This window comes from Theropithecus gelada, chromosome 19 (assembly GCF_003255815.1).
Source record: "Theropithecus gelada isolate Dixy chromosome 19, Tgel_1.0, whole genome shotgun sequence".
Classification (NCBI taxonomy): Eukaryota; Metazoa; Chordata; class Mammalia; order Primates; family Cercopithecidae; genus Theropithecus; species Theropithecus gelada.
The window spans coordinates 27,865,316-27,930,202 of NC_037687.1; the positions used below are offsets into that span (position 1 = coordinate 27,865,316).

The 64,887-nt window shown below is 50.2% G+C and overlaps 4 protein-coding genes across 8 annotated transcripts in view; 2 read left to right on the forward strand and 2 right to left on the reverse strand.

The window, feature by feature from the left end:
- Positions 1–63, reverse strand: part of KLK15 (kallikrein related peptidase 15) — a 6,216-nt gene extending 6,153 nt beyond the window's left edge. For all 3 annotated transcript variants that reach the window (XM_025368363.1, XM_025368362.1, XM_025368361.1), the window contains exon 1: positions 1–63. This exon is cut by the window's left edge and continues 5 nt beyond it. In XM_025368363.1, coding sequence (XP_025224148.1) covers positions 1–38 — 38 coding nt within the window. In that variant the 5' untranslated portion in view covers positions 39–63.
- A 19,605-nt stretch (positions 64–19,668) lies between these two features.
- On the forward strand, positions 19,669–54,294 carry LOC112613502 (prostate-specific antigen). 2 transcript variants are annotated; one of them, XM_025369085.1, is made up of 8 exons: positions 19,669–19,751; positions 21,012–21,171; positions 22,743–23,029; positions 23,174–23,310; positions 24,686–24,863; positions 48,792–48,807; positions 50,155–50,162; positions 54,284–54,294. In XM_025369085.1, the coding sequence occupies exons 1-5, from the start codon at positions 19,706–19,708 to the stop codon at positions 24,839–24,841; spliced, it is 786 nt and encodes a 261-aa protein (XP_025224870.1). In that variant the 5' UTR covers positions 19,669–19,705; the 3' UTR covers positions 24,842–24,863; positions 48,792–48,807; positions 50,155–50,162; positions 54,284–54,294. The 2 variants fall into 2 exon arrangements, with proteins under 2 accessions (XP_025224870.1, XP_025224871.1); XM_025369086.1 differs by lacking the exons at positions 48,792–48,807; positions 50,155–50,162; positions 54,284–54,294 and having other exon boundaries at positions 24,245–24,860.
- KLK2 (kallikrein related peptidase 2) lies at positions 28,538–34,640 on the forward strand. Its single transcript, XM_025369089.1, is given in 7 exon segments — positions 28,538–28,613; positions 29,829–29,988; positions 31,898–32,033; positions 32,036–32,186; positions 32,300–32,436; positions 33,361–33,390; positions 33,392–34,640. Coding segments are annotated over 7 exon segments (717 nt in total). The 5' UTR covers positions 28,538–28,567; the 3' UTR covers positions 33,449–34,640.
- Positions 37,542–58,189, reverse strand: KLK4 (kallikrein related peptidase 4). Of its 2 annotated transcripts, XM_025369087.1 has the most exons (7): positions 58,129–58,189; positions 56,738–56,900; positions 56,036–56,286; positions 55,817–55,953; positions 54,150–54,240; positions 42,718–42,873; positions 37,542–38,126 (listed from the first exon to the last, which is right to left on the reverse strand). In XM_025369087.1, the coding sequence occupies exons 1-7, from the start codon at positions 58,187–58,189 to the stop codon at positions 38,116–38,118; spliced, it is 870 nt and encodes a 289-aa protein (XP_025224872.1). In that variant the 3' UTR covers positions 37,542–38,115. The 2 variants fall into 2 exon arrangements, with proteins under 2 accessions (XP_025224872.1, XP_025224873.1); XM_025369088.1 differs by lacking the exons at positions 37,542–38,126; positions 42,718–42,873 and having other exon boundaries at positions 53,831–54,240.
- Positions 58,190–64,887: the final 6,698 nt, after the last annotated feature.

Here is a 64,887-nt window from a genome sequence, read left to right on the forward strand (position 1 = left end):
GATGCCAGCAGGAAGGAGAGAGTGAGGAGAAGCCACATTGTGGAGGAGGGACCAGGGTTCCGCTGCAGTCTGGGGAGGGAGGGAGAGAATCCAGGTGAGGCAGGACCCTTCTGCCTCCACCAGGATTCCTCCAGACACAGACTTATCCCACCCACTGTTAATAAATTTCTTCGGACCACCGGTAACCCCTTCCTCCAACCCCACTCTGTGCTTCCTTCTTGGTCCCCCATCTCTGGAAGGTTTATTCTTCCTTAGCCACTGGGACAGACCCCATCCCCACTCCTCCACCTGTCAGCCCCCAGCACCATGCTACCAGCCCCTGGATCTCTCCCCATCACCAAGGACCCCTATTCCAACCTCTTTTTTTTTTTTTTGAGACGGAGTCTCACTCTGTCGCCCAGGCTGGAGTGCAGTGGCATGATGTCGGCTCACTGCAAGCTCCGCCTCCCAGGTTCATGCCATTCTCTTGCCTCGGCCTCCCGAGTAGCTGGGACTACAGGTGCCCAACACCGCGTCCGGCTAATTTTATTTATTTATTTATTTATTTATTTATTTATTTATTTATTTATTTAGTAGAGACGGGGTTTCACCATGTTAGCCAGGATGGTCTCAATCTCCCGACCTCGTGATCCACCCACCTTGGCCTCCCAAAGTGCTGGGATTACAGGCGTGAGCCACCATGCCTGGCCTATCCCAACCTTTTATCTGGCCTTTTGGGTCCCCCTCCAGTCCAGTCCCCTCCACCAGCCTGCCCTCCACCCATTACCCCAAAGGATCTTTCCACATCTGGAGCTGACTGTGCCCCTCCCCTCCCCTGCTCACCACCCTCCGTGGACCCTTAGCACCACCAGGATAAAGTCCAGCCCTTCAGCCTCTATTTCTTTTTTTTTTTTTCTCTCACTCTCTTTTTCTTCTTCTTCTTCTTTTTTTCTTTTCTTTTCTTTTCTTTTTTTTTTTTTCTGAGATGGAGTCAGGCTCTGTCGCCCAGGTTGGAGTGGAGTGGCATGATCTCTGCTCACTACAACCTCTGTTTCCTGGGTTCAAGCAATTCTCCTGCCTCAGCCTCCCAAGTAGCTGGGATTACAGGCATGTGCCATCACACCCGGCTAATTTTTGCAATTTTAGTGGAGATGAAGTTTCATCATGTTGGCCAGGCTGGTCTTGAACTCCTGACCTCAAGTGATCCACCCGCCTCAGCCTCCCAAAGTGCTGGGATTACAGGCGTGGGTTGCCTGGCCCCAGCCTCACTTTCAAGGACAAAAGTGGCTTCTTCCCTTCCAGCCCCTCTGCCCGGATCTCCCATGACCTTGTCCTAGACGCAGCCAGTGCTGCCATTTTTCCTCCTGCCATTTCATGCTCAGGCTGTTCCTCCCACCACGTATCCAATGCCATTCCCTTCCAGCCCTGCTTCCCCCTTGAGGCCTTTTCTGACCTCCCCTGAACCTCAGTGGTGTCTGCCTCCCCCTCTAGACTGGCAGCTCCTGAGGAGCAGCTGGTCTGACTCCACTCTGGGTCTCCAGTACTGCAGGGCCCTGCCCAGGAGAGGCCTCAGGAAGCTTTGGGAGTGAATTAAAGTCCTTCTTCCCCATCTCTTCCAAATTCATCTTTGTCCTCTGAGACTCTGCCCCCACCTCTTCTGGGAGGCCCCAACACCTAACAGATGTCTCCCCTGAATCCCACAGCACCCATTCTGCCTCCATTATAGCACAGATGGCCCATACTTGCTGAGGTCTGGCCCGTTCGTTTCCCCATCTGGGGGCCTTGAAGATGGGGCTCAGGTCAGGTTCTTTCTGTGTCCTCAGCACTGCCCCGCCTGGGCCTGGTACGCAGGAGGCCTCCGGGAGGTTGTGCTGAACTGACTTGAACCCGTGATCACTCCTGACCACGTTCTTGGCTCCGGTACAAGCGCTTCAGGGACGTCCTCCTGATCCACTCCATCCCCCTCCCTCCCCACCACTGCAGCTCCTTTTGGCCACTCCAGGACATTTTCTTGGTTCAGGTTCAATTTGGGGCATTGGTAAAGGACACATGGATCTACCCATGCCCTTGACACTCAGTTCTCCCAGGGTGGTTGACGTTTCCCCTTGAGACCGGGGCACAGTGAATCTCCCCTTTGCCCCTCCCTCCAGTCTTGTCTCAAAGCTCTCACCTCCTCCAGGTCCTCCAGCAGCATCTAGGGTAGCTTGGGTGCCAGAAGAAAGGGAGCAGGCACCAGGATGCCTGAATTTATAAGCTCCCAGTCCCAGCTGGGTCTGGGGGTGTGGTGGCGTAGGGTGGGGTGGGAGGTGGCTGAGAGTCAGGTTTACAGGCAGAGACGCCTTGGTGGCTGGTGGGGTGGGAGACTTGGCCTAATGAGCATTTATTAGGTTGAAGCTGTTGTCTGAGTCCACAAGGAGGAATTCTCCACCAGGGGCAGTTCCTCAAGGGGGAGGGGACGGGAGGACAAAAACAGAAATTAGGAGGAGATCAAAAGACAGAGTCTGGAATTTGGGGTCTGGAGTGTGGAAACTGGATCCTAGAGTCACTGTTCTGGGGCTTGGGGCAGAGTTCCGGATCCCGGATTCTGGATCCAGATCTTCGGTTCTGGATCTGGGTCTTGGATTCCAGATTTGGGGATCTTGAGTTGGAGATTAATGACCTGCAGTCTGGAGTGTGGATTTCAAAGTCTGAGTTCTTGGCCTTGGGGTCTGGAATCTGGATTCTGGAGTCGGGCCTTTGAGTGACAGATCTTGAACCTAGATTCTGGATCCTGGGGCATTCGAATCTAGAGCCCAGAGTAGGAGCCCGGAATCTGGTGTTTGGAATCTGGCACTCGAGGCCAGAAACCTTTGCACCTGCTATGAGAAGCCTGGGGCCTAGACTACAAATGGTAGATTTGGGATTTTGAATTGTGGGGTCTGGATTCTTTTTTTTTTTGAGATGGAGTTTCGTTCTTGTCACCCAGGCTGGAGTGCAGTAGCGTGATCTCAGATCACTGCAACGTCCGCTTCCTGGGTTCAATCGATTCTTCTGCCTCAGCCTCCTGAGTAGCTGGGATTACAGGCACCCGCCATCACACCCAGCTAACTTTTATATTTTTAGTAGAGAGAGGGTTTCACCATGTTGGCCAGGCTGGTGTTGAACTCCTCATCTCAAGTGATATGCCATCCTTGGCCTCCCAAAGTGCTGGGATTACAGGCATGAGCCACTGTGCCTGCTTTGGGGTCTGGATTCTACAGGATGGATCTAGGCTCTGAGCTTTCAGGGGTAGACTTTGGAGCATAAAGTCTGGAGTTTCAAATCTGTGTTTTGCATTTAAAAGCTCGACTGCGGCTGCCCAGTGACTCATGCCTTTGAGAGGCCAAGGTAGGAGGATTACTGGAACTGAAGGGTTTGAGACCAGCCTGAGCAACCATAGCAAGACCTCATCTCTACTAAAAATCAAAATACATACATACATACATACATACATAAAATTTTAAAAGGCTGGATTGAGAGACAGGGACCTGGTTTTCACAATTCTGAGACTGTTAGAATCTTGACTCTAGAGTCTGAATTTAGAGTCTGGGAAACTAGGGTCTCTATTCTGGCCCTGTAGTCTTATTTCTGGGTTCTAGAGCTTGAACTCTGGATTCTGCATTCCAGAGGTTGGAGATTGTCACTGAGATGACCCAAGGCTTTGGGTATTTGAGGCTGGCTTCCAACGTCTCAGAACCCCAGAGGGCCCCAAGCAATTGTCTAGAGTCTATTTTGGCTTAATTAATGAGGAGGTCCCGAGACAGGAGGGACTGACCTCAGGTCACCAGTGAAGGATGGGACCTGTTGTAAGCGTGGTCTCTCCCCATGTGTGGAAAGCCGTCATCTTTATGGGAAGGAGTCATCACATGGGATTCAGCCATTCTAGAATTATAGGCCCCTGGAATTTCTAGAATATCAGACTTTCAGATTCTAAAATCACAGGCCCTAAGACATTCTGGCAGTCTAGGACACTCTGGAACCTAAGATTTTAGAATAGCCTAAAACCACAGAGCTCTAAACACTCTTGAACCTTAGAACACTGGGCGCTCTGGAGTCCCCAGAAACCTCATGCATTCTAGAACGTCGGGTCTCCAGACATTCTACAAGCCCAGACCGGCAGACATAATCGATTCCCAGGTTGGAAGCTCTTCTAGAACTCCTATGTCCCTTTGCCTCCCTCCCCACAAATTCATGCTCAAAGTCTGCGGCCTCACCCTGGGCCACCGCTTCAGCTGAGCAGCCCTGTTTATGGAATGCGGCTGCAGGCCACTCCCCCGTGCCAAGTGCTCGCTTTGTAGGATCTCACTCAGGCTCCGGGCACCCCTGTGAGGTGGTTGTATTAGTAACCTTATGGCTTCCTGCTGAATATGGAGGAAACTGAGGCCCAGACAGGGGGCAGCACAAGCAAGGCTCCTGCAGAAGCGAGAGGCCACGCGGGAGAGGAATCAGTGTTCCGACTGCGGAACGCCGGGTGGTCCAGTTCGCCGCCCCCCCTGCAGCCGCCTCCCTCTGGTGGGGCGCAGTGGTGACAAGGGGAAGGAGCCGAGCCCCTGGAGCTTCCTCGGTGCCAGGTCTGTTGTAAGCGCTTTCCGTCACGATCTCACGTGCTTCTCCTCCTAACCAGCCTAGGCAGGTACTGATGAAGTACCCCTGATACAGACGGGGACACTGAGGTCACTCCCGCTGCGCGGAACCCAGGCGCGAACCCAGTGTGCGCACAGCTCCCTGAAGGGCGTGCAGCCAGCGGCTCCCGCAGCCCCGCCCCCACGCAGTGACGTCAGCGCCCCGCCCCCACGCACTGTGGCCGGCTCAGGCCCGCGCGATCGATGTCCTCCTGGACGTGTCCCCGGACGTCCTTCACCTCCACCGCGGCCTGGGTCCCGCCCACCACGGCCTGAGTCCCGCCTTTGCCCCACTCCTCCTCCTGCTGAGAACATTCTCTAGGAGTCTTTCATCAACTCCCGTGGTTCATCCACCAACCACGCAGGTCTCCTCCATCTGACCCTGAACTCCGGCTTGGGCAGCCACCTGCTCCTGTGCGCCCCCCTGCACCAATGTCGCTAGGCCCCTCTCACTCACCGAGTCCCAACTCATTGCTCTATTTCCCCAAACCCTCCTTCCCTGTTCTTCCATGTTCTCCATCTCACGGGCAGCGTCACCGACCACGATTCGGCCAGACGCCCTTGACACGGACCTTGCCCCATCTCTCCCCTTACCCCTACAGCCCATCAGTCCCCAGCCTTGTCCCTTCGGCCCCTGCCTCTCTCTGCCCCGTCCCCTCCTCTCTGTCCCCTTGGCCTGGCTCCAGCCCAGACGTCCTTCTCTGTCTCTGGACCCTCGCCCCTCCTGTCCGGGAGGACAGCCTCCTGTCGGTCACCACGTGGCCCCAGAGGGTCTCTCTGCACTTGGAGCTCGCCCCGCCCCTCCTCTGCTCACAGCCTTCCCTTGCAGCTCCCCATCACCCCTGTGCAAGGTCCCGGCTTCTCAGCCTGCAGTTTGAAGCCCTTTGAGAGTCCCCCGCTGGAACAAGCCTCCCCTCAGATCTCCTTCTCAGGGGTACTGCAGACTGCCCACCTCGGGAGCCGGACTGGACTCGTGGTGCCTGAAGGGGCTCCCCATGAGGTGCTAGCCCTCCTCTAACTTAATCTCACCATGGCCTCCGTTCTTTCTGGGACCGGACAAGCTGCTGTTTCAGGGCGCTGGGTCTGGATCCAGACAGCATGGGCGCAAATCTCTGTTCTACTACTTACTATTTTGGGAGACCCTGGTAAGTGTCTTTTCTTCTCTGTGTCTCAGTTTCTTATCCTTAAAATCAGAGGATCCCCTCGTAGAGTTTTTCGAGGAGTAACGACTTAGTTTGTGTTAGGAGCTCAGAGCATATAGTCAATTACGACGATTCATTCATTCTACACATGAACAGATGGGAGTGCTGGGGCCATTGGTGAAGGTCACCCAGGCTGCAGAAGTGGAATCAAGAGAATGGCTCTCGGGGTCCTGGTGCCCCTTGTGAGAAGCGTCAGCTCTATGGGTGTCAGGTGCTCATCTGTGAAGTCTTCGGTTGGGGTGGGGTGGAAATGGGAGGGACCTCACAGGGGTTGGATGAGGTCATATCCATGGAGCAGGTGTGCGAATCATAAAATCAGGCTGACGCTTGCAAGACCGGTTAACATGGCACGTGATTCGAATGTGGCTGCTGGAGCCAGGTGGCCCGGGTTTGAGTTCTGCCTCTGTCCCATAATACTGTGCACCCTCAGGCAAGTCACTTAGCCTCTCTGTGCCTCAGCTGCCTCACTATAAAGTAGGGGTAATAATTGCTCCTCCCTCTTCTGTAGGAGCGTTTTGTGGTATTCATGCTTGAAATCTGTGCCTGGCACTGAGTGAGTGCTGGGCCATTATCAGTCTGTCCTATGGCCCTTGGGAACTGAACGCTGGGGAAGGGTGGTTATGTGGGGTGTTTCTCAGATGACACAGTTGGGCAGCAGCAGATTCAGGACTGGACGAAACCACTGTGGTTTTTTTTTTTTTTTTTTTTTTAATTTTTATTTTTAGACAGAGTCTCCCTCTTTTTGCCTAGGCTGGAGTGCAGTGGCGCAATCTCGGCTCACTGCAACCTCCGCCTCCCGGGTTCAAGTGATTCTCCTGCCTCAGCCTCCTGAGTGCTGGGATTACAGGCACCCACCACCACACCCAGCTAATTTTTGTATTTTTAGTAGCGATGGGGTTTCACAGTGTTGGCCAGGTTGGTCTTGAACTCCTGACCTCAAGTGATCCACGCGCCTTGGCCTCCCAAAATGTTAGGATTACAGGTATGAGCCACCACGCCTGGCCAGAAGCCACTGTTTTGATCTCCCAGATGTGGTATCTTTTTCTGAATCCCTGTGACCCCTTTATCAAGACTCCTGTTTTACAGATGGGGGAGCGGAGGTCCAGGGAGAGGATATGGATGTGTGAGACCCTGGTGTGAGAGTGTGACGTCAAGCAAAGAGAATGCCACACGCAAACGAGTTCTCCTCTGAGACTTTGTTTCCTGGGCTGTGCTGGGGGAAGCTGGAGGGGAGGAGGCAGAAAAACCTGCATCTTCTTTTCTTTTGTCCTACCAATAGGTGGCACCAACTGTGCATTTGTTCATAGGAGGTCTGCTTCTGGGTCTGAGGGAGGAGGGGCTGGGGGCCTGGACTCCTGGGTCTGTGGGAGGAGGGACTGGGAGATCTTAGGGAGGTGGGGCTGGGGCCCGGACTCCTGGGTCCTGTACTCTGGGGCTGGGAGAGAAAGGCCTGCCCTGCCTGCTTCTTCCTTTGTGTGTTCCACCCCCACCCATAGACCTCTTCTCCAGATTCCTGAGCCCCCAGCCCACTTTCCAGCTCCGTCCTCCTCCCTTTCTGGAAGCTTCCCTTCTGCCTTTGTTCATAGGAGGTTTGCTCCTGGATCTGAGGGAGGAGGGGGTGGGGTCCTGAACCCCTGGGTCTAAAGGAGGAGGGGCTGGGGAGTCTGAGGGAGGAGGGGGCTGGGGGCCCAGACTCCTGGGTCTGAGGGAGGAGAGGCTGGTGCCTGGACTCCTGGGTCTGAGAGAGGAGAGTCTGGGAGCTGGGATTCCTGGTCTGAGGGAGGAGGGGCTGGGGTCCTGGACTTCTGGGTCTGAAGAAGGAGGGGCTGGGGGGTCTGAGGAAGGAGAGAGCTGGGGAGATGTGTCTCTTCTCCCTGCCGTGACTGCTGCTCACTTTCCCCATGTCTGTGTTTCTGCTCCCCTCTCCCCGTGATCCTGTCAGCTTCTTTTAGTTTTTATTTTTTAGAGTTGGGGTCTTGCTGTGTTGCCCAGGCTGGAGTGTCATGGTGCAATCACAGCTCACTGCTACCTCAAACTCCTGGGCTTAAGCAATCCTCTGGTATCAGCCTCCCAAGTAGTTGGGACTACAGGTGTGTGCCACCATGCCTGGCTATTTTTTTTTTTTTTTTTTTAGAGATGGGGTCTTGATATGTTGCCCAGGCTGAGATTGTTTGTAAAATGTCATCATGGAACACCCTACCTCCCAGTGCGGGAATGCTGGCTGTGGTATTGCCAAGAATGATGTTTATTGCAGCACTATTCCCAATAGCTAAGCTCTGGAAACAACCTAAGTGTCCATCAACAGATGAATGGATACAGAAAATGTGGTGCATAGACACAACGGAGCACCATTCAGCCATCAACAAGAATGACAGCCTGTCATCTGCAACATGGACGGAACTGGAGGTTGTGATGTTAAGTGCAGTAAGTCAGGCACAGAAGATAAACTTCACAGGTTCTCATTTATTTGTGGGAGCTAAAAATTAGAACAATTGAGTTACCGGGTGCGGTGGCTCACGCTGGTAATCCCAGCACTTTGGGAGGCTGAGGCGAGTGGATCACCTGAGGTCGGGAGTTCAAGACCAGCCTGGCCAACGTGGCGAAACCCCGTCTCCACTAAAAATACAAAAATTAGCCAGGCGCAGTGGCGCGTGCCTGTAATCCCAGCTACTCGGAAGGCTGAGGCACAGAACTGCTTGAACCTGGGAGGAGGAGGTTGTGGTGAGCCAAGACCTCCAGTGACCTGGGAGACAGAGCGAGACTCCATCTCAAAAACAAAAAACAAAAACAAAACCAACTGAGTTAATGGAGATAGAGCGTAGAAGGATGATTATCAGAGGCTGGGAAGGGTGGGGGTGTGTGGGTAGTGGGGAAGTACGAACAAGGAAATAGAGTAAGATCTAGTATTTGATAGCACAACAGGGTGACTATGGTCAATAATAATTTAGTTGTGCATTTCAAAATAACAAAAAGAATGTAATTAGATTGTTTGTAACACAAAGAGTGAATGCTTGAGGTAATGGATACCCCATTTACCCTCATGTGATTATTCCACATTACATGCCTGTATTAAAATATCTCACGTACCCCATAAATATATCCACCTCTTATGTACCCACAAAAACTACAAATTAACAAAAAAGAATAATGTGACTCTTGCCGGGTTTCAGCTCCACCCTTGCTGTGTGTGTGGTATGTTGTGTCCCCAGCTCCCTCTCAGTGGTCCCTGGAGAGCATTACCACATGTCACTGTCCACTCTCCCAGGGTGGACCCCACTCTTCCTCCATCTCTGCACCCCACAAATAACATGCCCCCTCTTATGTGTGTCTTTGCAGAACCGGAATGAGATGATATTACCGGAAAATGCCAGTGTGCCCCTGGGTGGGTGGAGGAGGGTGGGGCGGGTGCAGGGGACGAGTTTGCCCCATTGGGGAACCACTGGTCTATCCCTGTCACTGAAGCGTCCTTTCTCCCCTGCACCTGACTCCACACCTCAGGACGCAGGTCAGGAGGACTGGGCCAGACGGGTCTCAAGATGATTGTTTACTGCAGGAGCATTCACCTTTTTAGATGGGTGCTTCCTATCTAGAGAAGGAGACATGAAAAGAGGCTGGAAAGAGAAGCCTGGAGGAATAGGACAATAACAAAGGAGGGCGGAGTCAGGGAGTGTAGAAGAGATAAAGTAAGGACTGGAGTGAGGAAGAGGCATCTAAGAGGGAGGGAATGGTGAAGGCAGAAAACGGTGAGAAACAGGGAGTGAGAAGATAGCATGAGACAGACAGGGTCAGGCCAGGCGTGGTGGCTCATGCTGGCAATCCCAGCACTTTGGGAGGCTGAGGCGGGCAGATCACTTGAGCTCAGGAGTTCAAGACCAGCCTGGCCAACATGGTGAAACCCCATCTCTACTAAAAATACAAAAATTAGCCATGCATGGTGGCACGCACCTGTAATCCTAGCTAGTTGGGAGACTGAGGCAGAAGAATCACTTGAACCTGGGAGATGTAAATTGGAGAGAACTGATTCTGGCACCACTGCACTCCAGCCTGGATGACAGAGTGAGACTCAGAAAAGAAAAAAAAAGAAAGAAAGAGAGAGAGAGAAAGAAAGGAAGGAAGAAAGGAAGGAAGGAAGGAAGGAAGGAAGGAAGGAAGGAAGGAAGGAAGGAAGGAAGGAAGGAAGGAAGGAAGGAAGGGAGAAAGAGAGAAAGAGAAAGAGAGAGAGAAAGAGAGAGAGAGAGAGTGAGAAACAGACATCGGAAAGAGGAAGGGAGAGAGAATAGAACCAGGAAGTGAGTGAAAAATAGACAAATGAGGTTGGGTGCGGTGGCACACGCCTGTGGTCCCAGATACTCTAAAGGCTGAGGTGGGAGACTTGCTTGAGCCCAGGAGTTCAAGACCAGCCTGAGCAGCATAGTGAGACTCTGTCTCTACAAACAAACAAACAAAAATGAGCTGGGCATGGTGGCACGTGCCTGTAGCCCCAGCTACTGAGGAAGCTGAGGCAGGAGGATTGCTTGAACCCAAGAGTTCAAGGTTACAGTGAGCTATTGTTGTGCCACTGTATCCAGCCTGGGCAATGGAGTGAGACTGTCTCTAAAATGAATGAAAAAAAAGCAAACGGGTTGGGCGTGGTGGCTCATGCCTGTAATCCCAGCACTTTGGGAGGCTGAGGCAGGTGGATCACTTGAGGTCAGGAGTTTGAGACCAGCCTGGCCAACATGGTCTCTACCAAAAATACAAAACTTAGCCAGGTGTGGTGGTGTGTGCCTGTAATCCCAGCTACTCAAGAGGCTGAGGCAGGAGAATCACTTAACTCACGGTGGGGTCCAGCCTGGGTGACAGAGTGAGACTCTGTCTCAAAAAAAAAAAAAAAAAAAAAAACAAACTGGGGCTGGGTTTTGTATCCCAGACCAAATGCCTGCACTTTGAATGCCTGGTTGGGAAGCCTGAGATTATCCTGTGGGGAAGCATCAAGATTGTGAACTGAATGGTGTTAGGATACAATTATCCATGGTTCTCTTACCTTTCTGCCTGTCTCCTGAAAAAGGTATTAGCCACTTTTTAGTTCCGGATTGTCTTTTTATGGGTGTTTCTCCAGAGCATCGGAACATGTTTGTTTACTGTCTTAGACAATAAAGATAATGTCCTTCCATAATGATTTATTTATTGGCTAGGATAGTAAATACAGTATGTCCTTCCAGGGTAGGTGGATCAGCCGTCCAAGATAACAAAGGTAATATCTCCCTAAGGTCCAAAGTCAGGCAGATTTCTTTGCCTCTCCCTTATAAGCTTGAAGATCTGTAAACACATGTAAACAGAGGTTCCCCAGCATTGACACAAACCATGTGAGCACAGCATATGCCTGAGCCACTCCGATCATCCCTGTAGGACCTAGGGGGCAATGTGAGCCCATTTGAACACGAACCTCAAGCTACCTGCTGTCCCATGAGTAATAAAGTCCTTTGTCTCTGACCCGGAGTCTTTGTGTGCTCTACCAATAGTTTCACTGGATACAAAATTCTTGGCTGATAATTGTTTCATGTAAGGAGGCTAAAGGCAGGTCCCCGGTCCTTTCTAGGTTGTAGGGTTTTTGCTGAGAAATCTACTGTCAATCTAATAGGTTTTCTTTATAGGTTACCTGATGCTCCTTCATCTTGACTTTGGATAACCTGATGACTATGCGCCCAGGTGGTCATCTTTTTGTTTTGTTTTGAGATGGAGTCTCACTCTGATGCCCAGGCTGGAGTGCAGTGGCATGATCTTGGCTCACTGCAACCTTTGCCTTCCCGGTTCAAGCGACTCTTCCGCCTCGGCCTCCTGAATCGCTGGGATTACAGGCACGCGCTGCCACACCCGGCTAATTTTTTGTATTTTTAGTAGAGATGGGGTTTCACTGTGTTAGCCAGGATGGCCTCGATCTCCTGACCTCGTGATCCCCCTGCCTCAGCCTCCCAAAGTGCTGGGATTACAGGCGTGAGCCACCACGCCCGACCAGTGGTCATCTTTTTGTAATGAATTTCACAGGCGTTCTTTGAGCTTCTCGTATTTGGGTATCTAGATCTCTAGCAAGGCCAAAGAAGTTTTTCCTCGATTATTCCCCTCAAATATGTTTTCCGAATTTTTAGATTTCTGTTCTTCTTTGGGAACATGAATTATTCTTAGGTTGGTCATTTAACATAATCCCAAACTTCTTAGAGGTCTTGTTCATTTTTTTAAAATTCTTTTTTCTTTGTCTTTGTTGGATTGGGTTTATCCAAAAGTCTTGTCTTTGGGCTCTGAAGTTCTTTTTTTTTTGGTTTTTTTTTTTTTGTTTTTTTTGAGACGGAGTCTCGCTCTGTCGCCCAGGCTGGAGTGCAGTGGCCAGATCTCAGCTCACTACAAGCTCCGCCTCCCGGATTCACGCCATTCTCCTGCCTCAGCCTCCCGAGTAGCTGGGACTACAGGCGCCCGCCACCTCGCCCGGCTAGGTTTTTTTTGTATTTTATAGTAGAGACGGGGTTTCACCGGGTTAGCCAGGATGGTCTCAATCTCATGACCTTGTGATCCACCCGTCTCGGCCTCCCAAAGTGCTGGGATTACAGGCTTGAGCCACCGCGCCCGGCCTGAAGTTCTTTCTTCTACTTGTTTGATTCTGTTGCTGAGATTTTCCAGTGTATTTTGCATTTCTCTCAGTGTGTCCTTCATTTCCAGAAGTTGTTATTGTTTTTGATTTATGCTATTTCTCTGGAGATTTTTCTGTCTGTATCCTGTAACACTTTTTAAATTTCTTTAAGTTGATATTCACCTTTCTCTGGTGACTCCTTGAGTAGCTTAATAATTGATCTTCTGAATTTTTTTTCTGGCAATTTCAAAGATTTCTTTTTGGTTTGGATCCATTGTTGGTGAGCTAGTGTGATCTTTTTGGGGTGTTAAATAACCTTGTTTTGTCGTACTATCAGAATTGGTTTTTTGGTTCCTTCTCATTTGGGTAGACTATGTCAGAAGGAAGATCTGGGGCTCAAGGGCTGCTATTCAGATTCTGGATTTAGCTACCCAGTGGAGCGTCTGGGCTCTGGGCTGGTACTGAGGAGTGTCTGCAAAGAGTCCTGTGATGTGATTCATCTTCAGGTCTCTTAACTGTGGATATCAGCACCTGCTCTGTTGGAGGTAGGAGGGGAGTAAAGTAGACTCGCTGGGGGTCCTTGGTTGTATTATTTTTTCGTGTGCAGGTTTTGTGTTGGTTGGCCTCCAGCCAGGAGGTGACACTTTCAAGACAGCATCAGCTGCAGTAGTACAGGGAGGAAAACGGCTTGCCCTAGGGTCACCTGGATAAGTATTCGGGTTTCTCAGGTGGTGGATGGGGCCAGAGAACTTCCAAGAGATTATGTCCTTTGTCTTTGGCTACCAGGGCAGGTAAAGAAAGACCATCAGGTGGGGGCAGGGTTAGGCGTGTCTGAGCTCAGACTCTCCTTGGGTGAGGGTCGCTGTGGCTGCTGTGGGGATAGGGGGTGGTTCTCAGGACAACGGAGTTATGTTCCCAGGGGGATTATGGCTGCCTCTACTGCATCATGTGGGTCACCAGGAAAGTGGGAGAAAGCCAGCAGTTTCAGGGCTCACCCAGCTCCCATGCAGCCCAAAAGGCTGGTCTCATTCCCACTGTGTGCACCCCCCACTAATGCACAGTTTGTTTCCAGGCAGCGAGTGAGCAGGGCTGGGAACTTGCCCCAGGCTGCAAGCCTCCCTGCTGAGAAACCAAGCAGGGCCTAAAGGTTTCATGCCTCCCCACCTGCTGCAGCTTCTGTGCTCACGTCTGCACTCACAGTTCACCCCCTCCAATGAGTTCTGTACAGGAAACTTCGTGTTCAGTTGAAATTGTTACACAGTTCAGCCGGAAGTTTCCTTCTCCCTGTAGTCTTTCCCCAATTCCATTGGCAGTGTCAGGTCTCTGAGCCCAAGCTAAGCCATCATCTCCCCTGTGACCTGCACGTATACATCCAGATGGCCTGAAGTATCTGAAGAATCACAAAAGAAGTGAAATTTAAATGGCCTGTTCCTGTCTTAACTGATGGCATTCCACCACAAAAGAAGTGAAAATGGCCGGTCCTTGCCTTAACTGATGATATTACCTTGTGAAATTCCTTCTCCTGGCTCATCCTGTCTCAAAAAGCTCCCCCACTGAGCACCTTGTGACCCCTACCCCTGCCCGCCAGAGAACAACCCCCTTTGACTGTAATTTTCCTCTACCTACCCAAATCCTATAAAACAGCTCCACCCCTATCTCCCTTCGCTGACTCTTTTCGGACTCAGCCCGCCTGCACCCAGGTGATTAAAAAGCTTTATTGCTCACACAAAGCCTGTTTGGTGGTCTCTTCACACGGACGTGCGTGAAAGGCAGCTCTCCCCAAGGACCCCTGTGAGACAAAGTCAGAAATTACTTCCCTGGGGACCAAGAGTACCCTCAGGGCTCTTCCTGCTGCTTCCTCTACCCCTGTATTTCGTTCAGCTCTCTAAATTCATCTCAGCTCCAGGTAAGGTCAAATCCTTCTCCCATGATCTGGACCTTCAGATTCCCCAGTGAGGATATGTGTTCAGGGGCGGATGATCCCCCTTTCACACTTTCACACTTTGGGCAATGACAGTTTTTCAGCTGTCTCCTGGAGGCTGCCTCAGCAATTTGCTTCCTTCAAAGGGTCTGTGGGTTCTCTTGGCTTTCCTGGTATGTTCCTGCAGTAGTTCTTGGAGCAAAAATTCAAGATGTGAATCTCCACATGCCGCTCTGTCCATCTGAGTGGGAGATGCAAGTTAGTCCTGCTTCCTAGCCACCATTTTCTCCCCACATTAGCTTTTTGACTTTTCTTTTTTATTAATTGCCTGTTCATATGCTTTGTCCATTTTTTTAGGGGTTGCTCTTTTGTTCATGTCAGAAGTTTCTCGTGCCTTCTAAATAGTGATCTCTTTGGTTCTGAATGGGGTATATGTCATCTTTTATAAATAGAAATTCTGAATTCTTATACAAGTTTCTGGATGACAGTGCCCTCTAAGCAGAAATTCTAAATTTTCCTTTAATGAAGTACATCCAAATTTTGGTCTATGATTTGTGCTTCTGAAATTGTGTCAGGAAGCCTTTTCTTTGTGTTAGATAACAAAGGTTATCTCCCATATTTTCTAGCCTCTCTAACCCTCTCTTTTTGTCCACTGTTTCTGTATCTCATCCCATCTATACAGCTATTCATTAATTTCTCGTTTGATATTTGCTAGTTGTCACAACTGTGACTTGACGAAGATAACATAAACTCATAATAATATCCCTCAATAAGAAAAGGAACAATAAACTAATGTCATTAGCTTATAAACCATGTTAGATTAGTTGGTGGATCAGAACACTTGAAATGTCCTGAGATCTTTCCACTGACATTTGAAAGAAACTTACTATTATTTCTCCCCAAATTGGGCAAAAATACTAGACAAATCATATGAAATTTAAATAAATAAAATCTTTGAAGCTGAAAGAAATGTTTCCAAAGGATTAATAATGAAAAACAGATTTTGATCAAATGTGATAAAAATTAAACTATTTTTCTTCTCCTAGAAAATGAGATTACAGGCCGGGTGTGGTGGCTTATGCCTGTAATCCTAGCACTTTGAGAGGCCAAGGCGAGTGGATCATGAGGTCAGTAGCTTGAGATCAGCCTGGCCAACATGGTGAAACCCCGGCTCTACTGAAAAAATACAAAAATTAGCCAGTTGTGGTGGCATGTGCCTGTAGTCCCGGCTACTTGGGAGACTGAGGCAGAAGAATTGCTTGAACCTGGGGGAGGTTGCAGTGAGCCGAGATCGCACCACTGCACTCCAGCCTGGGTGACAGAGCAAGACTCTGTCTAAAAAAAAAAGAAAAGAAAAGAAAATGAGATTACAAAATCATTTGATCATAAGCAGAGATAATTGAAGANAAAAAAAAAGGTGTTGCTGTCTTTGCTCAGAAGACACACAGATACGTGACAGAACCATGGAGAATTGCCTCCCAACACTGTTCAGCCAGAGTCTTCCACCCTTGTCTGCAGGGCAATCTCAACGTTCCACCATTAAATACTTTTTCTATCACATCCCGCTTCTTTATGCCTAACCAAGGTTCTGAGTCCCGATCCTGACTGTGTCTGGCAGCACTTCACTGCCAAATCCAGAATAAGGCAGTGCTCAGGATCCTGAAGGGGCATGGCTGGGGATCAGAACTTCTGGGTTTGAGTGAGGAGTGGGTCCAGCCTCTTGAATTTCAAAGGAGGAAGAGGCTGGAGGTGAAGGTCCTGGGGCAGGGATAGTGTCAGTTCTGAACTCACAGGTCAATGAGGGAGGAGACTGCTAAGATCCCAGCTCCCGAGGTACTGATGTGGGAATGGCCTAAGAATCTCATATCCTCAGGAAGAAGGTGCTGGAATCCTGAGGGGTAGAGTTCTGGGGGTATATTTGTGGCTTGAGTCCCTCCTTGGCCCCTGAAGGGCAGAGGCTGGAACCACTGGGTCCAGGGTTTGGGGTGACAGTAATGGGATCTCTTGATTCCCCAAGAGTCGGAGGATTGAGGGTTACCCATTCTTCCATCTTGCCACCTAATCCTTACTCCACTTGAGGGTATCACCAGCCCTTCTAGCTCCATGAAGGTGCCCCGGGGCGAGCACAATCTGCATATGAGCGACGTCCCAGAGTCCTTGGGTGTCATCCACTCATCATCCAGCATCCACACTATGAGAGTGTGGCCAGCACCATGACGTCATGTTACTGCAACTATCCCTGCAGCTCGCCTCTCCAGCCACCTGCCAACCGTACAGCTGCCGACATCCTCCTCTAGTGGGAGTGGCCTGCATGGTGCCAGGCTAGGGCCTGGTGTCAGACAGGGAGCCTGGAATCATAGGGATCTAGGACTTGATCCAGGACTCAAAAGTGCTAGAGAATGGCTGTATGTCACCGTCCATGAAATCCCAAAGGCTTCTGGGTGGAGGGCACAGGGACCTGAACTTATGCGTCTTCCCCAGGTCCACTGCTCTCCCTAGTAAGTCTCCCAAATACGAGGCACTGTGCCAGCATCAGCCTTACATCCACCACATTGTGTAAAAGGGACTACCAAGGACCCTGATGAACACCATGGTGTGTGCAGGAGTAGGGGGTGAAGGCACGGGCTCCTGTGAGGTTACAGCCAAGGGAGCATCATCACGGGTAGAGAGGAGGCTCTGGACAGGCTTGAGAACTGGCGTGTGGTTGTATTTGGTTTTCTTTGGTTAGACGTGCTGGGTATAGGAGTGGAGCATGAAGACCAGTTAGAATGGAGGGTCAGATTGGAGTTGGGTTGGAGATAGGGTAAAATTGTGCTTGGGATGAGTTTGGGATTGGCACTGTCGAGGTGATTTAGGATGGCATGGCTTTGTTTTGACGTTGGCTCAGAAATCTGTGGGGATTGAATTGGGGATGAGGCTGGGTTTGATTTTGGAGGTAGAAGACATGAAAGTAGCTATCAGATTTGACAGTGGCCATGAGTTTTGTTTGATGGGGAATCAAACAACGAGGGAAGACATAAGGGTTGGCTTGTTAGGTTAAGTTGCATTGGGTTGATGGGGTCAGGGCTGTGTATGATGCAGTTGGATTGGTTTGTATTAAATTGGGTTGGGTCAGGTTTTGATTGAGGATGAGTTGAGGATATGCTTAGGGACACTCGATCCATGAGGTTCTCACTGGAGTGGAGACAAACTTCCTTTCCAGGATGAATCCAGGGAAACCTTAATTCACGTGTGAGGAGGTCAGGTCACTGGCTGAGTATATCCTTCCACTCCAGCTGTAAGATGGTCTTAAGTTGTGATTATCTATATCCACTTCTGTCTCCCTCACTGTATGTGAGTTTATCTGATCACTCAGCTAGAAACGGGAAGATTTTGTCAAATTCTTCTTTTTTTTTTTGAGACAGAGTCTTACTCTATTGATTGCCCAGGCTGGAGTGCAATGGTGGCTGATCTCGACTCACTGCAAACTCACTGCAACCTGGGAGAGGCTCACTGCAACCTCTGCCTCCTGGGTTCAAGTGATTCTCCTGCGTCAGCCTCCCGAGTAGCTGAGATTACAGGTGTGCACCACCGCACCTGGCTAATTTTTGTATTTTTAGTAGAGACGGGGTTTCACCAGTGTTTGCCAGGCTGGTCTCAAACTCCTGACCTCGTGATCCACCGCCTCAGCCTCCCAAAGTGTTGGGATTACAGGCGTGAGCCACCGCGCCCAGCCACTTTTGTCAAATTCTTGAGTCACAGTTCGGGCTGGATCAGGTGAGCTACTCTGGTTTTATTGAACAGCTGAAATAACTAACTTTTTGGAAATTAATGAAATCTTATGGAGTTAGCAGCGGAGGTACCAGGGCTCTTAAGAGTTCCTGATTCTCTTCTGAGACTATAAATTGTGATTTTGCATGCCACCTTAATTTTTTTTTTTTAATCAATGTTTCGTTCTCCCTCAATTTCAATGGCATGATCACAGCTCACTGTAGCCTTGAACTCCTGGCCTTAAGAGATTCTCCTACTTCAGTCTCCCAATAGCTAAGACTACAGTGGTCTATCACCATATCTAGGTAATTTTAAAAGTTTTTTTGGGCCAGGTGCGGTGGCTCATGCCTGTAATCTCAACACTATGGGAGGCCGAGGTGGGTGGATCACGAGGTCAGGGGTTCGAGACCAGCCTGACCAACATGGTGAAACTCTGTCTCTACTGAAAAAAAAAATACAAAAGTTAACCAGGCGTATTGGCACACACCTGCAATCCCAGCTACTCAGGAGGCTGAGGCAGGAGAATCACTTGAACCTGGGAGGCACAGGTTGCAGTGAGCCAAGATCGTGCCACTGCACTCCAGCCTGGGCAACAGAGTGACACTCTGTCTCAAAAAGAAAAACAATTTTTTTTTTTTTTTTTTTTTGTAGAAATGGATCTTGCCTTGTTCCTCTGGTTGGCCTTCAACCCCTGGCTTCAAGCGATCCTTCTACATTGGCCTCGGAATGTGTTGGGATTACAGGTGTGAGCCACTATGCCTGACCTGTCACTTAATCTTGAGGTACATAAACTGGCTCCTGAAGGCTAAGTATCTTATTGGAAAAGGGGCATTGGATTTTACATGAGGGTGATTCTGACCTGGGAGGGCCGGTCAGCAGGCATCTCTGTTGCACAGATAGAGTGCACAGGTCTGGAGAACAAGGAGTGGGGGGTTACTGGAATTACACATTGTTTGACGGACATTGGATTTTGAAATGCTAGGGAACTTTGGGAGACTCATATTTCTGGGTTAGAGTGTCTATGGACCACAAGATCTTTTTATGATGACAGTAGCAATGTATGTGTGGAACTGGATTCTGGGTTGGAAGTGCAAGGAAAAGAGAGTGCTGAATGCTAAGACATCTATTTCAGGAGCATGAGAAATAAAAGTTCTAGTTTCTGGGCTCAGAGTGGTACAGGGATCAGAGAGTCTCCCAGTCCCCTGGGTGCTGGTATTTTAGGGCACATTGGGTCTTGGAGTGCAAACGATCTAGGCATGTGAGGCTTTGTATGAAGAATCGGGGATTGTACCCATCCCCTGTTTCTGTTTCATCCCGGGCCTGTCTCCTCTGCCTTTGTCCCCTAGATCAAGTCTCCATGAGCTATGGGGCCTGGTGCATCCAGGGTGATCTAGTAATTGCAGAACAGCAAGTGCTGGTTCTCCCTCCCCTTCCACAGCTCTGGGTGTGGGAGGGGGTTGTCCAGCTTCCAGCAGCATGGGGAGGGCCTTGGTCAGCATCTGGGTGCCGGGAGGGCAGGGGCGGAGTCCTGGGGAATGAAGGTTTTATAAGGCTCCTCGGGGAGGCTCCGCAGCCCCAAGCTCACCGCCTGCACCTGGAGAGCTGTGTCACCATGTGGGTCCTGGTTGTCTTCCTCACCCTGTCTGTGACGTGGATTGGTGAGAGGGGCCAGGGTTGGGGGGATGCAGGAAGGGGAGTCAGCCCTGATTCTCAAGCTGAGGCTCTTTCCCTCCCACCCAGCACCCCAGCCCAGACAGGGTGCTGGGCTCTTTTCTGTCTCTCCCAGTCCCGCTCCAAACCCATACCCCCAGCCCCTCCATATTGAACTGTCCTCACTCCCACACCAGGTCCCCGCTCCCTCCCACTTACCCCAGAACTTTCTCCCCATTGCCCAGCCAACTCCCTGCTCCCAGCTGCTTTACTAAAGGGGAAGTTCCTGGACATCTCCGTGTTTCTCTTTGTGGAGCTCAAAACCTCCAAGGACCTCTCTCGATGCCATTGGTTCCTTGGACCCTATCACTGGTCTGCCTCCTGAGCCCCTCAGTCCCATCACAGTCTACTGACTTTTCCCATTCGGCTGTGAGTGTTCAACCCCATCCCAAAGACTTTGATGCTTGGCCTCCTGATCTTGCCCTAGGACACCCAGATGCCAACCAGCCACGTCCTTCTTCCTAGCCAGGCTACCTGGCCGGAGACAACAAACGGGTCCCTCAGTCTGGCAATGGGACTCTGAGAAGTCCTCATTCCCTGACTTAGCTCCAGATTCTTCATTCAGTGGCCCACCTTTTCCATAGGAAAAACACGAGCATCCCCAGCCACAATGGCCGGCTCTCTGATTCCCTAAATCTGCATCCTTTTCAAAACCTAAAAACAAAAACAGAAACGGGAAAAAAACCCAAAAAAACCCCAAAAAAACCAAAAAAACCACTCAGGCCAGAACTGTTTTCTCAACCTGGGACTTCCTAAACTTTCCAAAACCTTCCTCTTCCAGCAACTGAACTTTGCCATAAGGCACTTATCCCCGGTTCCTAGCACGCCTTATCCCCTCAGAATCCACAACTTGTACCAAGTTTCCCTTCTCCCAGTCCAAGACCCCAAATCACCACCAAGGACCCCATCCCCAGACTCAAGATATTGTCTGGACGCTGTCCTGTGTCTCCTACCCTGATCCCTGGGGTCACCTCTGCTCTCAGAGCATGAAGCCTCCCTACCAGCCCCAGCCACTAACCTGCAAACCCAGGGAAGAGTGACAGAATTCCCAGCCTTTCCCAGCTCCCCCTGCCCATGTCCCAGGACTCCCAGCCCTGGTTCTCTGCCCCCATGTCTTTTCAAACCCACATCCTAGATCCCTCTCCTATCCGAGTCCCCCAGTTCCTCCTGTGAACCCTGATCCCCCTGATCTAGCGCCCCCTCTGCAGGCGCTGCACCCCTCATCCTGTCTCGGATTGTGGGAGGCTGGGAGTGCGAGAAGCACTCCCAACCCTGGCAGGTGCTTGTGGCCTCTCGTGGCAGGGCAATCTGCGGGGGTGTTCTGGTGCACCCCCAGTGGGTCCTCACAGCTGCCCACTGCATCAGGAGGTGAGTAGAGGCCTGGGGTCTGGGGAGGGGGTGTCTGTGTCCCAGAGGAATAACAGCTGCGCATTTCCCCCAGGATAACCTCTAAGGCCAGCCTTGGGATTGGGGGAGAGAGGGAAGGTTCTGGTTCAGGTCACATGGGGAGGCAGGATTGGGGCTGAACCACCCTCCCCATGTCTGTGTCCCTCTATGTCTCTCTGTGTCACTTTCATTATGTCCCTTGGTATCTGGCTTGGGTTGTGTCTCTCTGTGTGACTATTTTGTTCGCTCTCTCCCTCTCTTCTCTGTCTTCAGTCTCCATATCCCCCCCTCTCTCTGTCCATCTCTGGTCCCTCTCCAGCCAGTGTGTCTCACCCTCTATCTCTCTGCCAGGCTCTCTCTGCGTCTCTGTCTCTCCTATGCCTTCTCCCTAGTGAACACACACACAGGGTGGGCGTGGGGGGACCCTGAGAAAAGGAAGGGCTTTGGCTGGGCACGGTGGTTCACACCTGTAATCCCAACAGTTTGGGAGGCCGAGGCGTGTAGATCGCCTGAGGCCAGGAGTTTGAGACCAGCCTGGCCAACATAGTGAAACCCCATCTCTACTAAAAATACAAAAAAGTAGCCAGGCATGGTGGCGCGAGCCTGTAGTCCCAGCTACTCAGGAGGCTGAGGGAGGAGAATTGCTTGAACCTGGGTGGTGGAGGTTGCAGTGAGCTGAGACCACGTCACTGCACTCCAGCCTGGGTGACAGAGTGAGACTCCATCTCAAAAGAAAAGAAAAAAAGAAAGAAAAGAAAAGGAAAGGAAGGGTTTTATCGCTTGTGTGTGTGTGGGTATGAGGAGGCCCCTCTCACTCCATTCCTTCTCCAGGACATCCCTCCACTCTTGGAAGACACGGAGAAGGGCTAGTTCCAGCTGGAGCTTGGATGGGCAATTGAGGGAGGAGGAAGAAGGGGGAAGGAGAACAGGGTTTGGGGGAAAGGACCCTGGGGAGGGAAGCGGCGGGGAATACAGCATCGGGCCTGCAGGCGAGGCTACCTACCCACTTGGAAACTGACGCCAAAGCAGCAGAGCCACTATGAGGCCTCCCCTCCCCGGCGGTGCCCACTCAGCTCCAGTCTCTCTCCTTTTCTCTCCCACACTCTATCACCCCTGGCTTCCTCTCTACTTATTTCTCATTCTTCCTTGACTTCCTGGTTCCCTTTCTCATTTGTCTATTTCTCACTTTCTGCCTCATTTTGTTCTCTTTCTCTGGCCCATGTCTGTTTCTCTATGTTTCTGTCTTTCTCATCCTGTATGTTTTTGGCTCACCTAGTTTCTCACTGTTCTCCCCTCTGCCCTTTCATTCTCTCTGTCCTTGTACATTCTGTCTCTTTCCCTTGGTTTCTCTGTTTCTGTATCTGCCTTTCACCCTGTCATACTGCTGTTTCCCAATTCATTGTCTGTATTTTTGGCCCTCACTGTGTCTTCCCCAACCCCGTGTTTTTCTCGCAGTTTCTTTCTCTCTTTTGGAGCCTCCCCCTTGCTCCTCTGTCCCGTCTCTCTTGCCCCATCATCCTCGCTCCTCATTCCTGCATTTGCTTCCTCCCCAGCAACAGCGTGATCTTGCTGGGTCGGCACAACCCGTTTTATCCTGAAGTAACGGGCCAGGTGTTTCAGGTCAGCCACAGCTTCCCACACCCGCTCTACAACATGAGCCTCCTGAAGAATCGATACCTCGGGCCAGGTGATGACTCCAGCCACGACCTCATGCTGCTCCGCCTGTCAGAGCCTGCCGAGATCACAGATGCTGTGCAGGTCCTGGACCTGCCCACCTGGGAGCCAGCGCTGGGGACCACGTGCTACGCCTCAGGCTGGGGCAGCATTGAACCGGAGGAACGTATGCCAGGGCCAGATGGTGCAGCTGGGAGCCCAGATACCTGGGTCTGAGGGAGGAGGGGACAGGACTTCTGAGTCTGAGGGAGGAGGGGCCAAGGAACCAGGTGGGGTACGGCCCACAACAGTGTTTTTTCCTGGCCCGTAGACTTGACTCCAAAGAAACTTCAGTGTGTGGACCTCCATATTATTTCCAATGATGTGTGTGCGCAAGTTCACTTTCAGAAGGTGACCAAGTTCATGCTGTGTGCTGGAAGCTGGATGGGCGGCAAAAGCACCTGCTCGGTGAGTCATCCCTACTCCCAAGATCTTGAGGGGAAATATGAGTGGGGACCTTAATTCTGGGCTGGGGTCCAGGAGCCAACCGGGCATCAGCTTTCCCTGTTCCCGAGCTGTAGCCACGCCCCCTCCCTGTGCCTCATCTCCTTTCCTCCTTCCTCCTTCCTTGACTCCCTCAAGGCAATAGGTGATTCTTACGGCACAGTCCATGTGTCCCTGCATTCAGCACACGGTTACTAGGCACCTGCTATGCACCCAGCACTGCCCTAGAGCCTGGGAAGCAGCAGTGAGCAGCCCCTCCCTTCTGCAGCCCCTGTGCCAGTCAGGGGCACAGGCAGGAACAGGGACCACAACGCAGAAATGCTGGAGGATGTCAGGAGGTGAAAGGGTTCTGGGGCAGGGAGAAGGGGTAGGGAGTACGACTGGGAGGGGACGTCCTGCAGAAGATGGGAGTGAGCAAACACCTGCCTCAGGGGATGGGGGAGCCATGCAGCACCTGGGGCAGCAGAGGGAACAGCACCTGCTCAGGTCTGGGAGGAGGGCCCTGGTGGGCGTGAGGAGCAGCGAGGGGGCTGTGTGGCTGGAGTGAGGGATCAGGGACGGGGGCGAGATGGCCTCGCACAGGGAAGAAAGGACCCCTCTTGCAGGGCCTCCCCTGGGCCGCAGAAGGACATGCTTTTCCTCTGAGGAGTCAGGAGCTAGGGATGGTGCTGGACAGAAGTGGGAAAGGGCCTGGCTCAGGTGTCCAGAGGCTGCTGCTGGCCTCCCTATGGGATCAGACTGCAAGGAGGAAGGATGGCAGGGCTGTGGGCGGAGTGATGATGGGGCTGACCTGAGGGTGGTTCCAGGCCTTGTCCCCACCTGGGCCCTCACGCAGCCCCCCTCACAGGCTCCTGGCCCTTAGTCTTTCCCCTCCATTCCATTTTCCACCTGGCCCCAGTGGGTCATTCTGATCACTGAACTGACCATGCCAGCCCTGCTCACGGCCCTCCATGGCTCCCCAGTGCCCTGGAGAGGAGGTGTCTAGTCAGAGAGTAGTCCTGGAGAGGTGGCCTCTGTGATGAGCCACGGGGACAGCATCCTGCAGATGGTCCTTGGCCTTCGTCCCACTGACCTGTCTGCAAGGACTATCCTCCTGGACCCTCCCCCCTGCACAGGAGCTGGACCCTGAAGTTCCCCATCAGCCAGGATTGGAGCCCCTGTCCCCCCTATTGGAATCCCTGCCCACCTTCTCCTGGGAGTCGGCTCTGGAGACCTTTCTCTCTTTTCCCAAAGCTGGGAGCTGCTATCTGTTATGTGCCTGTCCGGGTCTGAAAGACAGGATTGCCCAGGCAGAAACTGGGGCTGACCTATCTCACTCTCTCCCCACTTTTACCCTTAGGGTGATTCTGGGGGCCCACTGGTCTGTGATGGTGTGCTTCAAGGTATCACGTCATGGGGCAGTCAACCATGTGCCCTACCCCGAAGGCCTTCCCTGTACACCAAGGTGGTGCGTTACCGGAAGTGGATCCAGGACACCATCATGGCAAACCCCTGAGCACCCCATCAACTCCCTACTTGTAGCGAAAAAAAAAATCCACCTAAAGTTCTGGCATCATTTGGCTATTCTAGACACCAGGCACTTGGAACCTTGGAAATGACCAGGCCAAGGCTCAAGCCTCCCCAGTTCTATTGACCTTTGTCCTCAGGTGTGGGGTCCAGGGTTGCTAGGAAAAGAAATCAGCAGACACAGGTGTAGACCAGAGTGTTTCTTAAATGGGTGTAATTTTGTCCTCTCCGTGTCCTGGGGGACACTGGTCATGCCTGGAGACATCTCACTCAGTTTCTTTGAGGACCCAGATAGGATGGGGGTGTCTGTGTTGTTTGTGGGGTACAGAGATGAAGGAGGGGTGGGGTCCACACTGAGAGAGTAGACAGTGACACGTGCTGGATGCTGTCCATGAAGCACTGAGCAGATGCTGGAGGTGCAACGCACCAGACACTCACAGCAAGGATGGAGCTGAAAACATAATCCACTCTGTCTTGGAGGCACCGGGAAGCCTAGAGAAGGCTGCGAACCGAGGAGGGAGGGTCTTCCTGTGGCATGGGATGGGGATGAAGTAAGGAGAGGGACTGGACTCCCTGGAAGCTGATTCACCATGGGGAGAGGTGTGTCGAGGTCCCCCAGACAACCCTCAGATTTGATGATTTCCTAGTAGAACTCACAGAAATAAAGAGCTGTTATACTGTGGTTTATTCTGGTTTGTTACATTGACAGGAGACACACTGAAATCAGCAAAGGAAACAGGCATCTAGGTGGGGGTGTGGAGAAAACAGGGAAAAAGTTTCAGTTGTTTTCTCCTAGTGGGGTGTTGTGGACAGCACCTAAATCACACAGAAGTGATGTGTGACCGTGTGTATGAAGTATTTCCAACTAAGGAAGCTCACCTGAGCCTTAGTGTCCAGAGTTTTTATTGGGGGTCTGTAGGATAGGCATGGAGTACTGGAATAGCTGACCTTAACTTCTCAGACCTGAGGTTCCCCAGAGTTCAAACAGATACAGCATGGCCCAGAGCCTCAGATGTACAAGAACAGGCATTCATCATGAATCACACGGTTAGCATGAATCATCTGGCACGGCCTGAGGCCCCAGGTATACCAAAGCACTTGGGCCGAATATTCCAAGTGATTAAATGTCATCTCCCAAATGAGTTATCCAAGGGTGAGCCCTGTACTTGGAAGGTTCAGGCTTTGAGCAGTGCAGGGCTTCTGAGTCAACCTTCTACTGTACGGGGAGTGAGGAAAGGGAGAAGATGAGGAAACTGCCTGGGGATCTGGTTCTGTCTTGTTGTCAAGTGGACCATGGGGCTATCCCAAGAAGGAGGAATTCAGAAATAGGGGAAGGTCAAGGAAGCACACGGAACTCAAAGGGGATACAGTGATTGGCTTATTTGTCTTCTCTTCACGTCATTGGTGTGAGGAATTCCCACCCTGAGGTTATGAAGATGTCTGAACACCTAACACATAGCACTGGAGATAGATTGACAAGAGTTTCTTAGCCACAGAGCTTCACAGCCTAGGGCAGGAGGACACTGTACACCAGGCAGGATGACACGGGAATTTCACTCAGGATTGGCTTGAAGAAGCAAGGACTGTGGGAGGTGGGCTTTGTTGTAACAAGAGGGCAGGGTGAACTCTGGTTCCCGTGGGGGAATGTGATGGTCTTGTTACAAATTTTTCAAGCTGGCAGGGAATAAAACCCATCAGGGTGAGGACCTTGTGGAGGGCGGCTGCCCCGACTGATAAAGGAAGTAGCCAGGTGGGGGCCTTTCCCATTGTGGGGGTGGGGGATATACCTTGGAGATCCTTTCAGTTACAAGTACTGAGGCAGCAAATAAAATGGAATCTTATTTTCTGACTTTATACTGCTTGAGTATGAAGCTATATTTGATTCTGCATAGGGGGTGAGGGAAAGGAGGGGAGGAGGAAATTTTCTTCAGGTCTGGTTTGGGCTTGTGATCCAGGGGGCCTTGGAGCTCTTCCTGTGACATGGGACTGTTTTTTATTTTATTTTATTTTATTTTACATTTTATTTTATTTTATTTTATTTTATTTTATTTTATTTTATTTTATTTTTTAAGTTCCGNTTATTTTATTTTATTTTATTTTATTTTATTTTATTTTATTTTATTTTTTAAGTTCCGGGCTACACGTGCAGGATGTGCAGCTTTGTTACGTAGGTAAATGTGTGCCATGGTGATTTGCTGTACCTATCAACCCATCACCTAGGTATTAAGCCCAGCATGCATTAGCTGTTTTTGGTGTGATCATAGCTCACCGAACCACCCTTGACCTCCTGAACTTAAGGGATCCTCCCGCTTCAGCCTCCTGAGTAGATGGGGCTACAGGTGCTTGCCACCAAACCGGGCTAATTAAAAACATTTTTTTGTTAGAGATAGGGTCTCACTTTGTTGCCCTGGCTAATCTTGAACTTCTGACTTCAAGTGATTCTTCAGCCTTGGACTCCCAGAGCACTGGGATTGCTGGCATGAGCCATTCACCGTGCCTGGCTTGCAACTTAATCTTAGAGTGTATAAACCTGGCTCCCGATAGCTAGACATTTCAGTGAGAAGCAGGCATTGGATTTTGCATGAGGACAATTCTGACCTAGGAGGGCAGGTCAACAGGAATCCCCGTTGTACAAATAGAGTGCACAGGTGTGGAGAATGAGGAGTGAGGAGCCACTGGAACCCCATATTGTTTAGTGGACATTAGATTTCGAAATAATAGGGAACTTGGTCTGGGAGACTCGTATTTCTGGATTGGAGAATCCAATCTCCAATGGTATCACAAGGTTTTATGATGAGAGGAGAAATATATGTGGGGAACTATTTTCTGAGTGTAGAAGTGCAAGAATCAGAGAGCACTGAATGCCAAAGCTTCTATTTCAGGAACATGGTGAGTTGGAGGTCCAGCTTCTGGGCCTAGACTGGTATAGGGACCAGAAAGTCTCACAATCCCATAGTTCTGATATTTCAGGGCATATTAGGTCTTGGGGTGCAAAGGAAGTACTTGGGACTTAGGCACATGAGACTTTGTATTGAAAATCAATGATCAGGGCTGGCCGTGGTGGCTCACACCTGTAATCCCATCACTTTGGGAGGCCAAAGTGGGAGGATCGCTTGAGCCCAGGAGTTGGAGACCAACCTAGGCAACATAGCCACACTCTCTCTCTACAAAAGATTAAAGATTAGCTGGATGTGGTGATGCATGCTTGTGGTCTCAGCTGTCCTGGAGGCTGAGACAGGAGAATCGGTTGAGTCTGGGAGTTCAAGGCTACAGTGAACTGTGATCAAGCCACTGCACCCTAGCCTGGGCAACAGAGTGAGACTCTGTCTCAGAATCTCTTTTTTTTTTAAAAAGAGTCAGTGATCATCCCAACCCCTGTTGCTGTTCATCCTGAGCCTGCCTTCTCTGGCTTTGTCCCCTAGGTTATGTCTCCATGATCCATAGGCCCTGCCCAATCTGGCCTCACACCCTGGGAATGCCTCCAGACTTATCTAGTATTGTGTGGAACAGCAAGTGCTGGCTGTCCCTCCCCTTCCACAGCTCTGGGTATGGGAGGGGGTTGTCCAGCCTCCAGCCTCATAGGAAGGGCCTTGATCAGCATCTAGGTGCCTGCAGGGCTGGGGCAGAGTCCTGGAGAATAAAGCCCTTTATAGGGTTTTACAGGGAGGCTCCCCAGCCCCAAGCTCACCGCCTGGCTGTGGACGTCTGTGTCAACATGTGGGTCCTGGTTCTCTTCATCGCCTTGTCTGTGGGATGCACTGGTGAGATGGACGGATAAAGGAAAGGGGGCGGGTTCTGACTCTTATGCTGAAGCCCTTTCCCTCCCACCCAGCGCCCCCGCCTCGTCCCTTCAGCCCACAGTTCCTCCCAGACAATGTGCCCCTGACTCCTCCACACGGCAGCAGTCCTCATGCCCACACGAGGTCCCCGCTCCCTCCCACTTACCTCAGACCTTTCTCCCCATTGCCCAGCCAAATCCCTGCTCCCAGCCGCTTTACTAAAGAGCAAGTTCCTGGGCATCTCTGTGTTTCTCTTTATGGGGCTCAAAACCTTTCAAGGGACCTCTCTCCATGCCATTGGTTCCTTGGACCCTATCATCGGGCCGCCTCCTGAGCCCCTCAGTCCTGCCACAGTCTACTGACTTGTCCCGTTCAGCTGTGAGCATTCAACCCTGTGCCCTGGCCCTTGACACCTGGCTTCCCAGCCTTGTCCCAGGAAACGGAGATTCCACCGGCTTCCACCGGACACTTCCTTCTTCCCCCAAGGCTGTCTGGCCTAAGACAACAAATGCTGCCCCCACCCCCAGTCTGGCACTGGGGCTCTGAAAACTGCTCCTTCCCTGACTCTTTGCCCCAGGCTCTTCATTCAATGGCCAGCCTTTTCCATGGGAAAAATACGAGCACCCCCAACCACATCCCCAACCACAACGGCCAGTTCTCTGATGCCCTAAATCTGCACCCTTTTCAAAACCTCAAAAACAAAACAAAACAAAGCAAGAAACAACCCAGACAGAACGGTTTGCTTAACCTTGGACATGGTAAACCGTCCCAAACCTCCCTCTCCCAGCAACTAAACCTCTCCACTGGGCACTTATCCCTGGTTTCTGGAACCCCTTATTCTCTTAGAACCCACAGCTTCCACCACAGTTTCCCTTCTCCCAGTGTAAGACCCCAAATCACTCCAAATGACCCAACCCCCAACCCGATGCCTGCTCCAGATGCTGTCCCATGCCCCCTACTCTGATCTCGGGTCAGCTCTGCTCTCAGACCGTGAAGTCTCCCCACCTGGTCCAGCCACCAACCTGCCAACGCAGGGAATAGCTACAGAATTCCCAGCCCTCCCAGGACCCCTTGCTTGTGTCCTGGACTCCCAGTCCTGGTCCTCTGCCCCCGTATCTCTTCAAACCCACAGCTCAGCTCCCTCCCCTATCCAATTCTTCTGGGTCTGATCCCCCTGACCCAGCACCCCCTCTGCAGGTGCAGTGCCCCTCATTCAGTCTCGGATTGTGGGAGGCTGGGAGTGCGAGAAGCATTCCCAGCCCTGGCAGGCGGCTGTGTACCGTCATGGATGGGCACACTGTGGGGGTGTCCTGGTGCACCCCCAGTGGGTGCTCACAGCTGCCCATTGTCTAAAGAAGTAAGTAGGGGCCGGGCGCGGTGGCTCACGCCTGTAATCCCAGCACTTTGGGAGGCCGAGGCGGGCGGATCACGAGGTCAGGAGATCAAGACCATCCTGGCTAACACGGTGAAATCCCGTCTCTACTAAAAATGCAAAAAATTAGCCGGGCGAGGCGGCGGGCGCCTGTAGTCCCAGCTACTCGGGAGGCTGAGGCAGGAGAATGGCGTGAACCCGGGAGGCGGAGCTTGCAGTGAGCCGAGATCGCGCCACTGCACTCCAGCCTGGGTGACAGAGCGAGACTCTGTCTCAAAAAAAAAAAAAAAAAAAAAGAAGTAAGTAGGATCCTGGGAACTGGGGAGGGAATGTCTGTGTCCCACAGGAGTAACAGCTGGATACTTCCCCCAGGGTCACTTCTTAGGTGAGACTTCAGACTAAAGGAGAGAGGGAAAGTCCTGGCCCAGGTTGCACTGGGAGGCGGGGGTGGGGCTGGACCACCCTCCCCATGGCTGCCTGTGTCTCTCTCTGTGTCTGATCTCACTGTGTCTCTTGGTTTCTGGCTCTGGTTGTGTCTGTATGGTTGTGTCTGTATGTGTTTTGGTCTCTATCTCCCTCTCTTTTTTCTGTCTCCCTTTCTTGGTGTCTCCCCCATCTCTGTGTGTCTCTGGATCTCTCTGCGGCCATCTCTGTCACCTTGTGTCTCACCCTCCATCTCTTTGCCTGTCTTTCTCCTGGGTCTCTGCCTCAGCCCTTCCTCATCACTACTGAATACACCCAGATGGGCCTGTGACAGTGGGTGGGGAGCACCCCGAAAAAGGAAGGGCTTTAAGCTCAGTGTGTGTGTGTGTGTGTGTGTGTGTGTGTGTGTGTGAGGGGGTGCCTGTCACTGCACAGCACTCTCTCCAGGACATCCTTCCATCCTGGGGAGACATAGGAAAGGCTGGTTTCAGCTGCAGCTGGGTGTGCAATTGAGGAGGGAGGAAGGAGAAGGAGAAACAAGAAAGGAGGGGGAAGGTGGCTGGGCACAGTGGCCCACACCTGTAATCCCAGCACTTTGATAGGCCAAGATGGGTGGATCACCTGAGGTCAGGAGTTCGAGACCAGCCTGGCCAACATGGCGAAACCCCATCTCTACTAAAAATACAAAAAGTAGCCAGGCGTGGTGGTGCATGCCTGCAATCCCAGTTACTAGGGAGGCTGAGGCAAGAGAATCGCTTGAACCTGGGAGGCAGAGGTTGCAGTGAGCCGAGATCGTGCCACTGCACTCCAGCTGGTGACAGAGCAAGATTCCATCTCAGAAAAAAACAAACAACAACAACAAAAACAAACAAAAACAAAAGCGAAAGAAGGGGAAAGGAGCTGGAGAAAGAAGGGAGGATGCGGCCCTGAGCCCCAGCTTCAGGTGAGCCTCCCTCATTCCTCTCCTCCTCCCCCTGCTACCCCACACCCCTCAGGTGCCTCCGTGGCCTCCCTCCTTTTTCTCTCCCACACTGTATCACCCCTGGCTTCCTCTCTGCTGTTTCTCCTGCTCTCTCTGACTTCCTGTGTCCTTTTCTCATTTGTCCATTTCTCACTCCCTTCCTGGTTCTGTTCCTTCTCCCTTCCTCTTGCCCGTGTCTGTTTCTCACTGTCTCTGTCTCTTCTTTGCTCATCCTAATTCTCACTGTTCTCCCCTCTGCTTTTGTCATTCCTCTGCCTTTTTGTGCTCTCTCTTTTCCACTTCGTTTCTCTCAGTTTCTGTGTCTGCCCCTCACACAATCACACCCTGTTCTCTAATTCACTGTCTGTATTTCACCACGACTTGTCTCCCCCACCCCTGCTTTTCTCACTGTTTCTTTTTCTCCCCTTTGGAGTCTCCCTTATCCTCCCCTGCCCCATCTACCTTTCCCCATTTTCTCTCTCCTCATGCATCCACCCCCTTCCTCCCCAGGAATAGCCAGGTCTGGCTGGGTCGGCACAACCTGTTTGAGCCTGAAGACACCGGCCAGAGGGCCCCTGTCAGCCACAGCTTCCCACACCCGCTCTACAATATGAGCCTTCTGAAGCGTCGAAGCCTTAGACCAGATGAGAAGACTCCAGCCACGACCTCATGCTGCTCCGCCTGTCGGAGCCTGCCAAGATCACAGATGCTGTGAAGGTCCTGGGCCTGCCCACCCAGGAGCCAGCACTGGGGACCACCTGCTATGCCTCAGGCTGGGGCAGCATCCAACCAAAGGAGTGTACGCCTGGGCCAGATGGTGTAGCTGGGAGCCCAGATGCCTGGGTCTGGGGAAGTGGGGCCAAAGAACCAGGTGGGGTCCGGCCACAGCCCAGTTTTTGCTCTGACCCGTAGTCCTGCGCCCAAAGAGTCTTCAGTGTGTGAACCTCCATCTCCTGTCCAATGGCATGTGTGCCGGAGCTTACTCTGAGAAGGTGACAGCGTTCATGTTGTGTGCTGGGCTCTGGACAGGTGGTAAAGACACTTGTGGGGTGAGTCATCCTTACTGCCAACATCTGGAGGGGAAAGGTGAGTGGAGACCCTAATTCTGGGCTGGGATCTGAAAGCCAACCAGACATCTGCCTCCCCTGCTCCCCAGCTGTAGCCACGCCCCCTCCCCATGCCTCATCTGCCACCCTCCTCCCCACTTCCCTGACTCCCTCAACGCAACAGGTGATTCTCACAGCATAATTCTCCCATTCCTGTGTTGAGCACATGCTTACTGGGCACCTGCTGCGTGACCAGCATTGCCATAGGCCCTGGGAAGCAGCAGTGAACAGACAGAGAGCAGCCCCCATGCTGGTGAGGGGCACGGGCAGGGACGGGGACCAGGGCGCGGAAATGCTGGAGGGCGTCAGGAAGTGACTGGGCTCTGGGGCAGGGAGGAGGGGTGGGGAATGTGCTAGGGGACATCCTGCAGAAGGTAGGAGTGAGCAAACACCTGCCGCAGGGGAAGGCAGAGCCCTGCGGCACCTGGGGGAGCAGAGGGAGCAGCACCTGCCCAGGCCTGGGAGGAGGGGCCTGGAGGGTGTGAGGAGCAGCGAGGGGTCTGCATGGCTGGAGTGAGAGATAAGGGGCAGGGCGCGAGATGGCCTCACACGGGGAAGAGAGGGCCCCTTCCGGAGGGCCTCACCTGGGCCACAGGAGGACACTGCTTTTCCTCAGAGGAGTCAGGAGCTATGGATGGTGCTGGACAGAAACGGGAAAGGGTGTGGCTCAGGTGTCCAGAGGCTGCTGCTGGCCTCCCTGTGGGATCAGCCTGCAGGGAGGGAGGGCAGCTGGGGTGTTGGGGAAGTGATGATGAGGATGACCTGGGGTGGCTCCAGGCCTTGTCCCCACCTGGGCCCTCACCCAGCCTCCCTCAGTCTCCTGGCCCTCAGTCTCTCCCCTCCACTCCATTCTCCACCTGGCCCCAGTGGGTCATTGTGATCACTGAACTGACCATGGCCAGCCCTGCCTGTGGCCCTCCATGGCTCCCAGATGCCCTGGAGAGGGGACATCTAGTCAGAGAGTAGTCCTGGAGAGGTGGCCCCTGTTATGCACCCGCAGGGGCAGCATCCTGCAGATGCTCCTGCTCCTCCTCCCACTGACCTGTCTGCAGGGACTGTCCTCCTGGACCCTGCCACCTGTGCAGGAGCTGGATCCTGAAGTCCCTTCCCCATAGGCCGGGACTGGAGCCTTGTTCCCTCTGTTGGACTCTCTGCCCATACTCTTGTGGGAGTGGGTTCTCGAGACATTTCTCTCTGTCCCTGAGAGCTGGGAATTGCTCTCAGTCATCTACCTGCACAGTTCTGAGAGATGGAGTTGCCTAGGCATATATTGGGGCCAATCTTGCTCACTGTGTCTCTCCCCCTTTACCTTTACGGTGATTCTGGGGGTCCACTTGTCTGTAATGGTGTGCTTCAGGGTATCACGTCATGGGGCCCTGAGCCTTGTGCCCTGCCTGAAAAGCCTGCTGTGTACACCAAGGTAAGTGCATTACCGGAAGTGGATCAAGGACACCATCGCAGCCAACCCCTGAGTGCCCCCGTCCTACCCCTACCTCTAGTAGATTTAAGTCCACCTCACGTTCTGGCATCACTTGGCCTTTCTGGATGCTGGACACCTGAAGCTTGGAACTCACCTGGCCAAAGCTTGAGCCTCCTGAGTCCTACTGACCTGTGCTCTCTGGTGTGGATTCCAGGGCTGCTAGGAAAAGGAATGGGCAGACACAGGTGTAGGCCAGTGTTTCTGAAATTCGTGTAATTTCATCCTCTCCTTCGGAACACTGGCTGTGTCTGGAGACTTCTCACTCAGTTTCAGTGAGGACACACACAAGGACGCGGGTGACCATGTTGTTTGTGGGGTGCAGAGACGGGGGGATGGGGCCCACCCTGGAAGAGCGGACAGTGACACAAGGTGGACACTCTCTACAGATCACTGAACATAAGCTGGAGGCACAACGTATGAGGCACGCGCACAGCAAGGATGACACTGAAAACGTAACCCACTCTGTCCTGGGAGCACTGGGAAGCCTAGAGAAGACCATGAGCAGAAAGAAGGGGAGGGTCCTCCTGTGTTGTTGAAGGAGGGACTAAGGGGAGAAACTGGAAGCTGATTAATTATAGGAGGCATGTTCAGGTCCCCCAGCCACCGTCAGATTTCATGATTTCCTAGCAGGACTTCCAGAAATAAAGAGGCATCATGCCGTGGTTTATTATGGTTTGTTACATCGATAGGATACCTATTGAAATCAGCAAACAAAACAGACGTATAGATTACAGTGTGGAGAAAACAGAGGAAAACTTGCAGTTACGAAGATGAGCAACTTGGCTTTACTAAGTTTTCAGACTGTCAGGAAGTCAAAGCTATTAGGCTGAGGACCTTGCGGAGTGTAGCTGATCCAGCTGATAAAGGAACTGGCCAGGTGGGGGCCTTTCCCTTTGGATGGAGGGCATATCTGACAGTTATTCTCTCCAAGTAGAGTCTTATGGACAGCACATAATTCTCCCTGCAAGGATACATGATAATATGTATGAAGTAATCCCAACTAAGGAAGCTCACCTGATCCTTAGTGTCCAGGGTTTTTACTGGGGGTCTGTAGGATGAGTATGGAGTACTTGAATAATTGACCTTAAGTCCTCAGACCTGAGGTTCCCTAGAGTTCAAACAGATACAGCACGGCCCAGAGTCCCAGATGTACAAAAACAGGCATGCATCACAAATCCCATTTTTAGCATGAAGCGTCTGGCATGGCCCAAGGCCCCAAGTATACCAAGGCATTTGGGCAGAACAGTCCAAGGAATCAAATATCATCTCCCAGGAGTTATTCAAGGATGAGCCCTTTTCTTGGAATGTACAGGTTTTGAGCAGTGCAGGGCTGCTGCATCAACCTTTTACTGTGGAGGGGGTGAGGGAAAGGGAGAGGATAAGGAAACCCCCCTGGGGATTTGGTTTGGTCTTGTGATCAGGTGATCTGTGGAGCTATCCCTACAAAGAAGAATCTAGAAATAGGGGAAAATAGAGGAATGACACTGAACTCAAAGCGCATTCAATCATTGTTTTATTTACCTTCTTTTCACACCATCGGTGAGGGAGGAATTCCCACCCTGGGGTTATGAAGATGGTTGAACACCCCACACATAGCACTGGAGATATGAGATCAACAGTTTCTTAGCCACAGAGATTCACAGCCTAGAGCAGGAGGACACTGCACACCATGCAGGATGACATGGGGGATGCGCTCAGGATTGGCATGGAGAAGCAAGGACTGTGAGAGGCAGGCTTTAGAGTAACAAGAGGGTGGGGTGAACTCTGATTTCCATGGGGGAATGTCATGGTCTTGCTTTACTAAGTTTTGAGACTGGCAGGTAGTGAGACTCATTAGACTGACAACCTTGTGGAATGCAGCTGACTCAGCTGATGGAGGAAGTAGCCAGGTGGGAGCCTTTTCCAGTGGGTGTGGGACATGTCTGGCAAGAGTAGGAGATTTTGTGGCACTCCTGGTTACAGATATACTGAGGCAGCAAATAAAATTGAATCTTGTTTTCTGACCTTATACTGTGTAATTGTAAATGGATATTTAGTAATGTACAGGGGGTCAGGGAAAGACAGGGGATGATGAGTGCACCTGTGGGACTGGTTTGGTTTTGTGATTGAATAGCCCATGGAATTATCTCTGCAATGATGAACTATTTGAAAGAAACCCGATTGATTTTATATTGAATCAGAAGTTAACTTAATAAGCATGCTGAAAGATAAAAGAAGATACTAGGAATATTGAGCAAGGCTAACATACATAAAATATGAGAAAAAGTAGGTCAGAAATATTAGGTAGGAAAAATATAATAGTTGAAAAAAGTAAAAAAAAAAAATGGATTAATAGAATTTGATAGAGGTGAAGAACGCAATAGTGACATTTTAGACCAGATTGAAGGACAGAGAAAGAAAAATGTCAAAGAAATACTGAACGATGTGAGTGCTGGAAGTGTAGATACTGACACTAAAGACTCAGGAAGAGAAAAAAATAGGAGAGGAGGAAACACATGACTAAACACTGAAGGCAGGTTATTTATTTATTTATTTATTTTATTTTTTATTTATTATTATTTTTTTGAGACAGAGTTTCGCTCTTGTCACCCAGGCTGGAGAGCAATGGCATGATCTCGGCTCACTGCAACCCTTGCCTCCCAGTTCAAGCGATTCTCCTGTCTCAGCCTCCCAAGTAGCTGGGATTACAGGTGTGCACCACCACACCTGGCTAATTTTTGCAGTTTTAGTAGAGACGGGGTTTCTCCATGTTGGTCAGACTGGTCTCGAACTCCCGACCTCAGGTGATCCGCCTGCCTTGGCATCCCAAAGTGCTGGGATTGATTACAGGCATGAGCCACTGCGCCCAGCCTGAAGGTAGGTTTTATGGAATTTAAAATATCCGAACAATCTCAGATCAATAGAATCCATAGAGTGTGACTGAGTCAAAAGAAGGAAAGGCTACGAGACAAAAAAGAAAACTAGAATTGTCATTGACAAAGCCCTAGAGAGAAAGGATATTAGAAATATTGAAGGAAAAGAATGTAGAACTAGAATATAAATTCATTCCAGCAGTTTGGCAGTGTGTATCAATAGCCTTCTTTAGACAATGTAACATTCTCATACATTGCTTAAGGGAGTATAAATTGGTATCCTCATTTTAGAAAATGATTTAGCAGTATATGTTGCAGCTGAATATATGCATGACCTATCAGTATCAATCTTAGAAATATACCCCTTAGAAACACTTCATATTTTCATAAAAATCCTCATACAAGAAAGTTCATAGCATCCTCAAACCAGAAACCACCCAAATGTTTATCTATAGGATAATGGAAAAATAAATGGCATATTCGTACCAATGAATAGTGTGTGTAGTGAACGAGGATTATGTTTCATCCAAGACAGAGGTGGGGCTTTAAAGAAACTACCACAAGAACACAAAGGGAAAACCAGAGATGGAGAGACAGCAGAGGAGATAGAATCTGAGACAGACAGTGACAAAATTGGGAAGAGGAAAAACAAAAAAGGTAGCCGGAGACACACAGAGAGACATAGGCAAACAGGAAGACAGCGTCCCCTCGTGGTCAACATCACAGCTTCTGTTTATTAAGCACCTAATGTGTCACAACTGCAGATTCCATTGACCCATGGGTCCTCTCCCTCTCCTCCCCAAGGAGGCAGCATGCAGGAGCTCAACCAGGCAGAGAACCCAGGAGTCCTGAGGTGGTTGCATGAATGGACGGCATACACTAAATGAAGAAGTGCTAGACCTGCCCTGGTGTACAGGGCACGAGGGATTTAAAGGCTTTGGGTGATGGGAACTTGATCATACATTCATCATTATGACCTGCACACCAACCCTGGGAGGCTCCAGAGGGCGCACTTTTCACTACAACAGGAGAAATGAATTTGTGAGGGGAGTATCAGCGTCCTTGAAAAGCTGTATGATCCCTCATCTGTGTAGGTCAGAAATTATGTGGAAATGGCTGACACTGAAGCAGGAAATCTCAATTCAGTGAGGATACTTGGATACCAAGATGGTTCGGGCCAAGTGATGCTAATTTCACCAAAATGTGGGCATGGTTATTGCAATGGACAGCACAGTCAACACAGTAATCATGATAGTCTGACTTCAGAGACCTGTGGTGCTGGCTAATTGATCACGGTGTTCCTGGAAGAGAAATAGGTAGGAAAAGACTAAATTATTTCTGTGTAATCAGAAGACTTATTGGGTCCAGTGAAGAGAAGTATAATTTGAATCATAAAAGCAAAGAATCCTGGCCCATCGTTCAAGTCATAAACTTGAGTCAGTTTTCAGATGTTTTGGAGATTATTGGACCCTGGTTCTTAACTGACACTAATTCCAAGAGACCCAAAACACGACTGTAGTCCAGCAATCAGTGTAGCGCCTGGTGGTGAGCAGTTGTGGCCGAGGCCCATCTCACAGTGCGTCCCATGGGTCCCTGACCCTACCCTTTGGGTATTTCATCAATTACAGAATAATGCATAACTGGGACAGGCATGCTGAGGAAGTGACAGAATTTCCACAAGGGCTTTCAGACCTGTGGATGAGGGATGTTACACTAGACAAGTCCAGGTGGAAGTCACCAGGACTTACCCCCACCTAGGGAAATCATAAACCAAAAGCAAGACTGCATTTCTACAGGGATTACGGAGGTTGGTGACACTGTCAATGACTGAAAGACGCAGGGTTGGTGGTTCCCACTACATTCACATCCAGTTCACCTATTTGGCCCATGCTGAAAACAGAGAGATCTTCAGGGATGATAGAGGGTTATCCTAAGTATAACCAGGAGTGCATTTCATTACAGCTCTTCATGTGGCTTCATAGCTTGAGCAAATAACACATCTCCTGGTACCTCATATGCAGTCATTGACCTGGTAAATTTTTTGTTTCCACCTCAAAATCTGTGAATAAAGGCAACCAGCAGCAGTTCGTTTTCAACCGGCAAGGCTTTGTTATCAATGACTATCCTCTGAGTGTCTCAGGGGTGATGCATCTGCTATCACTTCTGATCTTTCTAACATGTGTCTTCTGTTTTTTTGGTCTTTGTCATCCCGGCTAGAGAATTACCAATGTTATTGATCTTTTACAATAAACAGTTGTTTTAGTTGATTTTCTCTATAGGTTACTTGTTTTAAATTTCACCCATTTCTGCCATAATTTTTATTATTTATTTTCTTAGGTTTGCTTTAGGCTTAAGTTGCTCTCTGGGTCCATGGGAGTTTGGACTGGAAGCTGGGATTCAGAGTGGGAGGCTGGGAGTGGGGCCAGATAGAGGAGGTGGCTACAGGTGAGTCTTTGGGGCTGGAGAAGATGTAGGGGCTAGGTGGGATGTGGCTAGCGTCTGATGGGCTGTGGTGCACCCAGGGGTCTGTCCTAGTGTCTGAGGGAACAACAGATCATCTGGAGATGTGAGATATGAAAACCAAGAGGAAGAACGTGTTGGGGAGGAGAAAAGACAAGGGTGGTGAAAGGAAGTTTTTTTGTTTTGTTTTTTTTTTTGAGACGGAGTCTCGCGCTGTGGCCCAGGCTGGAGTGCAGTGGCGCGATCTCGGCTCACTGCAAGCTCCGCCTCCCGGGTTCACGCCATTCTCCTGCCTCAGCCTCCTGAGTAGCTGGGACTACAGGCGCCCACCACCGCGCCCAGCTAATTTTTTGTATTTTTAGTAGAGACGGGGTTTCACTGTGGTCTCGATCTCCTGACCTTGTGATCCGCCCGCCTCGGCCTCCCAAAGTGCTGGAATTACAGGCGTGAGCCACCGCGCCCGGCCCGAAAGGAAGTTTTTTGCACAGCAGTTGGGATGAATTTGTATCTGGAGAGATTCAGGTGGGCCCAGGAAGGTTCAGCTTCACCCTAGTTTACACTCCCCGCAAAGGAGGGACCAGTGGTTACACCCAGCCCCGGTCCTTCCTTTGTCATGTGGATACACCCAGCTCAATCCCCTCCTATCTCTCTCTCCAGCTGCCCAGGTGCAACGTCAGGGCCCACATGTTTGTCAAGAACTCTGAGGGGCTGACATTTTATTAACTTAAAAACAAAAAGTTGTCCTACCACACCTTCATGGGTATTGGCAGAACACACCAGAACCTGGTCAGAGACAAAGGACTTGATTTACTTGGCATAGCCGGCAGCGTGAGGTTCATGTACATATGGGTTCACCTTGCCCGAGTCCTATAGGGTGATCAGAGCAGTCCAGGTGGATTGGTGGATTTTGTGTTTAAAGTGGTTTGTGCCACCGCAGAGGATCCTGAGTTTCAGAATCCTCAGTCTTACAAGAGGGTGCTAGCAAACCTGCCCAGCCTTTGGCTTTTATTTTTTAAAGAGACAATGTCTCTTTAAATGTCTCAAATGTCTCAATCTGCTCTACTGGGTCCATATCCGAATGCCTGGCCTCTGGGTCTGTGCCTGGAACTTTGAACCACCGCACACTGGCTTGTGCATGAATCGCAGGGTTGACCTTGACTCTCATATCCGGTCCTGTGATTATGTCTGAATGACTTTGGCCATATTTGTCTCTCAAATCTGAATATCCACACATACGTGTTCCTAAATCCCTATATCTTTTTGTTGTTGTTGTTGAGACAGAGTCTCGCTCTGTCGCCCAGGCTGGAGTGCAGTGGCGTGATCTCGGCTCACTGCAAGCTCCACCTCCCGGGTTCACGCCATTCTTCTGCCTCAGCCTCCCGAGTAGCTGGGACTACAGGCGCCAGCCACCACGCCCGGCTAGTTTTTTGTATTTTTTAGTAGAGACGGGGTTTCACCGTGTTAGCCAGGATGGTCTCGATCTCCTGACCTCGTGATCTGCCCGTCTCGGCCTCCCAAAGTGCTGGGATTACAGGCTTGAGCCACCGCGCCTGGCCTAAATCCCTATATCTTACATTAAATTTATTTATGCTAATATTTATTAAGCATTTACTATATGCTGTGTATCTTCCACCCATCTAACCTTTACAGCAACCTCCAATTTACAGATGAAATGGAGGCACAGTGAGATCAAAGAATTTTCTCAAAGTCTCAAAGCTGATATTTTTGAATGCAGGTGGTCAGACTCTGGGTGTAACCACCATACTCATAGCTGTGAATCAGTGTCTGGGACCCTGAGTGCGTATCCCTGTCTCTTCCCTTTGTAATCTTATTAAGCACCCAACCTTGTACGTCCAGACCCTGTGTGCAAGTGTGTACCCATGTGACCTTGCACACCCAGAGCCACCCTGGAGGTTATGAATTTAGGTTTGAGCTCTTATGTCCAAATCTGTGTCTATGAATGTGTATGTGTGTGTGTGTGTGTGTGCTTACACCCATGCCTGTCCATATTTATATGCACATGTGATCACTTGGGCTGTTATTATATAAGCCACATGTACATGCACATGAATTTCTGCTTAAGGCACACTGTATATGTATCTAAGCCTGGAAACCCTCTTGTGCCGGTACGTATGGCCATGACCTTGTGTTGTCACATATGTGTCCTTCCCTAGCATGCTGAGTTTGGCTTAGAGCTCCAGATTCTGAGGCTAAGAATTCTACTATACATATTGAATGGACACGTCTATTTTGAGGTCTCTGACATATCAATGCAACCCTCTGTCTAAACCTGTATCCAGTGAACCTGTCTCCATCTCCAATCACCAAGGGAATTGTGCCCTCTGGTCCTTCAATTCCCTTCTCTCTCTCTCTCTCTCTCTCTCTCTCTCTCTCTCTCCTCTCTCAGGAGGAACCGATCGCATGTGGTGTAGGAGATGAAGCGGGAAGTTCTGGAAAAACAGGCTGCAGCTGTAAAACCTAAAGAGAGGAGAGTACTTTAAAAACAACAGAGGCCAGGCAGAGTGGCTCACTCCTATATTCCCAGCATTTTGGGAGGCTGAGGCAGGCGGGTCACGAGGTCGGGAGATCGAGACCATCTTGGCTGAGATGGTGAAACCCCGTCTCTACTAAAGAACAAAAAACAAAAACAAACAAACAAACAAAAACATTAGCTGGGCGTGGTGGCACGTGCCTGTAATCCCAGGTACTCGGGAGGCTGAGGCAGGAGAATCGTTTGAACCTGGGGGGCAGAGGTTGCAGTGAGCCGAGATCGCACCACTGCACTCCAGCCTGGGTGACAGAGCAAGACTCCATCTCAAAAACAAAACAAGAAAGCAAACAAAACAAACCCCCCAAAAAACAGAGATTTCTGGAGAAATTGTGGGAAAAGCATATGTGAATGGTTTTCACATATGTAGGTACTGTAGGGCACTGGGAAGGATGGCCACATAGGAAAAAGTATCTATTCTCAGGGATCCTCTATTCCCTCCTGCAGAGGTTCAGGATGGCAATGGGCAGGAGTGGGGAGGGGTGAGACAGAGACTCAAGAAAGAGAGAGAGAGATGGGCAGAGAGATGGGGACGGAGACACACAGTGACAGAGATGGCCAAGAGAGATGCAGAGAAAAACAGAGATTGGGGAGACACAGAGGCAAGGAGACAGAGAAGAGAGAGGGAGATCAAGGACCAAAACACAGTCACACAGAGATGCAGCAGAGCCATATACCAGGAGACACAGAGAGACCAGATGGACAGATATGGTGAAAGACTGAGGCAGCCCCCAGGGGAAGGTGGTCCCCAGTGCCTGTTCATGCAACCTGAAATAGAACCTTCCCTGTCTCCCTCTGTCCCCAGCCTCATCTGAGGGGAAATGCCCAACTGTTATCCCTGTGGTGCACAGACACCCCTGCCCAGACCCCAGGTTCCCACTCACCTGGTGATGCAGTGAGCAGCAGTGAGCACCCACTGAGGGTGCCCCGGGACATCCTTGAACCAGAAGTTGCTGAAATGGTGCGACCCTTCCAGGGTTGGGAATGCTTCTCACACTCCCACCCTCCCACAGTCTGGGACTGGATGGCAATCACAGTATCTGCAGAGGGAGTGCTGGGTCAGGGAGGGCAGGCTTGGCAGGAGGGGCCAGGGACTGGGCTAAGAGAGGGAGCTGGGCTGTGGGTTTGAAGGGACCTGGGGGCAGAGGACCAGGGCTAGGGATCCAGGGACACAGAAGGGCCTGAGATTCTGGACCATTCCATGGGGTCATGGGTTGGTGGCTGTTCCTTGTGGGGAGACTTTGCTCTGAGAGCAGGGCAAACCCCAAGAATTAGGGTAGAAGACATGAGACATTGTCTGGAGCAGGTGTTGGGTTGGGAGCAAAGTATGTGGGGTGATTTGGGGTCTTGGACCAGAGGGTAGGAGGCTGTGGCGGGGAGGTAAAGGATAGAGTACTTGTGGGTTTATGAGATTCTTGAGTCTGGGATGTCCTGCTCCTATGGACGGGGACATTTCCCCAAGTTAGCAGTTTTTTCAGCCAAACCAGCTAATCTGATGCTATAACCATATCAGGGTGGCAGGAGAAGAGTCAGGAATGGGGACCTGGGGACAGACGCCTGATCCAGTCCTGGAGGCTCCTCCCCTTCCTGGTCAGCACTCTCTGAAGTCAGTGTGTCTCTTCTCTGCTGGTTCCATGTCTCTGCCATTAGCTCAGATTCCATCTTCTTGTCCTTGTCTTTCTGTCTCCATTTTTGTCTGTCTCTTTGCATGTGTGTATTTGTGTGTGTACATCTTATTTTTTCTGTTTCTCTAAAAATCCTGTCTGAGACAAACTTTACTAGCTCTTCTAGAGGAAGGAAGTCTCAAAGATGAGCTTTTTGAATTAGTTCTGGCATTTCTAGTTTTTGGAATTGGTTCTGTAATGCGAATAAATTTAAAGGCACCAGTAACTCTATTTTCAGTAATACAAAGAGAAATAAAAGTCCATGGTGTGATGTGGCAATAGAGGTATGCAAAATATCACCACTGGATAGTCCTAATCAAATAAAGGGGCAATGTCCAGGGTGATCACGTATATGATACTTTAGGATATTTTTTAAAGTAACAGGCATAATGAAATTGGATGATTGCTTCTAGTTGTGTTGGCAAAAGTGGAAAAAGAAAAGAATGAGCACAGGACTTTAAATTTCCAGATCTCAGACTGAAGAAATAATCCAAAGTTGCTATGTCTACGACTATGTTGAAAGAAACCTTTATCTCCTGTAGCCACAGAGCTGAGATTTCTGAAAATCAAACCTAGAATCTTATTGTGTGAGTGGCTGAATTACAGTGCTAACTAAATCCTCAGCATACATGCTGTCTGTCACTAAAGTGAAGGCATAATTGGAAAGGGCAGGGATCCCAAAAGTTGGAATGAAGACATATGGGAAGACTGATTATGGTCAAGAGGCTGGGGGAAGGGTCTAGTTAGAGGACATGGCCTGAGGCTTTAAAAATGAAGATCCAGGATAGAAAAGATTCTATCCATTTAAAAATGAAGATACAATGTGGCCAGTGCCTGGCAGGATGTGGGCACTTGGCATCTATCCTGGTGCCTGAGGAAGCAGTGAACTCTCCCAAGAGGGAGAATCCAAGAGGAAGAGCATGTTAGGGAGGAGGAGAGACAAATGGCGAAATGAAATTTATTATGCCACAGGTGGGATGAATTTGTGTCTGGAAGGATGCAAGTAGGGCCAAGAAGGTTCAGTTTCAGCTTGACTTACACTGCCGCCGGAAAAGTTCAACTCAGCCTTGTTCCCTCTTCTGTCATTTGGCTGCACCCAACTGGGGCCCCTCCTAACTCCAAGGACCAAGAAGGTTCAACTTCAGCTTGGCTTACGCTGCCCTCAGAAAAGTTCAACCTAGCCTTGGTCCCTCTTCTGTCATGTGGCTGTGCCCAGCTGGGGCCCCTCCTACCTCCCACCCTTCCATCTCTAGCTGAATAGGTGCAGCCTTAGTGCTCAACTGTTTGTCAAAAACTCTGAAGGGGCTGATATTTTGCCAATTTGCAAACAAATAAATTAGCCTGCCACAGTTTTATGGATACTGGCAGAACACACTGGATTCTGGATCAAAGGCAAAGGTCTTTATTACTCACAGCACAGAAGGCAGCATGAGCTTTGTGTTCACATCAGTTCACCTTGACACTAAGTCCCACAGGAATGATCAGAGAAGTTTAGGAGGATTCTGTGCACATGGTGCTTTGACCCACAGCTGAGAAACCCGAGCTTAGGAATCCTGAATCTTATAAGGGGACTATTAATGTTTGTCCAAGAGGAAGACACATTCTTCGTTATTGCGACCACAAACAGACCTGCTCTGGAGGAACATATTATATTTATTGTACTGAACACTAAACAAATCTGCTTGAAGGGACACATTATCTTTATTACACTGGTCGGTAATCAAAGCTGTTTTGTTGAAAATACCGTTTGCAAGATTGCTTGCTAGCCAAACATCCTTGACAGTCCAAAGCAAATTTTTTTTTTTTTTTTGCTTTGAAGACATGTAGAAACATGAAAGGCCCATGGTGAATTTTCACTCAGAATCATAATGTAAATGCTCTAACCTTCCCTGCAAAACAAGCTTATACTTTCTTCCTCACACCCCTTGTCTGCCACATCTGTTACCCTAGCCTCACCAGTGTTCCAGGCCTAGTTCCCCACGATGGCAGGAAAAATATGGAGATCTGATCTGGATATCCCCTATTGTTGCTGCCCCATTGTTGCTGTCTGTTTATGTGTGGATTTGATGTTGAGGGGACATATCCACATTTCCCAGTGTAGAGGCTCATGGTCTTCTGACTGTGAACAGTCCATGTGTGGTACTTGTGAGTAGTGCAGTTCTGTGTGCGTGTGTGTGTGTGTATGTGCATGCACATGTGTATGTGGTAGGTGTGCAAGGCCCTACTGTCCACTACCTGCCCACACATGTGAGCCATGTCCCCATATGGGAAAACTGATGAGTAGCCTTCAACACCAAGTGTCTGACTTGGGGGACGATCTAGAGACGGATAAATCTTTCTTGTCCCAACTGCCTGTGTCTCCAGAATATGTCTTTCCCCATAAATGCCCAGCTCTGTGTCTGGGAGTTGCCTGGAATCTAATCTATGAGCCTGTATTTGAATATCTGGCCCTTGGGGTTGCTGTCTGCAACTTGGAATCACCACTAAGTGGCTTTATGGATGAATCACAGTATTAGCCTTGACTAACTTTATCTGGGTCTGCACATATGTCAGATTTTGGCCGTGTTTGTTTTCACAGTCTGAACAGCCACATGTATGTACTATAACTAAGTCATGTGTCCTTGATGAAAATAACTGATATTTATTACTATGCATTACAGTTACTGTGTGCCAGCCGTTTTCATGCACACCCATACATGTGCATATACACAGAGACACATTTTTCTATTTAAGTCTTAAGAAAACCCCCATGAACAAATGAGGAAATGGAAAGACACTGAGGTCAAATAATTTTCTCAAAGATTCAGAACCAATACGTTTGATCCCAGGTGGTCATACTTTTGGATACAACCACCATACTATAGACCCATGTCTGCGAATTGGTTTTGGGGGACTACTCAGGATATGTCCCCTCAAAGTCAAACCTGACACTGCATATCAGTGTCTCTCTCCTGTGTACCTTTACTAAGGCCCCCACCTTATATGTTCAGACCTTGTGTGCAAGTGTGTGCATCTGGAACATTGGGTCCAAAAGCTCACGTGTGTGTGTGTGTGTGCGTGCACGCATGTGCATGCACACGTACACCCATGTCTATTTTTTTTTTTTTTTTGAGACAGAGTTTTGCTCTTGTTGCCCAGGCTGGAGTGCAATGGCACGATCTTGGCTCACGTCAACCTCTGCCTCCCGAGTTTAAGCGATTCTCCTGAGTCAGCCTCCCAAGTAGCTGGGATTACAGGCATGTGCCACCACGCCCTGCTAATTTTGTATTTTTAGTAGAGACAGGGTTTCTCCATGTTGGTCAGGCTGGTCTTGAACTCCCAACCTCAGGTGATCCACCCGCGTTGGCCTCCCAAGGTACTGGGATTACAGGCATGAGCCTGTAGATAGGAATAGAGACACAGAGACACTGATACAGAGACACCAAGACTAGGGCTGGGGGAGACAGAGTCAGAAAGCTAGGATGGGGAAGATGGAAACACAGGCACAAAGAGTTCTCAGGGTCAGTGAGTCTGAAAGGTATGGAGATGGAAAGATGTTGACAGCAAACACTTACAGCGTACAGCCTATGTGCCCAGGCATTGTTCTAAGCATTTGACATGCAGTAATTCACTTTCATAGGAACCTTGCCTGGAAGATTTGTTATTAGCCCCATTTCACAGAGTTAAGTAACAGAGAGGTTAAGTAACTTGCCGAAGGTCACACATCTATCAGTGATTTATTCCATTTTTACTGCTGAATAGGATTCCATTGTATGGATACACCACAGTTTATTTGTCTACTCACCAGTTTATGGAACATCTGTCACTGCTTTAACACTGCAAACTTCCCTCTCCCCAATCTTCCTTATTATTTAACTTATTGTATATGATTTGTACGAATTTACAATATTATATTAACACATATAAATGTATATCTAATTTGTGATTTATTTTATTGGGTTTATTTTCTATTGTTTGTATCTCTCAGCTACATCAAGGACAAGGATCTTTGCCAGTTTTGTTCGCTGGTTTATCCAAAGCCCCTAAAACAGTGCCTGGCACATAGTAGGTACGTGATAAGTACTTACTGAGTAAATGAGAATGAACGGATGGCCACAAACTATTTCTGTCACCGTATTTCTCAGTTGAGCTTCTCGATCAGGGTACTGCCTGTCTGACTGTTTCCGTCTGCCATTGAGAGAGACAACTAACACACACACACTCTCACTCTCTCTCTCTGTCTCCCTGTGGCTGACACTCTCTCCATCACTCTTTCCTGTCTCTTTCAGTAGATCTCTCACTGGAGAGATCTCTGGGTCTCTGGAGGGTGGTTGTGGTCTTGTCAGGGTTCTGGAGTTGGGAATCTAGAGCAGAGGAATGGAGTTTGGAGCCTGGGTCGGAGGTCTGGAGTCAACCTTCAGAATCTCCAGTTTGTGCTGTGGAATCTAGAGCTTCGAATCTGAATTCTGGGCTTTTGGGGTTTGGAGTGAAGCATCTGGAATTTAGACCAGACATCAGTAAACTATTTCTGTAAAAGTTCAGAAAGTAATTATGTTAGGCTTTGTGGGCCAGACAGTCTGTGCTGTAATTGCTCGTTTCTGCTGTCCCAGCATAAAAGCAGTCATAGACAACACGTGAAGGAATTAATCTATGTTCCAACCAAATGTTATTTACAAAAGACACAGCAGCTGGATTTGGCCTGCAGGCGCAATTTATTTCCTTTTGATTAAACTGAAACCTGGAAAATGGAATCCAGAAATGGAAGTCTTGGTTCTAGAGTCCAAAGACTGGTCTGATGTCTGGAGTTTGGACCACCAGTCTGATTTCCAGGAAGATGAAGCTCAAAGTCTAGAATCTGAATTTGGTGACTGAGATCTTCATTTTGGAGTTAAGATTCTTTGTATGTAGATCACAAAAGACTGTCACTTCATTGCAGGACAGTTTAGCCCTGAAATTGGGGTTTAGCCCGGGAGGGTTCTTGGCTTCACCCAGGAAAGGATTCAAGGGTGAGCTGCTGGTGTGAGACAGCAATCTTAGGAGTGGTGCTGTTCCTTGCGAAGCGGGGCTAACTCATAGGCAGTGTGCCCAGAGTCAGCCATCTATGGGCTCTTGGCAACTGTATTTATACTCATGTAAATCCACTTTCAATTACATGCAAATTAAGTAATGCACCAATGCAAATTGAGGGGTCGTTTATTTAGAACTTTCTAGGAAAAGAGCAGTAACTTCCAGGTCATTGGCATGGAAAGGAGCAGTAACTTCCAGGTCACTGCCATGGAAAGGGGAAGTAACTTGTGGGTCATTGCCATGGAAAGGGGAAGTAACTTTTGGGTCATTGCCATGGCATTTATAAACTGTTATGGCACTGGTGAGGGTGTTCTATACCAATGAGCAATGAGAGCAGATAGGGATCACTTTTGTCTTCATCTGGTTATTCTTGCTGGGTTTTTTTTTTTTTTTTCTTTTTTAACATTTTATCCTGTCTGAACTTGTTTTGGTCAGCAGGGTTGTGACCAGAAAACACGCCTTGCCAGTCTCCCGCCTGACCTTTATAAAACATTGCCTGGATAATCATGAAAAGTCGTTGGGACTAGTTGTCCGTATAACACAGAGAGAGAGGCCTGCCCTTCCTACCACTGGGGCCTCCCGCCTGCTCCCTGTGATTGGACATGTTTCTATCCAACTAACTGAGGTCTGACATCATCCTATGGAGTTGACCTGAACTGTCTGTCTTTTCCTCAGAGCAAGGAGTGCTGCAGGGGCCCAGGTGTCACCATTTTGTTATTAGAGGCAACTCCTCCAGGCTGCTTGTAGAACCATCTGAGGCACAATTACTGATCAAGTTCATGTCTATCCAGGTAAACCTAAGATGAGTAAAATGATCTGTCCGTCCATTCACTAAGGTCATACAAACTGTCCACTCATCCCCTGAGGTCTCATGAATGTTTTTTCTTTTAGAGACAGGGTCTTGCTCTGTCACCCAGGCTGGAGTGATCATAGCTCACTGCAGCCAAGAACTCCTGGGCTCAAGCAACTCTCATGCCTCAGTCTCCTGAGTAGTTGAGGCTATAGGTGCACATTACCATACCCAGCTAATTAAAAACATTTTTTTTGTAGAGATAGAGTCTTGCTATATTGCCCAGTCTGGTCTCAAACTCCTGGCCTCAAGCAATCCTCTTGCCTCAGCCTCCAAAGTGCTGCAGTGCCTGGTCCCCGTGAATTTCTTTTTTTTTTTTTTTTTGAGATGAAGTCTTACTCTGTTGCCCAGGCTGGAGTGCAGTGGCATCATCTTGGCCCACTGCAACCTCCACTTCCTGGGTTCCAGTAATTCTCCTGCCTCAGCCTTTCGAGTAGCTGGGATTACAGGCGTGTGCCACTAGGCCTGGCTAATTTTTGTTTTTTTAGTAGAGACAGGGTTTCGCCATGTTGGCCAGGTTGGTCTCGAACTCCTGACCTCAGGTGATCTGCCCACCTTGGCCTCCCACAGTGGGCTAGGTTTAGATTTCTATGTGTAGAAATTGTATAAATAGGTTAATAGTGTTATGAAAACATATTTTCATTCTTTTTTATTGTGGTTAGGTACACAAAATATAAAATTTACAGTTAGTGACATTTAGTACATTCACGATGTACAACCACCACCACTATTAATTCAGAACATTTTTATTACCCCGAAAGGAAGCCTTGTACACATTAGCGATCACCCCCCACTCCCCCCGATCCCCAGCTCCTGGCAATTACTAACCTGCTTTCTGTCTCTATAGATTTACCTATTCTGTATTTCATATAAACGGAAGCATAATTCAGCCGCAAAACGTTGAATGTAATAATTCAGCCCTTTGTGGCTGAATTATTTCGCTTAGCCTCATGTTTTCAAAGTTCATCCATGTTCAGTATTTTATTCCTTTTTATGACTGAATATTTATTGTTATGAATATGTCACAAATTACTTATCCAATTTACTAGTTTTGCCTGTTGGGTTGGTTGTTTCCAGTTAGATGCTGTTATAAAAAAAATGTTTCCATGAACATATATATAGACGCACATATATAGAGTCTAAATCACTATATATATCATATATATTGCAGATATGCGTAAGTTTCTTTTTTTTTTTTTTTTTTGAGACAGAGTCTCGCTCTGTCACCCAGGCTGTGCCGTGGCTCAATCTCAGCTCACTGCAAGCTCCGCCTCCTGGGTTCACACCATTCTCCTGCCTCAGCCTCCCGAGTAGCTGGGACCACAGGTGCCCGCCACCACGCCCGGCTAATTTTTTTTGAATTTTTTTTAGTAGAGACGGGGTTTCCCTGTGTTAGCCAGGATGGTCGCGATCTCCTGACCTCGTGATCCGCCCACCTCGGCCTCCCAAAGTGCTGGATTACAGGCGTGAGCCACTGCGCACGGCCTGCATAAGTTTCTTTAGTGCGTATACTCAGGAGTGAAATTTCTGGGCATTAGATATGCATATCTTGGCCAGGTGCAGTGGTTCACGCCTGTAATCCTAGCACTTTGGGAGGGAGAGGCGAGTGGATCACCTGAGGTCAGGAGTTCAAGACTAGCCTGACCAACATGGTGAAACCCTATTTCTATTAAAAACACAAAAAATTAACTGGGTGTGGTGGCAGATGAGATAACTCAGAAACAGCCAGTGAAATACCACATGTTCTGTCTTATAAATGGGAGCTAAACAGTGGGTACAAACAGGCATAGAGTGAAATAATAGACACTGGAAACTCCAGAAGGTGGAAGCATGAGAGGGGGGTGAGGTGAAGGAGGAAAAATGACCTACTGGGTACAGTGCACACTACTTGGGTGATGGATACAGTAAAAAGCCCAGAGTTTGCCACCACACAACATATCCCTGTAAGAAACCTGCACTTGCACTCCCTAAGACCATTTTGAAAACACATGAAGATTTTCTGGTTATTATGATTTCTAGCTTAATTACATTGTGGTCAGACAACATACTCTATATATTCCAACTTGGAAATGTGTTGAGACTTGCTTCGTACCTCAGTAACGGGTTCATGTTTGTAAATGCTGTGTGTGGTTTTTAAATTGAGGTAAAGTTTTTATTGAGGTATGCACAGTGTGGCATTACAATTCAATGAGTTTTGGCAAACGCATACAGTCATGTAATCCTCACTCCTGTAAAGTTATGGAAAATTTCCATCACCCGAGAAAGTTCTTTTACGCTTCTTCCCAATCTGTTTTGTTTTTGTTTTTATTTTTGAGACACAGTCTCACTCTTTTGCCCAGACTGCAGTGCAGTGGTGTGATCTCGGCTCACTGCAACCTCTGCCTCCTGGGTTCAAGCAAGTCTCCTGCTTTGGCCTCCAGAGTAGCTGGAATTACAGGCGCTCACCAACACATCCATCTAAATTTTTTTTTTTTTTTTGAGATAGAGTCTTGCTCTGTCACCCAGGCTGGAGTGCAGTGGTATGATCTTGGCTCACTGCAACCTCCACCTCCTAGGTTAAAGTGATTCTCCTGCCTCAGCCTCCCGAGTAGCTGGGATTACAGGCACCTGCAACCATGCCTGGCTAATTTTTGTATTTTTAGTAGAGACAGGGTTTCACCATGCTGGCCAGGCTGGTCTTGACCTCAAGTGATCTGCCCACCTTGTTCTCCCAAAGTGCTGGGATTACAGGTGAGCCACCGCACCTGACCAGAATCTGTTTCTATACCTACTCCCCTCTCCCATCCCAGCAGCCAGGCAACATTGATTAATTTTGCCTGTTCTAGAATTTCATATAAATGTAATCATGCAGTGTATCATATTTTGTGTCTAACTTCTTTCACTCAGAATAATGATTTTTTTTTTTTTTTTTTTTGAGACAGAGTCTCGCCCAGTTGCCCAGGCTGGAGTGCAGTGGTGTGATCTCGGCTCACTGCAAGCTCCGCCCCCGGGTTTACGCCATTCTCCTGCCTCAGCCTCCTGAGTAGCTGGGACTACAGGCGCCTGCCACCTCGCCCGGCTAGTTTTTTTGTATTTTTTAGTAGAGACAAGGTTTCACCATGTTAGCCAGGATGGTCTCGATCTTCTGACCTCGTGATCTGCCTGTCTCAGCCTCCCAAAGTGCTGGGATTACAGGCTTGAGCCACTGCGCTCGGCCAGAATAATGATTTTGAGATGCGTGTATGTTGTTGCTTATATCAATAGTTTATTTCTTTCTGGTGCAGAGTAGCAATCCATGGTATGGATATATCACAGTTTGCTTATCCACTCACTTACGATAGACATTTGCTTCATTTCCCATTTCATTATTATGAATAAAACTACTATAAACATTCTTAGGGAAGTCTTTTTATGGCTATTACATAAATACTATGAGTAGAATTGCTAGCCATCATGTGGATGTATGCTTACCTTTCTAAGAATTTACCAAGCTGTTTTCCAAAGTGGTTGTACCATTTTACCCCCTACCCCCAGCATTGTAGGAGAGTTACAGCTACTATAGATATATCCGAGACTTGATGCTGTTATTCTTTTCAATTTTAGCCATTCTGGCAGCTGTATGTCTTTTGAAATGATTCTATATTTTTCAGGTACTGGGTGCAACTTTCCATATCTGACCATTAAATAGAATGTGTTAATTGTATTGTTCAAATTATCTATATACTTATCCAGTCTCCCATCTCCTTGCCCCTCAGTTGCCCCATTCTGGCCCTCAACCTCCCCTCTTTCTGCTCCTTGGTCTCTGTAGCTGTCACTCACAGTAACCCTCTCCATGATTCTTCCCACCAGCCTCCAGCTGCAGCAGCCAAGTCCTGAGACAGATGCAAGTTAAAAATTCTTGAAATGCAGTTAAGAAGACAAAAACAAATATAGATCAACTGAAGCTGAATCGTAAAACTAAGCAAGAAAACCTCTACAGTTACCATTTGCTGACTTGACTTTTCAGAAACTGGACAACAGCCATGGCACTGGTTTCTCTTAACTACCCAGGGAATGGCCCCTCCCTCTGAAACCCTGTGGCCCTCCTGGTCAAAGCTCCCATTTCCCAGATAGGGAAACTGAGACCCATGGAGGAAAAGCCATTTGCTGGAATCTCTTGAATGGAAGGGGAAGCAAGGAGGACACTACAAACAGCACCTGCGCTTCTCTTACACTTTATTTCTGGATCTGGGGAAAGGGACAAAAAATGAAAAACCAACTCTAACACTGGTAAGGTTGGGTCAACATCTTGCCACAAGGGGGCACTGTGTACAGGGAGAGTCTAGGTGGCTTTGGAAGGCTGGGTCTGAGGGAGGAGGGCCTGGAGCCTGGACCTCTGGGTCTGGGGAAGGAGGGGTTGGGTGCCTGGACCTCTGAGTCTGAGGGAGGAGGGGTTGGGGGTCTGGAGCCCTGGGTCTGAGGGATAAGGGGCTGGACTCCTGGGTCTAAAGGAGGAGGGGTTGGGGGCCTGGACTTCTGGCTCTGAGGGAGGAGGGGCTGGACTCCTGGGTCTGAGGGAGGAGGGGCTGGTGCCCTGGACTCCTGGGTCTGAGGGAGGAGGGGCTGGTGGCCTGGACTCCTGGGCCTGAGGGAGGAGGGGCTGGGAACAGAGATTCCTGAATTTCTTCCGCAGGATGTATTTGGGGGTCAATTTCATGGGTTCCCAGTACCCATAGTTAACTGGCCTGGACGGTTTTCTCTATCCACTCAGTGAATTTGCAGAGGTTGGTGTAGACGCTTGGCACGCCAACTTGGCCACACTGGCCTTGTCCGAAAGACACAAGGCCCTGCAAGTACCCGTTGCAGATCAGGGGCCCCCCAGAGTCACCCTGTTGTGAAGAGAGGGAGAGTCAGAATCCGAAACACAGAGAGGTGGAAATGGATGTGGGATCAGAGAGGAACTAAATGAGACTGAGAAACAAAGACAGAACCATCATCAACAACAACATAGCCCAGCAACATATCTGTTGGAAGTCCCATTCCAGATCCCTGACCTCATCTAATCCTGCTTCCCGATGTCCTATGTCCTGAATGCTGGCGGCTTCTCTTGGGCTTGTTGTCTGTCTGTTTCTGTCTCTCCTTTGTCTCCTTCGTGGCTTGTTTGTCTGTCTCAGTGTCTCTGCATCTCTTTGTAAAGTGTTTTTTTTTGAGACACAGTCTCACTCTGTTGCCCAGGCTGGAGTGTAGTGGTGCGATCTTGACTCACTGCAACCTCTGCCTCCCATATTCAAGCGATTCTCCTGCCTCAGCCTCCCAAGTAGCTGGAATTACAGGTGCCTGCCACCACACCCAGCTAACTTTTGTATTTTTAGTAGAGACGGGATATCACCATGTTGGCCAGGTTGGTCTTGAACTCCTTCCCTCAAGTGATCTGCCTGCCTCGCCTCCCAAAGTGCTGGGATTACAGGCGTGAGCCACCACGCCCAGCTTCTTTGTACAGTCTTGATTTTTCCTATTTCTCTTCGTGTTTCATCTCTGTGAGTCTGTGTCACTGTTTGCCTCTGGGTACACAGTTGACCCTTGAACAACTCTGGTTTGAACTGCACAAGTCCACTTGGATTTTTTTCAATAAATATATTAGAAACATTTTAGGAGAGTTGCAACAATTTAAAAAAATTCACAGATGAACTGTGCAGCTTGGAAATATAAAAAAATTCCAACAAAGGTATATCATGAATGCATAAAACATATGCATAAATTGACCATTTATGTTATTGGTAAGGCTCCCTGTCAACAGTAGGCTATTTCTTTTTTTTTTCTTTTTTTTTTTTTTTTTTGAGACAGAGTCTCGCTCTGTCGCCCAGGCTGGAGTGCAGTGCCCTGATCCCGGCTCACTGCAAGCTCCGCCTCCCGGGTTCACGCCATTCTCCTGCCTCAGCCTCCCGAGTAGCTGGGACTACAGGCACCCGCCACCATGCCTGGTTAATTTTTTGCATTTTTAGTAGAGATGGGGTTTCACCGTGTTAGCCAGGATGGTCTTGATCTCCTGACCTCGTGATCCGCCCACCTCGGCCTCCCAAAGTGCTGGGATTACAGGCGTGAGCCACCGCGCCCGGCCCTCAGTAGGCTATTTCTAGTCACATTTTTGGGGAGTCAAAAGTTATACAAGGATTTTCTGTTGGGTGGACATCAGCACCCCCAGACCCCATGCTGTTGGGAGGTCAATCGCATTTCTATGTGTGCGTGTTTCTGCCTCCCCGTGTGTCTATTTCTGTTTTTCTCTTCCTTTGCTTCTCTTTATTCCTATGTTTATTTCTCTGTTTCTCCCAGTTTCTCTCTCCAGTTGTCACTGTCTCCCTGTGTGTCTCTCCGTCTCTGCATCTCTCCATGCAGCCCTGTGTATCTCTGTCTCCCCCTTCTGCACCCTTCCCTGAGTCGCCTGCCCTCCCCTTTCCCGTCTCTCACGTAGCAGGAGTCCTTCCGGTCTTGCCCTCCACCGGCGCAGAACATGCTGGGGTGGTACAGCGGGTCATAGAGCTCACTGCAGACCTCCTCAGACACCACCGACAAGTTCACGCACTGCAGCACGGTGGGCATTCTGCCTGGGACGCAGAGCTCTGGGTCAGCCCCCGCGACTGGGCAGAGGACCCCTCGAAGAAGGCAGACACACACCCCCGAGCTCACCGTTCGCCAGCAGACCCCAGCCAGAAACGAGGCAAGAGTCCCCCGCGGTAGGGCACCGCGAAGCAAGGCTGATGTTCCGGATGGTGGCAGACTCGGACACAGATTCGTCCAACTTGATGAGCATGAGGTCGTTGGCGAGCAAGGGTCTGTTGTACTCTGGGTGCTGCACCGAGTAGCTGGCCTCCACCATCCGACTGCCTGGCTCTTGGTCGGCCTCAAGACTGTGCAGGCCCAGCCCGATGGTGTAGGACCTGAGGGCCACGGACGGCAGGTCAGTTTTGTGGCAACTGCATCCTTATCTCCATTCTCATCTTCAACCCCGTTCACATCCCCATTCCCTAACCCCAACCCCACCCTCTTCGCTAAACACCCTAAGGGCTACTTAACCATGGTCTCAAATCCTCATTCACAAAAATTCAGGGACAGGAACTTGCCTTAGTTCACTAGAGACTCAGCACTGGGCTGAGATTTCAACCCAGAGCTCTCTGAGTCCTTCCAAAGCAAGGTTGCCGCCTCCCAGCCCTTCCCTCTGGGCTCCCCGGATCCAGGCTAATTCCGCCCTCCTCCCAGAGCCTTCACCGCTGCTTCCCCCTGAGTACCCCAGGATGAACCTGATACTAGGCCCCTGCCTTCAGCCAAAGTAACATCCAGGCCCTGCCCCCGGACCCAGGCCCTGCCCACTCGCCCTACCTCTGCACTCACTTCTGGAAACAGTGTGCGGCTGACAGCACCCACTGCGGATGCACCAGGACGCCCGAGCAGAACAATTCGTTTTCCATGATCAGTGCCGCCTGCCAGGGCTGCGAGTGCGGGATGCAGTCCTCGCCGTTTATGATTCGACTGCTGCTACCAGAGACGAGCGATCCTGAGGGCGGAGTCAGGGCTGGGGACGGGCCTAGGAGGCGGGCCCAGGACTCCTGGGGACGGGCTTACCGAGCAGGGGCGTGGTCAGAGGTTCAGGAGCAGTCAGGGCTCCTCGGAGTGGAGTCAGGGCTGGGAGCGGGCTCAGGAGGTGGGCCCAGGGCTTTTGGGGGTGGGGTTACTGAGCAGGGGCGCGGTCAGGGCTTCAGGAGCAGTCAGGACTCTTGCGGGCCGAGTCAGGGCTGGGGATGAGCCCAGGGGGCGGACCCAGGGCTTCTGGGGGTGGGGTTATGGTGCAGGGGGCATGATCAGAGCTTCAAGGGCTGGTCCAGGGTATTGGCCTAGGGCTCCCAGGGGCGGTGATCACGGTGCGGGAGCCTGGTCAGGGTTTCAGGGTAGTCAGGGCTTCTGGGAGGTGAGTCAGGACATGGGGGTGGGCTGAGAAGTCGGGATTAGTGCTCCTAGGGTTGGGGTTACAGCGCAGGGGCGCCGTCGAGGCTTCAAGAGCCGGGTTATGGATAGGGGCAGTCTCAGAAAGTGGGACCGGGGCTCCTGGGGCAGAGTCAGGGCTCCCGGGTGGGCTCTGGAGGTGATACTGGTGCCATCGCGGTGCAAAGCCACGGTCAGGGGTTCAACAGGGGAGTCTAGGCTCGTAGCGGTAGGATCGGGTCCTTTGGCGTGGATTAAAGCTCAGGGGGTGGAGTTATTGCTGGGAGCAAAGATCGGGTCAGTTGTCTGCACAGACTGATGCTCAGAGTCCTGCACCGAGTCAGTCCTATCCTCTCCCAGCCTTACCCACAGTTACACCCAGCCACAAGCCCATTCACACCAAAACACCAATATATAGTCCTGTGAGGTGAGTTCCTTGGGGATGGGAGAGGGGGATCTCAGGGCTGAAGACCCAGGAAGTAGGCACAGATTCCCAGCAATGGATTATTCCCCAGGAAGCACAATCTCCTGCACCCTCGGCTTCCCCTGTCCCTACATCATCATTACACTGTTGTCACTCCACCAGATATTCAGAGGCACAAACTGTCAGTGTCTCACAGGTCCAACCACACACCCAGGCATACTGCCACACACAATTCAGGGGGACAGCCATGGGGGGCGGATCACATGGTATCGTCTCACAGCCAGCTTTGCAGTCACGAGCAGGAGGACGCTGAATCACGCCCGAATATCAACAAACACTGTGCCCCCAAGCACAGTCACACACACATGTACTCAGATACCTGTGGCACCGAGGATGAGGTACCCCAGGAGCCAGCCCCAGGGGCTTCCTGCTGTGGTCATCACGTCAGCACCTGGGGATGAGGACTGAGACTTAGCCCTATCTGGGGGTCTTCAGTCCAAGTCTCTCCATCCCTCTCCTTCTCCCTCCCTTTCTTCCCTCTGGGATGTTATTAGGGATGTTATTAGGTAGGCTAGAGTCTAGACCATCTACCCCCACTCCCATCCGTGGACCCAGAACCTAGAGAGACAGATTTAGAGACCGAAAGAGAAAAAGAGAGAGAGAGATGGGAAACGAGAGAGAGAGAGAGAGAACTAGGTAGAAAGGAAAGTCTAGAGAGAGCATCTAGCGGTCTACGAGTGGGGAGAGATGGTGTCCAGCCATCCACGAACAAGCACAGAGGGAAGACACACAGAGAATCAGAGCTGGAGAGACAGAGTTTGAGAGATACCCTCAGAGACAGTCTGAGAGTTAGACACCGAGATATAGATTCAGAGAGACAGAGAGGCTAAGGGAGACCCAGAGAGAGAGAGAGAGAGAGAGAGAGAGAGAGAGAGAAAGATAGACTCCTAACTAGAGACAGGGAGGGATCTATCTGGAGAGATGTGGAGATAGGAGGCACAGAGGCTGAGAATCCAGCGACATGGAGCTGGAGGGAGACTCGGATCACGAAGACTGCAGGCTTTTAGTGGGGAACCACCAGGCCTCTTACCTGCCACCTCTGGGCTCCTGGATTCCGCTGCTGGGCTGAGCTCCAGCCTGCTGCCTCCCGCAGGGGCCTCCTTGGGGCTTATAAGCGTCCTCTGTCTGGGCTGGCCTGCCCCCCAGGGGATGCATTCCAGGGGTCAGGTGCTGTGAGCTTCCAGCTCAACTCTCTCAGGCTGCCTCAACTCTGACCAGGCAGTGGTTGGGGGCCCAGATGGGGCTGGTGGCAGGCGCCAGGGGCCCGGGGCCCAGAGAGGAGACCCCTCCCCAGATCCTAGACTCCACTCTCCCTTTTCTTTCTGTCTCTCTCGTTCTATCTCTTTTCATGTTCTTATTCTCTCTCATGAGATACTTCTCTCTCACCTGTATCTCTCATTGTCTCTTTCTCTTCTTTCTCTCATTCTCTCTCTCTCATGTTTTCTTTCATTTCCTCTCATTCTTTCCTGTTCTCTCTCATGTTCTTTCTCTTTCTAAATTAAATCTCTCTCTCTCCCCTCCTTTATCCCTCTCTTGCTGTGCTTCTCCAGCAAATTACCCCGGGTTCAAATCCAGCCTACATCACACACTATTTTTGGAACCTTGGGCAAGTGACTGCACCCCGGTGAGCCTGTTTTCCAACCATAAAACTAGAGTGACCATTATGCCCCATTTCCCAGGTGGATTCAAAGAGGTCATTCAGGGAAAGGCACAGGGCGCCAGGTGCATCGTAGGCTTGCGGTGAGTGGGAGAAGTAAAAAGCCTCGCTCAGTGAAAAGCAGCTGAGCGCCTACCACACTCCCAGCTCTGCGGCAGGTGCTGGGGCCACAGGAGGAACCATCAAAGCCCTCATCACTGGGGATCGCGTCCTACCGGGGGGCACAGATAATAAAGGAAAACTGCAGACCAGCATATGAGGTGGTGAGTCTTTGTGCTGTGTTGGGGAGTCTCAGAGAAGGGGAACATTTAAGCTGAGAACCCAGTGGAGAGGAGGAGGAGGGTCCACGCAGCAGGGGAGGTTGTGGGGTGCAAGGAAGAGCTTGACTCCAGCCAGAGGAGGGCGGGGCGGGCAGGAGGGCAGACCAGGAACCCAGTCGGCCTGCAGGCCTCTGTCTCTCTGTCTGTCTCTGTCTCTCTGTCTGTGGCCCTGTTTACGTACCAGGGTTAAGGAGTTTGGGTTTTACTTAAGTGCAATGGATTTTAAGCACGAGGATGGAGTGACATCATCTTATTTACTTTTTAAAAACTTCCAGGGTGGAGAGTGATGGTGGGGGTGGGGCGGGGGGCGGTGGCAACGGCCCAGGTGGGAGGCGACCCGGTCAAGGGAGAAGAGAGGTGAATGGACCCGGGGTCCCCTCTGCATGTGGAGTCAAGTTACTGCCCGATGGATGAAAAGCGGGGGGTCAGGAGCAGAGGAGCCAAGGACGGCATGGAGGCTTGGTCCCTTGGTTTGCGCTCTACGGATCTTGTGGAGACGCACAGGTGCGGGAAGGGGTAGGGCGCGCGAGGGTGCGGTAGACCGCGGAGGGTGCCCGGAGGGGCAGACCGAGGTCAGGACTGCCGAGAAACAGTGGGGACTCATTAGGGGAGAGGTGGCGTTTACAGCCACGAGGCCGGATGAGATCACCCAAGGAGTGGGTGGGTGTAGACCGCAGCGCCGGCACGAGTGAGGGGCGGTGCCCGCAGATGACCGCGATGAGACAGAAATGTCTCTGTGTCTCTCCGTCTCTCCTAGGTCTCGTCTCTGTCTCTCTAACATTCATTCTTTCTCCTTCCTTCCTTCTTTCCCCCACACCCCACCGCGTGTCTCTGTCTCTCTGACATTCATTCTTTTTCCTTCCTTCCTTCCTTCCTTCCTTCCCCCACACCCCACCGCGTGTCTCTGTCTCTCTTTCTCTCTGGCTCTCTTTTCCTCTGTCTCTCTGGTCCCATCTCTGTCTCTCTCCCCACCTTGTCTCTGTTCCTCTCACCTGCCAGGCTGGAAACTTCCCAAGTGAGACCCTCCCCCAACTCTGTCCTGGACCTGTGTGCCCCCAAATAACTCTGGGCAGGACAGGACATAGGCTGGGGCCACAGAATAGGAAGCCCTGGTTGGTCTCTGTCTCTCTTTTCCCCTGTCCCTGTCCCTTTCTCTCTCTGACCCCGTCTCTCTTGCTCTCCCTCTGACCTCTGTCTGTGACCCTCCAATCTCTGTCTGTGTCTCTCCGCCCCTGTGTGTCTCTCTTTCCTCCTGTCTCTGTCTCACCTCGCCTTCTGTCTCTGTCTGTGGCTCCACACCTGCGTCTCTGTCCATCTTTCTCTGTGTCTCTCTCTCCTCCCGTCTCTGTCTCTCCTTGGCTGTCTCTGTCTCTCTGTCTGTGGCTCTGCACCTGTGTCTCTGTCCAACTTTCTGTCTCCCCTTTCCTCCTGTCTTCTCTCATGTCGCTCCGTCTTTGTTTTCCGTGCGCGTCCAACACTTTTCCCTTCGCTGTCTTCATTCTGTCTCAACTCAGATGTTATTTCTTCAGAGGCCTTCCCTGAGCCCTTCCCCAGTCTGATTCAGGGTCTTCACTCCCCTGTTTGTTTTTTCGTCTTATAGCATCCTACACGCTCCTTTACAGCATTTGGTACAATGTATACACGTATCATTGTGTGTTTTTTTTTCTTGTTTGTTTGAGATGGAGTCTCACTGTGTTACCCAGGCTGGAGTACAGTGGTGTGTGCGATCTCAGCTCACTGCAACCTCCGCCCCCCGGGTTCAAGCGATTCTCCTGCCTCAGCCTCCTGAGTAACTGGGATTATAGGTGCCCGTCACCAGGTCTGGCTAATTTCTGTGTTTTTAGTAGAGATGGTATTTCACCGTGTTGGCCAGGCTGGTCTCAAACGCCTGATTTCAGGTGATCCACCCACCTTGGCCTCCCAAAGTGCTGGGATTACAGGTGTGAGCCACCGCACCCGGCTTGTGCGTTTTGTTTTTCTAGTAGCTGTTTCTTTCACTAGTGTGGGAGCCCCTTGGGGACAGGGCTGGTGTCTGCTGTGTTCACTGATGAGAGCTATTCACTGCAGATGTGTTGAGTGGATGGCTAAAGGGAGATACAAAGACAGAGAGACAGACAGGAGAGGGAGAGACAAAGGCTGATATATATAGAGAAAATAACAACAGACAGTAATGGTAGCTTACTATTAATTAACCTTTAGAATATGTTAAATTAATTGTAAGGAGGTCAAGGACTTACCATATGTCTGGCCCTCTTTTAAGTATTTTAAATGCAATAACACATGTATTCCTCAAAAAAATATAAGTAGATGCTGCTATGAGCTTTGTTTGACAGATGAGGAAACTGAGGCACAGAGAGGGTAAGTAGTTTACCTCAGTCACAGAAAGACTGAGGCCAAAAGAGAAGAACAGACAGAGGCGGGTAGATGGAGAATAGGAGAGAGCTGGGAACACATTGAGAGATGTGGCCGAAAAGAGAGGAAGACACTGAAAGAGAGACACATTTCAGGAACTAGGAATAATCATCACTTTAAAAATAATAAAATATCGGGATGGGCGCAGTGGCTTACGCCTGCAATCCCAGCACTTTGGGAGGTCGAGGCGGGTGGATCACCTGAGATCAGGAGTTTGAGACCAGCCTGGCCAACATGGCAAAACCCCGTCTCTACTAAAAATACGAAAATTACCTGGGTGTGGTGGCGGGCTCTTGTAATCCCAGCTACTTTGGAGGCTGAGGCAGGAGAATTAATTGAACCTGGGAGGCAGAGGTTGCAGTGAGCAGAGATCGTGCCATTGCACTCCAGCCTAGGCAACAAGAGTGACACTCCAGCTCAGAAAACAAACAAACAAATAATAATAATAATGATAAAATATCTAACATTTATATATCACCTATCTTCTAGTTGTCATGGTAATAGTTTTATACAAGTTAACTCGTTTTAATTTTCATAACTCCCTGAAGTACTCATCTTTATTCCCAATGTGATGAAAGAGGAAATGAAGGCACAGAGAAGTCAAGCTACTTATTGGAGGTCACACAGCAAAGCAGCCATGTACCTGGGCTGCCTGATCCCAGAGCCCATATCTTGAACTCTCTGTATGCCACCTCTCTCTGTAAGTCATGAAGCAGAAGCTGAGGCCGAAGGACAGGTGGGCCTTCCTGAAGATACACAGGTCATGGGGGCCCACCCTGGCCCACTGTTTGTCACCTGAGTCATCTGAGTTCACCTCCACCTGCAGATGAGATGCAGTCTCAGCCAGAGAAGCCAGGGAGAATTGCTGGGGAGGGGAGGGAATGTGGCAGCAGACAGGGCCACCGGCCCTCCCAGAGAGCCCACTCTTACTGTGTAACTGGAAGAACAAGCCCCTTCTGCCTCCCATCCCCCTGAGGGCTGGCTGAGCCAGAAGAGGCATGAATCTCTGGCTGCAGTGGAGTTGCTGCACTAAGGCCCCAAGGCAGCCCCGGCCGTCTCTGCTGGGGTGCCCAGTGCAGCCCTTAGGGACCTGACCCCTGAGTTTTCCTCGGTAACCTCAGGGAACTCCTGTAGGCTGGATCTGAACAAACCTCAAGGGTGGAAGGAAGGCATCACCCTTGCTTTTTTTTTTTTTTTTTTTTTTTTGAGATGGAGTCTCGCTCTGTCACCCAGGCTGGAGTGCAGTGGCGTGACCTCGGCTCACTGCAACCTCCACCTCCTTGGTTCAAGCAATTCCCCTGCCTCAACCTCCCGAATAGTGGGGATTACAGGCACACGCCACCACGCCCGGCCCATCCTTGCCTTTTATTCAATAACATAAGGCTACCTTGGGGTAGATTATATTACACAAGAAAAGTCTTTTCTTTCCTTAGTATGGACAATGGGACATTCAGTAGGAAGAGAACTCACAGGTCCTGGTGTGAATGACTCCTTTTCCTGCTCCTGTTTCGGAAGAGAGAGGTTGGGACTGAGTGGTGCAATCCTGGGGTCCCCTCCAGAAGTGGGGAGGATGGAGAGAGGGACTTTGGGAGAAGGAGAGATGGAGCTCACTCCAGCGTGAGGGAGGTGCGAGAAGACAGAGAGAACACAGCCTGTTTGCCAGCAAGATGGGAGGATGGCTGTGGGCTGGGGGGACCACTCTGGGGAGGATCTCCCAGCCTCTCTGCAGCAGAAAGTAGAAGAACCCCAGTAAATAATAAAGGAGGGCTGGGCACAGTGGTTCACGCCGGTAATCCCAGCACTTTGGGAGGCTGAAGCAGACGGATCACTTGAGCTCAGGAGTTCAAGGCCAGCCTAGGCAACATAGCAAGACCCCGGCACTACTAAGAATAAAAAAAAATTAGCCAGGCATAGCGCGACACACCTGTAGTACCAGCAACTCGAGAGGCTAAGCCAGGAGGGGGATCACTTGAGCCTAGGAGTTCAAGGCTGCAGTGAGCCAAGATCACACCACTACACTCCAGCCTGTGAGACCAAAAACAGACAAACAAGGCTGGGCGTGGTGGCTCATGCCTGTAACCCCAGCACTTTGGGAGGCCGAGGCAGATGGATCACCTGAGGTCAGGAGTTTGAGACCAGCCTGGTCAACATGTCAAAACCCCGTCTCTATTAAAAACACAAAAAATTAGCCAGGCGTGGTGGCGCATACCTGTAATCTCAGCTACTTGGGAGGCTGAGGCAGGGGAATCACTTGATCCTGGGAGGTGGAGATTGCAGTGAGCCGAGATCGTGCCACTGCACTCCAGCCTGGCGACAGAGTGAGACTCTGTCTCTCATATACACACTCACAAAAAAAAAAAAAAAAAAATCTGCCCAAAACCCCACGAAAGCCAAAGGAGCAGAAGTTATTATAGTGACCTCATTGACCAAAGACCTGGGCATCCCCCATTTTTCTAGCACCAACCAAGCTGAGTCATCAGACGTCACTCTATGGAGGATGGAGGATGGTGGGACCCCAAAGTAGCTGTGACATTTCTTGCCAGGCAGGTGGGGACGGGGCAGTGGACCTGGAGCAGACTGAAATCAATTAAGATCTGATTGTGCAGGCCATAGTGGGCAGGTGTAGTCAAAGGACCGGCTTTTTTTTTTTTTTTTTTTTTTTTTTTTTTTTTTTTTTTTGTTTCTTTCT

Excerpts from the sequence above, each read along its gene's own strand:
- LOC112613502 (XM_025369085.1), top strand. The coding sequence starts at position 19,706 with ATGTGGGTCCTGGTTGTCTTCCTCACCCTGTCTGTGACGTGGATTG. Across the intron at positions 19,752-21,011 it reads CCTGTCTGTGACGTGGATTG|GCGCTGCACCCCTCATCCTG; the intron begins GTGAGAGGGGCC and ends CCCCCTCTGCAG. Across the intron at positions 21,172-22,742 it reads GCTGCCCACTGCATCAGGAG|CAACAGCGTGATCTTGCTGG; the intron begins GTGAGTAGAGGC and ends CTTCCTCCCCAG.
- KLK4 (XM_025369087.1), bottom strand. The coding sequence starts at position 58,189 with ATGACCACAGCAGGAAGCCCCTGGGGCTGGCTCCTGGGGTACCTCATC. Across the intron at positions 56,901-58,128 it reads CCTCATCCTCGGTGCCACAG|GATCGCTCGTCTCTGGTAGC; the intron begins GTATCTGAGTAC and ends CTCCGCCCTCAG. Across the intron at positions 42,874-54,149 it reads TGGCCAAGTTGGCGTGCCAA|ATACTGTGATTGCCATCCAG; the intron begins GCGTCTACACCA and ends CTCCCTCTGCAG.